Raw genomic sequence first — 72089 nt, forward strand, 5'->3', positions numbered from 1 at the left:
CAAGTGAGACTGAAATGCTTCAAACATGTGAAGAAAAGTAATATAAATGCCTCAATTACGAGAAGATGTGAGAGGTTGGTGATGGTCAGATAGTTTAAGGAGAGGTAGAGAGAGATCGAAGAAGTATTGGGGAGATGTAGTTAGACGAAAAACGAAGGTCGTGACCTTAGATAAGGGGTATGAGTTCGTAAATCAGGATAGATGAATAGTTGGCAGTTGAATGTTGTCTTGTTTTACGGTGGGATAGGCGCAGTAATAGTTTGGAGCACTGTATTTGCCTCTTCTTTCGTAATATTAGTATTATTCTCATAGTTTCTTATTTTTTGTTATCATCTATTATTCTTTGTACTTTGATTATCATATTATTTAGTTAGTGTTACTTTTTCTTTCTTTCATCATGCTATGTAGTATTTTTTTTTTAATTATTATTCGTCATGCCTTTTCACTTTCATATTTTTTGTGTCCAAAACTACATTGAATTACTTTCCTTTTTTTATTTGAGTCACAATCTATCAAAAATAAATTTTTTATTTTCACAAAGATAGGAATTTGCGCACACACTATCCTACCTAGATTCTATTTATAAAATTATATTTAAGTTATTATTGTTGTTATTATTGTTATAGATCTATGTACTAAGATTAACTTGGCTTATACCTCAAATCAAACGATGGATTTCTTAAAAGTTGAAAATAATTACAACACTCAAAATTATGTTTGAGTACGTACCAAAAGTAATATTCCTCGGTCTTAATTTATGTAACACTATTTAGCTGAACGTAGAATTTCAGAAAAAATAAATTTGCAATTTAAAATAAGATTTAAATATTCACATAATTATAAATTATTTCATAAAGGATAAAAAAAATTATTTAAATATTTTTAAATATAAAAAGGTGATAATTCTTTTAGACAAATTCATAATTAAAACGTATCACATAAATTAAGCTAAAGAAATATTCTTAATATTACTTCTTTATAAAGGTACTTTATTTGTTCAAAAATGTAGATATTTGGAATATGAATGTCAAACAATTATATATTTTTTTAAAAAAAATTCAGTATAAATTTGGATCTCATATTTTTATTTATTTTGATATAAAATTGGTATAATTAGACAATGCATAAGTAGGGGTGTTCAAAATCGAACCATAATCGATAAGCCAATCGCAAAATTGGCTTATTGATATTGGATTAACGAATAAATGATTGGGGAGCGGATTAAAATTTTATAATTAAAGACTTATTAGTGTGGGAGCGGATTATTAAATTTTCTTATCGGATAAACCGTTAAGAATTACCATATACTTACACTTTTATTTTAGGTATATTAGCCTCATTTAATATTTTACCATAATATATAAGAGTAATTAACTAATTATATATTTTTCCTTTGTTAGTCCTAACTTCTAAAGGCTAAACTTATTTACTTTTCTATAATTATATATTTTGTCTTAAAAGAGGCAAAGATGTAAACTGTAAAGAAGCCCCGTTTATTCTGAATTTTTATTTTTCATCAATCTAAAATCTAACCCCGTAAATACCCCAGGTCTCTTCATCTCTTAGACTCTTTTTGCTCATTGCTCAGTTGCTTCTCAAATATCAAGTTTATTTGCTTAATCCTTCGCTCTCGTTGATACTGAGTAATGCTTTCACTAGACATTGAAGATGGGACAATCAGTTGAAAATTTGCATCAATTTATCCATTTTATCTTGTTACTACTCAAAATGTTCTGAACTAATCAACTTTTGTATAGTAAAAACTTGTTTTAATTAAATTGCTTGTAGTTAATTAAAACTTTTTACTTAGTTGCTTAGTAGTCCTTATCCCTATTCCCTTTGATAAATATTGCTCTTATGTTTTTGTAACTAGCAACACTTGACATGAAATATATATTGATACATATGTTAAATATTTTTAGCATCGATCTTGACTTTGTGAGGCAAGTTTTAAGTGTTTAGTACTATTATGTTTTCTATTACTATTCACTGCATTTAAATAGTGGAAAAAGTCTTTGTTTGTAAGGTGCGTTCATCGAAAAAAAGACACAATAGTGATTAGAGGTTAGCCGATACACCACCCCATAACCGTTCGATAATTGGTAATTCGTTACCGAACCAACCGATATCTTATAGGTTGGCTATCGGATTAGTAAATTTAAAAATCTATATTCGATAGGTCAAACCATTAAGTGAAATTATCCGTTCAATCCGTCCGATAAGCAACCCTATGCATAAGTATCATGATTTCTATAGTTAAAAAAATTGATATAATCAAACACTATATAAGTATCCCCAAATTTTATGGAAGAGAGTTGTCTATATGTAACTCACAAGCACAAATGTTGTCCCGGAACCAAACCAAAAATCAGAATTTAATGCAAGCACAAATATTATTCGAAACCAAACCAAAGTCATAATTCAATAAGGTCCATTTGTTGTTCGGAGTATGATTTTTTTTTTATATTTTAAAAATAGAATAATGCATAAGTACCTCCTTAAATTAAGTTCGAAATTTCAGCGACACAATTAAACTTAACAAGCGTCCTATTATCTCCTAAACTTTTTTTAAAGTGGAATAAATGTCATCTTAAATGTTGACGTGGCATAGATAACCAGATGAATATCCTTTATATGCAATACACACGCTTCACCTTCTTTTTAAGCAATAAATCCCTTTTTCATTAGAATTCCTTTTTCTCTTTCTTAGTTCTGAATCTCTTTTTCCTCTTGCTGATTCTAGAATACTTCTCATTCAATGACATTTATTTTTTTTGCCAAGAACAGGAAAAATCCCTTTGTTTAAATAGAACAACCCCAAAATTAACATCTCCAAGAATAAAAAATCAACGACTCAGAGCAGACAGCAGGAACGCAATGTGATCGTCACAGATTGAAATTGAAAAGAGAAAAGCTCCAGATTCGATGAAAGAATGAGTCAAAGAAAAGTAAAAATGGTGAGAATATGTGTTGAAATGCTAAGATTTTTACTCCGATTGACGCGTGACAACCGAAAAAAAATATCGTAGAAGACGATTAGAGAAGACACCTGGGAAGACGCCGGAGAGAGATCTGATTTTTTTTTTGAAGTATTCTTTAGATGAAATGGTACATTCACGAAATTAATAACACCTTCACAGTTGCATATTCCATTGAGCAAAAAGAAACATTTCACAATCAGGCATAAGTGAAATGTTTGGGGAGGAAACACCACAACTAAAGTTTGATATGACAAATAATATGAAAATAAATTGGACACGAAAATTTTACGTGAAAACCCTTCTAACTGATAGAAGGAAAAAACCATGGAGTAGAAGGATCTCACTATTTAATATGGAGTACACAACTCTCAAATACAAGGAGAAAACAACAATTAACACTTCTCTCTTGTAAAAGGAACAACTACTAAAGAGGATACTCAAGACTACAATATTAATCTTAGTGTATAACTCTCTTTGTGTTTTTACTCTCTCTTTTTGGGATGATATAAATGAGGACAAGATGCCCTCTATTTATAGGGAACAAAACGCATAAAAGAAACGCGTAAATATGTGTCAAGAAAGTTGGCAGCCTTTCTACGCGTTGCCACTTTCTTCTACACGTTTCTTTTCCTTTGTCAATAAAAGTAGGCGTTTCTTTTCCTTTTACTCTTTTTGACAAACACGTACAGCAGCCTACCATTGATGACTTTTCTTCCTCTATTTGTTTCTAGCATTTTCTAGCATTTCTCCCACTTGAAAATTTAATTGAGAATTAATTAAGTCTTCACACCATCCTTTCTACCCAATTATTGCAATGTTACGTTTCTGCTAGGGCCAATAGAAGATCGACACCATATGAACTTGTTACTGTTGAACGGCTTCATAAATATATCTGCCAGGTTGTCATTACTGTGGATTTTCTGAATATCCACACTGCCTTCTTTCACCTTTTCACGAACAAAGTGATACTGAACTCATATGTGCTTTGTCCTAGAGTGAAATGCCGGATTCTTTGCAAGATACAAAGCGCTCTGACTATCACAAAATAGAGCAACCTTTTCTTGTTTGTGCCCGAGCTCCTCCAGTAACATCTGCATCCATATTGCCTCTTTGCTAGCTTGTGTAGCTGCTACATATTCTGCTTCCGTCGTAGATGTAGCCATGATAGATTATAGTTTTGAAACCCAGCTTACAGCTCCTCCAGCAATAGTAAACATATAACCTGTGGTGGACTTGCTTTTATCAAGATCACCTGCATAATCTGAATCAACATAACCTTTAACAGTAAAGTCTGATCCTCCATAACACATTGCAATATCTGAGGTACCCTTGATATATCTCAGAATCCTCTTAACAGTATTCCAAAGCTCTCTATCAGGATTAGCCATGTATCGACTAACCACTCCCACTACTTGTGCAATGTCAGATCTTGTACATATCATGGCGAACATTAAACTTTCCACTGCTGATGCATACGGTACTCGAGACATTTCCATCCTCTCTGCTTTATTGCTAGGACTCATTCTTGAGGATAACTTGAAATTAATAGGAAGTGGGGTAGAAATTGACTTACAGTCTTGCATCTTGAAGTGTCTCAAGATTTTTTTCAAGTAGTTCTTTTGAAAAAGTCAAATCTTCCTATTATTTCTGCCTCGGTGAATTTGCATCCCTAGAATCTTGTTTGCTGGTCCCAAGTCCTTTATTTCAAACTCCCTAGCCAACTGTGCCTTTAAATTTGTGAGACGATCTTTGTTGGGGTCTGCTATCAATATATCGTCAACATACAATAGTAAAATAACAAAATCTTCATCACTAAATCTCTTGTAATAAACACAAGGATCCGAACTATGTCTGTTGTATCCAAGGCTTATAATGAAGGAATCAAATCTCTTATACCAACATCTCGGCGCCTGTTTGAGACCGTATAGAGATTTGTTCAACCTGCAAACTAAGTTCTCTTTTCCTTGTTCTTCAAAACCTTATGGTTGGAGCATGTAAATTTCTTCTTCAAGCTCTCCATGAAGAAATGCAGTTTTGACATCTAACTGCTCCAAGTACAAGTCAAATGTAGCACACATCGCCAGGACCACTCGAATTGTTGTGAATCGAACCACTGGAGAAAATATCTCATTGAAGTCTATACCTTCTTTCTGAGCGAATCCTTTTACCACTAATCTTGCACGATACTTCTCCACTTGATCATTACCATTGCGTTTGATCTTGTAGACCCATTTGTTTCCAATGGCCTTCCTTCCTTGTGGTAATTGAACAAGATCCCATGTTTTATTTTTTTTGAAGAGCTTCAATTTCTTCTTACATTGCTTTCACCCACAGAGATGATTCTTGGCCTTTCATAGCCTCGTAAAAAGTTGAAGGCTCTCCATTTTTTGTTAGTAGACAGTATGCAATATTACTCTCCATAGAATAATCTGAGTGCCAAGCTAGTTCTCTTCTCTCCCTAGTTGACCGTCGAACTTGTAGAGTTTCGATCTCAGCTTGCTCTTGTTCTTCGTGCTCTGGTGCTGCTTCAGAAGAAATTGGAACTTCTTCTATTTCTTCAACTTCAATTGTAGTAGTCTCTGATTTTTCTTTTGAAGTGCTACCTTCTTTTGCTTGTATCTTATTTTCAACAAATACAACATCCCTGCTGATTACCACCTTGTGGGCTGTGGGATCCCACAAGTGGTACCCCTTGACTCTATCAGCATACCCTAAGAAAATGCATTCCCTGGATTTTGGATCCAACTTCGATTTTTCTTGGGTGTTGTACATAACATAAGCAGGACTTTCGAATATATGTAAGCGAGAATAATCAACTGGTTAACCTGTCCACATCTCCATTGGCATTTTCGGATCAATAACGGTTGATGATGATCGATTGATCACATAACAGGCGGTTTTGACTGCTTTTGCCCAGAATGGTTTTTCCAGCCCTGCAGTTGCCAACATAGCTCTTGTCCATTCCAACAAGGTTCTATTCATCCGCTCTGCTACTCCATTTTGTTGTGGAGTATATGCCACCGTGAACTGCCGTTTAATACCTTCTTGTTTACAGAAGTTATTAAATTCATTACCAGTGTATTCTCCTCCATTATCTGTCCTCAAATACTTGATCTTTTTCTCAGATTCAAGTTCCACCCTCGCTTTGAATTCTTTGAAAACTAGAAAAACATCTGCCTTTCTCTTGATTGGATACATCCAACTTCTCCTGGAGTAACTGTCGATGAATGACACAAAATATTTCGCTCCTCCTAGAGACTCCATCGGTGCTTTCCAGACATCAGAGTGAACCAGATCTAGTATTTCCTTGCTTTTAGCAAAGAATTTTCTAAACTTCAGTCTATTTTACTTACTGGTAACACAATGCTCACAAAAGGGTAGTGAAACCTTTTTGAGCCCTAGAAGAAGCTTTTGCTCAGCAAGAATCTTCAAACCTCGTTCCGATATATGGCCAAGTTTGCAATGCCATATCATCGTTAATTCTTCAAATGAACTTGCTGACGCGGTTGATGCTTCTCCTTCTTGGTGTGTTTCACCTTTAAGCACATATAGGTTTGCTCCAAGTTTTTCCGCTTTCATCACTACAAGCGCTCCTTTGGATATTCTCATAACTCCACCATGAGTCTTATATAAACATCCATTATCATCTAGTTGTCCTAAAGACAATAGATTCTTCTTCAAGTCTTTTACATGTCGTACCTCCTGGATGGTACGTACCGTGCCATCATACATCTTTATTTTGATGGATCCAATACCAATAACATACAAAGCATGATCGTTTCCCATGAACACAGACCCTTCTGAGATAGGATTATATTGATGGAACCATTCTCTCTTGGAAGTCATGTGCCATGTTGTTCCTGTGTCCATGATCCAAACATCAGCAAAATGTTTTCTGCCTTCATTATTTGATATTGCTTCACTACATAAAATATCGCCATCATCTGAGGTACATGCAACATTCCCTTGAGCATTTGATGGATCAGGGTGTTCACTCTTTTTTTTGAACCGATAATCCTTTTTGAAGTGTCCTTTCTTGCCACAGTTGTAGCACTTGATATTCTTCTTACTTCTTGATTGAGATCTGCCATGATTGTGACTCCCACTGGGGCCACATTCCGCTAGTCTTCCTCTCACCATCATCAAAGCTTCAGCTTGCTGCGAACTTGTTTGTCTGTCTTCTTTATTTTTGCGTCGATTTTCTTCTTCCAAGACAGCGGCTGCAATTTCATCGAAAACTAGACTGTCTGTATTGTTCGTCAGGTTGATGATGAGTTGATCATACGAGTCAGGTAAACTTTAAAATAGAAGCTCCGCACGTTCAGTCCCCTCTATTTTGCAACCCATTGTTGTAAGTTGCGAAAATAGAGTATTCGAAGTATTGATGTATTCAGTAACGGACATGGACTCTGCCATTCGAAGAGTATACAATCTTCTTTTTAAGAAGATTTTATTATGTAAAGACTTGGCCTCATATAACCCCGTAAGAGTATCCCATATTTCCTTCGCTGTCCGTTTTTCCGCCATACTAGACAATACTTGATCAGCTAGTGCCAAGTGTAGATCAGCAACTGCGTTGCTGTCTATGTCATTCCACTTAGTGTTATCAGCAAAGTCTGCGGGTCTGCCTTCGATTGCAGCTAAGCAATTGTCTTTTCTCAATATCGCTTTTATTTTCATTTTCCACAATGAGAAATTAGTTCCATTGAATTTTTTAACATCAAATTTTATTGTACTCGACATTGTTATTTGCTTCACAACCTTCTGGATCGTTTTTGAATAATTTTGCGAACAATCGTGACAAATCATACCGTCATCAAAAATTTACTATTCACGTGAATAGTACTATTCACCGAATTTACTATTCATGAAAGTTTACTATTCACAAATAGTACCTTCACATAAAACAGATAGAATAACCGAGGGTTCTGATACCACTATTGGGGGGAGGAAGCACCACAACTAAAGTTTGATATGACAAATAATATGAAAATAAATTAGATACGAGAATTTTATGTGAAAATCTTTCTAACTGATAAAAGGGAAAAACCACGGGGTAGAAGGATCTCACTATTTAATATGGAGTACACAACTCTCAAATACAAGGAGAAAACAACAATTAACACTTCTCTCTTGTAAAAGGAACAACTACTAAAGAGGACACTCAAGACTACAATATTTATCTTGGTGTATAACTCTCTTTGTGTTTTTACTCTTTCTTTCTGGGATGATATAAATGAGGGCAAAAGGCCCTCTATTTATAGGGAACAAAACGCGTAAAAGAAACGCGTAAATATGTGTCAAGAAAGTTGGCAGCCTTTCTACGCGTTGCCACTTTCTTCTACACGTTTCTTTTCCTTTGTCAATAAAAGTAGGCGTTTCTTTTCCTTTTACTCCTTTTGACAAACGCGTACAGCAGCCTACCATTGTTGACTTTTCTTCCTCTATTTGTTTCTAGCATTTTCTAGCATAAAATTAGCTCTTTTATTGTTGTAATCAACAAAGAAAGATAAGGTGATATCCTTGTTTTTACTAGTAGCAAATCTACCCGCAAGAAGAGAAAGATAATTTAAAGTAACAGAAAATGATTTTTTTAGATGATTGATGATTTTGCTAACTTTCTGTGTTGCTGATGATTTGCTAATGATGACCCACTTTGAGGAGTTGAAGATCCCATGGAGTTAAAGTGGATGGTTTAAAAAAGGGCCAAACCCATCGGTGACCCCTTAAAGTTTGCACCAACTTTCACTTAGACACTTCAACCGTGCGATGTTCACTTTAGACACCTCATGTAGGGGCCTGCTGTGTCATTTTGACACTTTTTGCTGACATGGCAAAGTGAGTGTGATACACTCAAAAATAATGCGTGAAAGGCTTTATTTAGCAATATTTATTTTATTTTCTCTTCTTCTTCTCCATTTCTCAAGGCACCATCTTCCACCATTTTTTCAAGCTTAAACTCCCTCAATGGAGGTCGAATTTTTTATTCAAATTCGTTTTCAAGTCATTTTTTTTCTTCTTCATTGTATTGCTTTTTTAAATCTATCATCACCTCCCTCCACCTTTTTCGCCAGAAAAATGGATACCAACACCCATATTTCATATTTCTTCTCTCTTTATTTCTTCCTCTCACTCTTTTCTTCCTACAAAACAACACTAAAAGAAAGAAAAGGAATAGCTATGAAAAGTAAAAGAAAAAAAGAATTTTTTAAAAAAGCACAAAAGAGATTTTTGAGTGTAATAAAAAAAGATGATTTCCGATGAAAAAGGAGGGTAAGGTACCATCACTGCTCTCCACCTTTTTCGCCGAAAAAGATGAATACCAATACTCATATTTTATATTTTTTCTTTCTTTCTCTCCCTCCCTCCTCCCCCTATCTTTTTCTCTCTAAACAACATCAAAATAGAAAGAAAAAAATAATCTCTAAAACAACTTTAAAAAGCAGATTAAAAAAAAATAAAGAAAATTATTGGGTGTAGTGGAGAAGACAACTACTATTGGGGCGGGGAGGGGCGAGGGGGGTTGCAATTGATTTTTTTAGAATAATGTTTTTATTTTATTTACTAAGTGAATTTTAAAATAATTTTCAACTTAAAATAACACATGTAATCATTTAATTGGTTGTTTGTCACGTCATCAACGAGTGTATTACACTCTCATTCAGATTTTTGCTTATTGTCAAAAAAGTGTCAAAATGACATAACAGAACCCTATATGAGGTGTCTAAAATGAATATCGTCCAGTTAAAGTGTCTAAGTGAAAGTTGGTGCCAACTTTAAGGGGCCACCGATGGGTTTGGCCTTAAAAAAGAGATAGATAGTCAAAAACACGTTTAAACTTTTTTTTTTTGAGTTTTATACTTAAATTATTGGGAGTGTGTGTTTTATACATAAATTTATGTATGAAACTCACACTCTCAATAGTTTAAGTATGAAACTCAAAAAAGAAGAATAGTTTATGTGTGTTTTGACACTTATCTCTTTATAAAGTAAAGAAAAAGTCTAATTAATTAAGCAATGTCCAATTAAAAAATGACACTTGTACTTGTTAATTACTTTTAAAATTATTTTGGTAACCTTCAATTATCTTCAAGAGAGTGTGCAAACTCTCTATGCCACATCAACATTTAGGGATCGTTTGGTTGGGATACAAATTATGATGAAATTAGTTATGGTGTGACAAGTTATGCTGAGAGTAGTTTTTATTGCTTTCTTTGGTTTGTCATATTCAAAATCATATTCATTGCATAAATCTAAGAATAAGTAATTTTTGAAAACATACTTTTATTCAATTTTAAAATACTTTAAGGGGTTAATATAACCTTAGCCAAGTTTAGGTGTGTTACTGGAATTTTGGGGTATAGTTTGAGGGTACTTATGCATTATTCCTTTAAAAATTAGTTAGAGGTAGGGGTGTCAAATGGGTGAGTTGGGTTGAAATTGGAGATTTTAAAATGAATTGAAATAAAAATCGGAATGGGTCAGAACTCGCCCAAATTTTTGGGCTCAAATGAGCTAAAAATCGGGTTGGATCATAACCTGACCAATTTGACCCTCTTAATCTCAATAATTTTAACATACTGTTATTTACTTTTTATAATCACAATTTAAATTTCAATTCAAGAATATATATATATATATATATATATATATATAAAGTTATAAATGGATAGATTCATCCTAGAAGATATAAAATAGATAGTAATTCATACCTTCAATATAAGAACATACATTACACCAATGTAAATAAAGAATCTTTAAACAGATGAAAATTAGAGATTGAATTGGGTTCAATTGAAGATTTTTTTAAAATGAGTTAAGATTTGAATGAGTTGAAATTGACCCAATCAAAATATCTTGAGCCTAACTAATAAAATTTTGAGCAAATTAAATGAGTTACCTATATTTGAGCTCATTTTGACATCTTAGATAAAGGTTATGTTTTGAGAGATATTGTATATTTATACCCAAATATGGAATATTTCTCAATAAAAATATTTTAGTGAACCCACACAGCCAAGGCAAGTTGTGTCAAGAGTTGACCTACCTTTATACCCCATAATTGTTAAAAGATTACCCCATAAATAAATAAATAAATAAGATAAGATAAAAGAAAGACTTTTTTTTTTTTGGTTTTAATTGGCTTGTTTGGCCAAGATTCTAGGAAGCAAACATGTTCATTTTTTCTACTAAGTGTTTATTTCAAAATTTAACGTGTTTGGTCAAATTTTCAAAGGAAAAAAATAATTACATTTGAGTTGTAGCAGCTTCGCCGAAAGCAATTTTAAAACTTTGGGCAAATATAAATTGTTGTTCTAATGTTTGAATTGATTAGCCAAACATAAAAGTATGTTTTTAAAAATCAGTTATGATATTTAACATATATTTTTCAATAATACGTATACTATGAATTAACTTTTAAAATTGAGTTATTTGAATCAAAATTTATTTTTTACAAGTAAATAATGTTTCATAGATATTTCTTTAAACGTGTAGAGGGACTAATATTGTAAGAAACATTTATGGAAATGTTTCAACCCCAATCATTTATATTTTTGGCATTTAATCCTATTTTCTGGGTGTATGAGCCAGATATTTGTATTAAAAAAATATGTTTTTTTCCTTCCTTAAAATAAGCGCAAGTGGAACTTGAAATACTAATAATAATAATTAAAAGAATTAGTAAAAAGCATGATAATGACTAGCACTAATTAGTGCAATCATATTATGGGGTGTTAGTGTAATTCATTAACCATATATACAAAATTGTCTGTCAAAGAAAACAGGGTTAACAGTTTGTCCCTTTAGCAGTGTCTCCCCTTGTTTAATTGAATTATTGCTACCTCTATTATTGATATTAAACTGAAAGCATGTTTAGGGCCCTTAATCACTTTCTTTATTAGTCATTGATTGACTGCTTCAAGAGTTCCAAATAGTCCATGTTTTCTTTTTTAGTTATAGTAATTTTCTTTTTTGAGAGTTAAACAATATGAACTTGTCTAACATTTTAAGATATATTTTTCATCATATTATAATATGAAAAAAGTTGCAAGATATAGTACTTTTTATAGAGTTTTTGGATATCTAAAGTTTTATTTTAAAATATCAAATTAATGTAATCTATTTTAGCTTTGAAAAATAGTCAAATTGACTTTTAAAAAATACAACATGACAACTAAAAAACATGGAGAGTATAATATTTAGGACAATTCCATCTAAATAGCATTTTTTGTTCAATCACTAACCCATTTGGATTTTTTTATTCAGCATGTGGAGACCATTTTCAGTACTTAAACGACAAAGAAATTTTTGTCCCTTGTTTATGAACTAGGACTAGGAAGTAGGGAAGGAAAGGAGGGAAATGAAAAAAAAAGGATTTGCTTATGGGATGTTATGTAATAGAAAAATGTCCATAAAAGTGAAAGGTAAATTCAATAGAACAATTATAAGATTGATAATACTGTATGGTAATGAATGTTAGGCTGCTAAATCCAACGTATTTATAAGATAAGTATTGTAAAAGTGCAGATGTTAAATGTATGAATATATCAAATTAGATAAAATTAGAAATGACTACATTAGCTAGAAGGTGCACGTATCATATATTAAGGATAAAAAGCAAGAAAAGTCGCTTGAGACAGCTGGACATATTTTGTGTTGACCTACAAATACATCGACCTGTAATTGTGAAACTATGATAAATAGATATTAAAAATGAAGAAGTAGACCTAAAATTACATGAAAGAAAATAGTCTGAAACCATCAATAAATCTAGCTTATTATTTCATATGCTTTAAATCTAGTCCCACTAGTTAATAGGTCTTTTATATAACTTATTAAGTATTGTGACAGTATAGGTTTCTTGTCCCAATTCAACATATCTTTTTTTCTTTTTGCTTCTGCTTGGTAGTAAGAAAATTATTTCATATGCTTCTTAAATCTTGTCCCACTAGTTAATAAGTCGTTTATACAACTTACTGAGTATTGTGACAATATAGGTTTCTTGTCCCGATTCAATATATATATTTTTTTTCTTCTGTTTGATAGTAGGTTTGTGTGAGAGCTTGGTTCTGTTTTGATTTCAACCTCCTCAATTTTTTTTTGGTATTACTATTTCATGACAAGCTTACCGAGTATCACCACATCTTTTATTTAGTCCATTCGGGCAATACTTACTTTTTAGATGAAATGACAGGTACTTCTATGTTCGATATCACCACTTGATGCTCACATCGTCTTTTGTAATTTTAGTGATCATCGTTCATCTTCCGATGGAAGCTTTTTATCATTATTTTTGTGTTTCGCGTACGCGCTAAAGACTCATGTAGTATTTTTATTGGCGAAATGCATTGAAAGTTCCTTAAACTTGTCAGTATATTTTATTTAGACACTCGAACTATGACATATTTCAATTAAGCATTCGAACACATGATAAGTGACCCACTATCTTTTTTAAATTTAAACGCCTATGTGGATAAGTTAATTAATCATATAAAATAGGTATAAGACATAAGTACTCTCTAAACTATGACCGAAATTCTAGCGATACACCTTAACTTAATTCGAATCCTAAAACCCCCCCTCACGGTCCAAAAATGGACTTGATAACACTCGTCTTATCCCACCAAGACAAGTGAGCCTAAAATTCAAATATAATGATAAAATGTGGAAGAAAAATAAGAATGACAGTTTAACAACAAATAATAACGCAGATAACAAAATCAACTTAATTAAACCCCCCAAACCTGATTGTCGCGTGCACAAGCCTCTAAGTATTAAAATAGATCTGAACGAAAAACACAAGTCTCATGAAATGGTGTTGTCTCTAAAGTAGAACAAGATCATAAATAGGAGAAAGAGGGTCGCTGAAGTGACAAACAACTACCCCACAATTTTCACAGGAATCCTTGGACAAGAAGAGAAGAGAGATTATCACGAAGATTCGACTCGTAACCTACACAAATGTAGAAGTAAGGGGTAAGTACCAAACAACATGGTATTCAACAAGTAAACTCCAAAAACACAAAGTCAAGAAATATAGAATACGGGTACTCCTACCACTCCAACTGAACCTCCACAGCTACAACTTCCACAAAACCAGCCCAGTCTAACAATTCATAATTTACATAGCACACAGCTCAATAGCAACACTCCCAATCATAAGTTCCACAGAAAGGCACGTACAAGTTCACAATGATAAAGATATGCAATAAAATGAAATGCAATGCCAATTATTGTGATGCATTTCTGACCTAACGATACACACCAGTTGTCTCTCAGTTCGGGACTAATGGGAGACTTATCAGTCTATGCATTCATAGCAGCGTGCGACCCGACCCTCGATAATAGAATCCTTCGCAGCGTGCGACACGTCCTTTGAATCATAATATCCGTCGTAGCGTGCGACACGTCCCTCAAAATGAACATCCTTTTTGATTTCTTATTCTTCCTCAGTTCACACAACACTTGTCACAACTATGTCTCTGAACCAATGCAAATAGGGGTGGATGTTTGATTCTTTTGAACTCCAATTTTAATTTGTCAATAGCGTATATTGAATACGTATCAAATTAACTCGATTTGGTTTGTTTTTTTAAAATTCGGTTCAATTTAGTTAGATTTTTTAAATTTGGTTTGGCCCATTTTTGACATGTATATCCAACCCTACAAGGAAGACCTAACCAATTCCATAGCATAAACAGAACAAGAAATACAACAAACTTCTTTCACCTAAACAATTCTACATCTTTTTCTTTATCTTAATTTAGTAACCCATAAATTAGCCTATTGGCTTGATCAGAAAATGAAAGTTCAATCCATTTAAAATTTTTGTATCCACAATGTAAAAAATAATAATAAAAAATTCTTTTTGGAATATATGACCTAGAGAGAGTTAAATAGGAAAAGAGGTAGATGAAGAAAATAAATGAATAAATAAAGTACATGAAGAAAAAAATAGGGTTAAAGAGAAGATAGATGAAACAAATAGGGGAGAAGAGAAAATAGAGGAAATAAATAGGAGAGAAGATTGTTAATAATAAAAATGTCAACTATTGACATTAAAAAAGATTTTTACGTGCTTTAAAAGACGAGTAATCTCACCAATCTTTTCCGTTAATATTTTGTCTTTAAATGATATATGAAAAATAGAGTTGGAGTGTTAAAAAAGAGCAAAACTAAATTAGAGTGTCAAAATAAAATTTAGAAGCAAGTTAAAAGAGATTGTGTATGTGTTTGAAGTGGCATGCATGCATGTGGATGTTTGTCATGAGTCATGACTCACAAGACATATTCATGTCATGATGGGTTGAATTACATGACACATGGGCCCTAACTAAGTGCCTAAGAAAAAATATCTAAATGCCACGTCTGCAAATCTGAAGGAAGAGGGAGAGCTCAGCTAAAGATCTCTCTCTTCTTTATGTATCTTTCTCTCTCTTCACATTCATTTCCTTTCTCTCTCTACTTTTTCCTCCAACCAAAAGCTCTGAAACAATCTTCCTCAAATTTCACCTTCCAATTTCAGGTAATATTTTTTTTTTTAATTTTAATTTTCTGCTATTAATCTGAATTTTTTTTCTTTTTTTTTTAAAGCTCCGTTTCTCTATTGGATTTAAATTTAATATCTCCGCTCTTGTTGATTTGTTGTAACTTCTTGCTTTTGCCTCAGTTCATAATGAAATTGGTTGAAAGCTCTGTAGTGTTAAACCGTAGTGTTAAGATTAGCTTTTTGTTGATCAAGAGAAAATACTTGTTGTTAATAAGCTTATTTCAGTTATTTATAATATTTATTGGAACTTAAAGATACCTCAGTAATTTGGAAATTTATAGAATTGTTGAGTTTTATAGTTTTTTTTTTTGTTTTCCACCAGGTGTTTGGTACCCAACTAAGTCCGGATTCGTCCATTGTTGGTTCCATTTCTTGGAGGAGAAACTCCCAATAGGATTTTTTCTATTCCTAATAAGGGCTCGAATAAGATAGCTCTGATTAAGGGTGGAGGGATCCCAACTATACCACCATAATTTATGTTGCTAGTTTTACAGTTGAATAGATTCCGTCCATTGTATTCCTTATGACTGTTTATGTACATCTTTTTTTACTTGCTAATGTTTTCCTGGATTGATTTTCATACTGGCCGATTTTACTTTTAATTTTAGAAATATAACTCGTTATGGACTAGTGCTTACTAGGAAATGCTTAGTATATTAAAGATATAGCCACTAGAGTATATTAGAGCGGAGTCAAGGATTTTTAGTTTATGAATTTTGAATCACAATCCAATTTGCTTACTGGATCTGGACGTTTTTTTTTTGATCAGGTTATAAATAAAGGGGGCAAAGCCGATATACCAAAAGTATATCACCCCCAACAAAATATAGTTCTCTATGAATGAAACCCAATCATCTATAGGAACACCAAAAATAAACTAAAACTAAAAGGCTGCATTGCAACTTTACATATTATTTATACATATGAAATACACGGTTTAAGCTAAAGCCTGTAGCTACAATGCTGGCTCTGCCCCTGTATTAGGAGTCCCTAGTGTTAGATAATCCGTAAGTACAGAGTATTGATATAATACAGACTCAAACAAAATATATATGCTATTGAGGATTCATCCAATCATCCCACCTAGGTTGAAACTGAGGCGTAGTTGTTGTATAATTCTTTGTTGAGCTTGAAAATCAATTTTTTCCTTATAAATTCTCTGACAGGTCATATGATTTTTGTTTGTGCCAATTTAATGGGCTGTTAAGTGAATTACCATAGTCCCCTATTTTGCCAGTTTCACTTTCATTTCTCTCTGATGTTTTACTTTTCATCGAGTTAGGGTTTTTTTATTTCGTTGTGTCAGCAAGGATGTCGTCATTGAAAGAAAAATTTAATATATGAAACAGCATGTTTTCCCTCTAGATTTCTTATGGAAATCCTCCAATAGTTCTTTCACACACAACTTTTGGTTCTTGGTTTGATCAAACTAATAAACCTTCTTTTTTATCTCTTGGAAAATGCTTATTTCATTATGCATCTGTCTAATAGTTTTGAGTATCATTGTTTTTTTCTGTTTTGCAGGACAAATAGCCCTAGGTCGTAGTTAATATCTGCTTATTATTTAATTAGGGAATTTACATTCCCATAACCTGCATATTATTTCAGAGATACCTTGAAGATCTGAGGTGGTTTTGCTTGTTAGAGGTTGTGGACAATTCTTTGCTAGGATCCTAGATGTTGAAATTACAATCTGTGGATCCTAGATTGGTGGTGGTTGTAGTGGTACTTGATGGCCTAACTTGTGAGCATCCTCTCATATCGATAAAATTCTTGGATTGACAGCAGTGATATGGCCGCTACATGCGAGAGGTGGATTGATGGCCTTCAATACTCCTCAATATTTTGGCCTCCCCCTCAAGATACACAACAACGGAAGGTGCTATCATTTTCTTAACATTACAAATAATTTATTTATTTTTCATTGCTTAGGTTGGGTTTATATACATTTTTTCTTATTTTTGGAGACCAGTTCTTTGATTGTTTCTATTTTTTATTTATGTGGACAAACGTAGGTGAAGTATGGGTTTGCCATGCATTACTGATGTCATTATTCTCACCTGTAATGCATGGAGAGACGCACCCTCTTGAATATAATTAAAAAACGTAAATACATAAAATCCCTCCTGAACTTGGCGGCAAACCTTACTTGAGCGCTTTAACTTTACAGGCGTTTATTTACTATTCTTATTCTTAGTGAAATTTATATGTCCTTAAAAGTAAAGAGCCAATCTCGTTGTTGATGGTGTTATACACGCGCCGTCACGTCAGCACCACGTCAGATTTTAATTCTACCTATTTTTCTTTCTTTTTTATTTAAAAGTTCTTTTGTTAATCATAATTTCTAAATAATTACTAAAATTCCTTAAATAACTGTCTCATATCACCAAAGTCAATCATCCCAAGTTCGCCGGAAGTATCAAATTTCAGTCCATCAGTTCAAAAGGGCAACAAAAAGGGTATTGAAGTTGATATTTTCGGATACAACTAAAATTGTGAATTTTGAATTAATTTTTTCATTTAGGTTTTCTTGAAATGTGGCGCCTGTATTGGAGGAAAACAGTATAATAGTGAACAAAAAGATATTGATAACACCATAGATCTGAATATCATAGCCAAAGACTCAAGATTCCCCCCCCCCCCCCCCCCGCGCGTCTAGAATGTAATATTTGTTTCTCTCTCTTAATCTTGGAGAATGTCCGAGAACAATGTGTTGTGTTGGATTGAGTGAACTTGTTGGTGTCGTTGTTAGTGAAGGTCTTCTTCTTTTCCAATGTCCTTTTGAACTGATGGTCTGAAAATACTCTTAGTGTCGAAGGCGAGTCTACGGAGATGATGTCGATGAGCTTAACTACAAATTAACACCAAAATTCAAGTTAACACCAAAATTTTTGTCAAAGACGTAAAAAACAAAGAAAAGATTAAACAGAGAAAAGAAAGGAAGAAGAAAATGATGTGCAGGGGATATTCCGATGGAAACTGGTAAGGAAGGAAAAATAATAAAGAGAAAAGAAAGAAAGAAAGAAAGAGAAAGGAAAGAAAAAGAAGAAAGAAAGACTGACAAGAAAGAGAAAAATTGAATTGAATGGAAAATATTAAGAAAATTAGTTAAATAAATAATTAACGCATGCCATCCAACTGAAAACTGACATGTGTACAATTTAAAGCAGTTTTTGAGTTTCTTTTTTCTCTTCACGCGCTTAGAGAAAGTTGAATACAATTTTTATTTGCCATGTTGTCCTTTAGGGAGTAATTAAATTAAACTCAAATTTGGATATGGGGTAAAAAAACGTACGTAAAGTTGCATTGCTAAACTAAGTTTTGCTGCCAAGTTCAGGGGGGATTTTATGTATTTACTCTAATTAAAAAATAATGAAAAGAGAATAATAAAGGGAGCTTTGAAAATGTTATCGTCTATGTTTAGTTTGAGTCGCTTAACCACTATATTTATTTGCTCAGTTCTAAGAAAAGAAAATATAATGATTAGGTAGAAGAGTAAAACATCAATGCCTGAGTTGGGGGATAATAAAAGTTGCTATTGCTTTTGCACTACATAGAAAGAAAGACTACTCTATGTCTCTATCCCGAACATGATATATTGAAAATAACATATCTTAGAGTGCTTTAAGTGACAAGGGACCTACCCATGCCATATAGTAGTGAAACAATCTCAAGAATTACACAGTTTGATAAGCTAGTAATTCTCTTTTGGATGCTTACTGACTTTGTATTTAAAAAGTCTAAATAGATTCCTCTTCGGTAGCCCTCCATTCTGTTTTGGTTGGTTTCTGCTAGTTGACCTTGCTTTTAGTTTCCGGTTTTTGAGAGGTAAATTGATAACCAAATCGAAATAGTTGTAATTTGATTTGAATGTTTCAAGTACGTCCTTGTTTTCTAGTTCTAATTATGTCTAGTACTCCAATTGGGTTTGCCTGAAATATTTTGCCTATTGCCTTTTGCCTATTTATAGTGTTATTTAAGGTGCGATTCAGATGCGCTCAAGTCATAAAGCTACCTGCAGCACAAGATGGGCACTTTGCCTTGCTTAGATGTCATTCTTGTTGGGGTCAAATAATAAGGCGTCATGGGGAAGTGATGTAAGATGAAATACAAGATAGAGAGATTCAAGAGATAATTAAGAAATCGAATGGAGATAGAGAAAAAGGAAAGAACAATCCCACAATTGAAATAAATTATAGACCCAACAAATATAGATTTGTGATTCTCTAATTTGAACAAACAATTACAAGATTAAATTCAAGAGAGGGGAGGATTGAACTCATACATGAATATTCTTACCAAAAGATATTCAAGAGAGATTCAATGTAGAAAATTAGGGATAAACCCACAAAACTCACCAAAAGGATTCACCTTAAAAAATTGTCTACCCCAATAATCCCTATTCTATTTTATTTATACTACTAGGGTTAACTAAGATAAGAAAAGACATAAATTCCCTTAATTACATGCACACCATACTTGATCAAAAGGACCCTAAAACATAATGTTAATCTTTTCTTATCTTAGTTGTTGGTTTCCATACTCTTGAAACACTCTAAGCTATTGATGTCAAGTGGAAATCCTCTCATGCAATGAGCACTTCCCCGACTTGCATCACATGGGGTTTGGGGGTAAGTAGATTGGTTTAACTGAAAGTGCATTTCTTTTGTCTGATTTTCAGTCATCATTAATGGGTCAGCAGAAGCCTTCTTCCCGACTTTGGGGGGTTTAGGACATGGGGTTCCCCTATCTCCCTTTCTCTTTCTCTTGGTAATGGAGGGTTTAAGTTCAATGCTTCCCAAATCTCTGTCTCTAGGATGGATTAGAGGATTCCGGTCAGGCACTTCAAGGAACTTTGGGGGTTGTAATTTCCCTTCTTTTCGAAGATGACACTCTTTTGTTTTGTGGAGTTGAAGAATCACAAATAAGATACTTAAGGGCTATCTTAGTATAGTTTAAAGTAGTGTTGGGACTCGAGGTATGTTTTCAATGAGGTTCAAGATATTGACATGTTAGGGGAGGTTCTGGGATGTTAAATTGAGGAATTCCGTATTATCTGGGTATGCCTTTTAGCAGTGAGATACAATCAAAACAAGTTTGGCAATAAATAGAGTAGAGGTGCCACATGAGGCTCGCTACTCTGGAAAAGACAATATCTGGTAGATTGATTTTCTTTAATAGTGTCCTTGACTCGCTACTCACTGATCTCATATCTCTATTTCCTATACCTATAAGTGTGAGAAAGAAGCTAGATACAATCTGGAGAAACTTCTAATGGGATGGGAACAAAGATAGGAGGTGTATTCATTTTGTGAAGTGGGATAAGGTAGTTATGGAGAAAAGAGGGTGGGTTTGGCATTAGAAATCTATTGATACACAATAATAGTTTTTTTATGAAGTGGCTATGGAGGTACGGAAAGGAGGACAATTGTTTAGGATGGCAATTTTCAGCAAGTATGGGAATCGAAGTCCTTGGTTCATAGTTTCTGTTCTCTCCCCTCATGGACAAGGAGTTTGGAAACATATCCCCAGCTTATGGCTCACCTTTGAAGCCAATACAAAAATCAAGTTAGGAAATGGCATGAAAAAAAGATTTTGGCAGGATAGTTGGTTTGGGGCGGGTGGTGGTGGTGGGGGGGAGTCTTTTCTATGGCTGGAAGCCTAAAGCCCTTTACAATGTTAACTGTTTTATGTGGTTGTTGGCCCATGACACATGTCTCACACCAGGCCAACGGGAGCCTCTTAGTAATCCTAGAAGATATAGGAGATTGGTAGGAAAGTTGAATTATCTTACTGTGACTTGACCTAACATTACCTTCCCGGTTAGTGTTGTAAGTCAGTTCTTGGATTTTCAGTCATTGGAATGCAGTTATTCACATCCTTCGATACATAAAAGTTGTTTCAGGAAAAAGACTACTTTACGAAGACTGAGGACATGAGAAAATTGTTGAATATTCAGATGCAGGCAAGGCGGGGTCACTCTGTGACAGACGATCCATTTCTGGATATTGTGTTCTAGTTGGGGAAGATTTGATGTCTTGAAAAAGTAGGAAACAAAATATGATTGCTAGATCTAGCATAAAAGCAGATATCGGGCTATGTCAGTGGCGATAAGTGAATTTATGTAGATCAAGCAACTACTAAGGGAGTGGAAATTTGTAGAGATTAAAAAATGTAACTTACGTGCGATGAAGCCACACTTCACATTGCACCGAATCCAGTATTTCACTAGAGGACCCAACACATAGAGATTGATTGTCATTCCGTCAGAGAAGGTACTCTTAGGCGACACTGTCACAAGGTTCTTCTGCGGTCAAATGATCAGCTTGCGGACATAACATCCCAAGCTGTCAGTGTAGTGCTCGTTCTGGAGCCAGTGTGCGCTGGGTCATACCAAATTACTTTATAAAGCTGGATGGAGGGTAAAGAAGTCACAGAAGTCAATCTGGTAGACAGTTCCTTTCTGCATCCTTGCACTTTTTTGGATGGAAATGAACTATACATCATTTTCTTGAGAAGGTGAGAAGGTAACATATTTTATATATTTATCAAAACAGCACCTAGGCTGTGCTTCCATATTTACAAGTGAAAAAGAAGAAAAACTGCTCCAGATATCTAACAAAAAACTAGGGTGTCTATCATAGAAGCAATATCTTCCATGTATCTCTAGCTAGACCAAAAACAGAAAAGTCTAAGGAATTCAACTTAGCTCTCTGAACTGAACTGCAAATGTCTTCAAAACATCTGGAATTTCCCTCTTTCTAGATTGTCCACCAAATGCAAGCTGGGACAATCCTTCATCTATTTCCAATCCTGCACCTGCATCTTCCCAAAATGAATTATACATCTCTTGAAGGAAGATTTGATGTTGTACACAGTATAAAGCATAAAGTCTACGGCTGTTTCTTGTTTTTTTCTTTTTTTTATCACAATGTGTATAAATTTGGAACTTTGTAGGATTTCATTGACCCGTACATATTTAAAAGTAAGAGTAATCCATTGTAACTTTAGTAGAAAACCATGTCTTTTTGTAAGTTTTTTTATTTTTTTGGTATACTTGTATATTGGCATATTTTGGCCCTTCTTTTAATGAAATTTATACCTTATCCATAAAAAATCTTTTATATATGTCGATGCTTACTGCTGATTTTTTATAAATAATGAATTTATTACTACTAGAAAAGCTCTGCAGCTGCTTGAATATTCCCCTTCTACAGCCTGAAACGTTTGGCAAGTGGAGCATTTGGACTTACAGATCTTCTTTACCTTTTCTGTTCTATGAAGGCCTCTAATCTTATGTTTATGGCCTTGGGATTCTATTGCACTCTTAGTATGTGACCATTCTAATATCTCTCTCTGTCTATTTTCTTGTTCATTGTTTTGAGGGTGTCTTTGCTGCGTAATATCTGCCAGGATTAACATGAAAGAAAAACAAAACATTCAGTAAATATGCACCCAATAAAGGTGAGACCAAAAGAGAAAGGCACACACTTACTGAGAGATGGCAGATGGAGAAAGGGTCATCCCCTGATAGGTCCTTCCCCCTGAAGGGTGTAAAGCCAGGGAATTTAAACCACTGTTAAATTTAATGATAAATCACTCAGAGAATTGTATCTCTCCTTCTCCTTGCATTATGATCTTGCATTTTTTTTTTGTTTAGATTTGAATAGGTCATAGTTGTGTTATTGCATTAGCTTCTTGTACATTTAAATGTCTAAGGAAGGATATTTGTTTTTCCTTTTGTTTTCTATCTTCTGATATTTATATCTTCAGTCATAACAACCTTCTTCATTCTCTTTGTAGGCTCAAATTACTGCCTATGTTGAGTACTTTGGTCAGTTCACATCAGAACAATTTCCTGAAGATATAGCTGAGGTATGTAGTTACATCAGAAACTATCCTCCCAGCAACTCTCTCTTTCTTAATAATTTTCTCTACCTAGTTAAATCTTTTCAATATTCTGGAAAACTAATATAATGTGTATTTTGTCGGCAGCTGATACGGAACCGATATCCATCCAAGGAAAACCGACTTTTTGATGATGTTTTAGGTATCATAAGTCTTAATCTAGATGATAACCACGATTTAAGTTAAGCTTTAAGATTATTCCTCCCATCTATTTGTGAGGTTGATTAGTTTTATCTGTCTTATGATTGATTGCTTTTGATTTCCAGCGACTTTTGTTCTTCACCACCCAGAGCATGGGCATACTGTAATTCTTCCAATTATTTCATGCATCATCGATGGCACACTGGACTATGATAAAAGTTGTCCTCCTTTCGCTTCTTTTATATCATTGGTTTGCCCAAGCAGTGAGGTATTCAGAATCCTGAACTATCGATTTGAATAATTGAGCCATGTGAATACAATGATCTTTCTAGCAAACATTCTTGTTCTTGCAAAAGAGGAGGCTTTCATAATAATTCTTTGCTCTTAAATGCAGAAGGAATATTCAGAACAGTGGGCTCTTGCATGTGGAGAGATTCTACGAATTTTGACACATTACAACCGTCCGATCTACAAAGTTGTGCAACAGGGTGGCGAAGCAGAGAGAAGCAGCCTAGGAATCCATGCTTCAACAAGTAAATCTGCTGATATCGAACCTAGTATGCCTTCAGTGCATCATGAGAGGAAAACGCTGAGGCCGTTGTCTCCATGGATTACTGATATACTGCTCGCCGCACCTCTAGGTATTAGAAGTGATTACTTCCGTTGGTAAGTGTGCAGTGTGTCTACATACGCATTAACTTTTTCATTATATTTCAATTTCATCAAGATGAAGGACTAATTGTTAACAATAGTTAAAACCATATATAACTTTCCTATTCTAATTATTTCTAGTGTTGTATGCTCCCTGCCACTTTTTCTAGAAGCTTTTTGCGAAGACATTGAGCCCGTACTTGTTTACCCAAGTCATGGATGAGCTAACTAACATTATATAGGATGATGTCTCATGGTCTATGCTTTTGCATATGATATTGCACAAATTGATGAAACTAGCAATGTTGTCAATCAAAAGTATGACTATAGGGAAGCACTCTAGAGTAAGAGTTCTAGGATAAGTAGAATTATAGAAGAAGACTGAATATACACACTGCAATTTTAGCTAGCAGAAAGCATCTAAGGTTATGGCCTAGTAGTCAATATAGTGCAATGAGAATCATGAGGTCTTGGGTTCAAATCCCAATGGAGCAAGAAACTCTAGGTGATTTTTTCTCATTTGTGCAAGTCTTGATGGATAAAGTTACTCGGTACCTATGCCGGTGAGGAGTAGCAGGTTCCCCGTGGAATTAGTCGAAATTGGCATAAGCAGAGCCGAACATTACAATTAAACAATAACAACAATATACCTAGTGAAATCCCACAAGTGGGGTTTGGGGAGAGTAGAATGTACGCAAACCTTACCACTACCTCATGGAGATAGAGAGGTTGTTTCCGTAAGACCCTCGGCTCAAAAGTATCAGCCCCGGAACATTACAATTATAAAAAATATTTTAGCAGCATAAGAAGAGAGAAGTTGAGGTGAGATTTGATGGGATTGCGGTGCCTAAATGCAAACAATTCAGATGTGTAGGCACAATCTCTAGGAGAATGGTATATAGGCCAAGATACGTGAAGGAGTTGATGTTCAACTGGAAGATTGGAGGCAGGAGAAGAAGACACAAGGCTTGGAATGTTATTCCTTTTGCTTTGATGTGGGTCCTTTGGAAGGAGAGAAATAGGAGAGTTTTAAATGGGTGGAGATGAGTTTTGCTCATTTGAGTAGTCTCTGATCTCTTATTTTGTTTTGGTGCATCCATGTAGTTCCTGTTTATATAGAGGATTGGTGTCTTTGAGAGAGAACCATATTTTGTAGGTTTCTCCTTTTTTAGGTATACCTCTTGTATACGGCCAAGATGGTTTTGTTATTATTAATGAAATACTTTACCTGATAAAAAAAATTTCTAGGAGAATGGTATGATAAATGAAGATGCTACTTATAGAATCACAATAGCATGATTGAAATGGAGTGCTACTGCTGGAGAGTTATGTGATAAAATGACACTCACCAAAGGGAAAGGCAAGGTTTCTAGACCAGTTATGTTTATGTGAAATGATGTTGAATGCGAATAAATATTGGTCCTCCAAAGTCCAGAATAGCCCCAAGATGAGTGCCGCAAAAATTCAGATGTTAGGAGAGATGTGCATTCATATAAGATTAAACAAGACTAAAAATGATGACATTCAACGCGTAATCTAACCACGACACTACTTTCATACAAAAAAAATGACTACATTCAACAGAAAGTGATGTTTTATGGGAATGATTATTGGTCCTCCAAAGTCCAGCATATCCCCAAGATAAGTGCCGCAAAAATGCGGATGTTAGGATAGATGTGCTCTCATATAAGATTAGACAAGATTAAAACTGACCACATTCAATGTGTCAGCTAACCCAGACACTACTTGCCATACAAAAAGTTGTCTATTCAACAAAAAGTACAAAATAGTACACATAGATGTTTAAAATGAGGGAAGGTTGTTTGAGATGGTTTTTCATGTTCTACTGTCGAACTCCAGATGTACCTTTTCCTAGATGTGAAATTATGAGTCTTCTCCTCTCAACATCTTTTCATGAAACTGAGTATATTTTGTAGTTGTGTTTCATGAAAAAAGAATAAAGGGCCAAAATTACCTTTAAACTATTGAAAATATAGCACTTTTACCCTCCATTATCTTTTGGCATAAAAATGTCTTCACCTTCTAAAACATGGACCAGATTTGCCCTCAAATATATCGGTTGTCCAACTGAGCAATTGACATGGATAAAAAACCATTAACTCGTCTCACTTACCCATTAACCTTTTTTATTACCATGACCCATCTAAAATAAAGGGGTGAAACAAAACTCATCCCTCATCCACCTGAGAAAAATACCAGAAACCCATTCAAAACCTCCCACCCTTGCCCAGAAAAAGAAGGAAAAATTACGTGACACAACAAACTAAGGCCCTATATTTACCCGAAATAGTGGTAGTTTAAAACAAAGTACATATTATAGCGATAATTTGGGGTTTTATAGCAAATATGCACATACACACTTATTATCCGCGCTGATACAGTTAGGCAGAGATATCATATACGCGCGGATACAATATATTTTAATATTGGTACATGCGCGGCTATAGTATATTCTGCTATAGAGATATGTTTACGCGTAGATACACTTATTATGCGTGCGGATAAAATGTTTTTCACTATTATTATGTGCCCGAAAACAATGTATTCTGCTACGTTTTGAAACCGAAATGATATTACGTTTCATAATTAAGCATAATCTCTCTATCATTCGTAAATCTGGCGCAAATAATGCTATTTATGGAATTTCTAAACAAAGAACCATTGGAAACATTACAAGTTCATCAACAAAAACTCATTTCCCTCTTCTTCTACTTTTTTTTTTTTACTCCAATTTGAAGTCCAGAATCATCAAAATTTCATGGCTGAGATTAAGCTCCCTAGTTTAGTAAAATTCGGTTAGCCGTCTGAGAAAGTGATGAGGGAACAGATATTAAGTTCACCTAGTGTAGTTATGGCTATTGAGGTTTCTTGGTTGTGAACGGTAGAGAGAAAGGAGTGGTGTTGATGGAGCAAGTTTGTCGACTTTGGCAGGTTCTGCCACCGGTGGGTTTTTCGATTGTGTTTGTTGATTAAGGCCCACATGAAAAATAGCCTATTTTTGACAAAAATCAATATCACAGTAAAACCTTCTCCATTGCAACATAAAGGAGCTTAACACCATTAAAATTGCCCAAGACCCACCAGAAAAGAGCCTGATTTTTAAAAGAATTTGAAGAAAATCAACAAGCCAGTTGCAAAAGATTTCTCCTTTGCAATGTAAACAAGTCAAACACCATTGACTGACCAAAACCCATTTGAACAATAACCAGCAAGCAGCCATTACTGACTCCTCAATTGAAATTGATCTTTGCACTTCCTATTTTGCTATTAATTGGTTGAATGAATGGAAATTTTGAATTGATACTTAATTTGGAGAATTCTACATATATATGAAAAAGTGCTTGTGAAGAGATGGAAAGCCATTTCTAGCTTGGATTCTCGTACAGGGAAGAGAAGTAGGAAGAAACAATTAGAAGAAAGAATGAATAAGAAGAGAGTCAGAGAGAAAGGAGAAAGAAAATTAAATTTTGAGAATTTTTTCCCAAATAGCATCCATTTCAGCAAAAAACTTATTTTTTAAGTTGTTTGTTGTCCAAGCTGGAAGTCTGTTAGTGAGGAGGGCAATTCTGAGCCAATAAAATAACATCAAGGATATTTTTGATTCCAAAAAATCCCGGAAGGTAAAGGTGCTCTAATTGCAATATATTAACGGTAATTTTGGTCCTTCTACGAAAAAATATAATGTAGTTACCTGATTTCATGTGGCAGCAGTCTCCTTCAAGAGTCAGAGCTGGCCATTTAATCGATCTTGTTGCTGAAGCCGTAACTAAAATAATTTTGCTACAGAAAATCAACGTGCTATATTTATTATATACACTGCAGCTGTCTACATTAGTACAACAGTAACTCAGGTTATGTAACGCATTCACAATTGCTATAGTTAGGTCACTGTGATATCCTCCTAAATCTTGAACCACTGGTCCCGAATCTCTCTGCACTGTCCTGTCCACAACTGGTGTTCTTGTTCAGCAGAATTTTCTGTCTTCAGTTCTTGAAAATATTTCCAATTTTCCTATCAACAATCGTAGTTTCAGACCAGTATTTATTTGAAAAACATCCGTAATAACTCTTCCACAGAGAAGGTAGAGCTTCTCTTTCTTCCCTTTAGTCAAAGAGACTTCCCCAAGGTTGGTCTATTAATTTGTCTATACTAGTGCATGAGGATTAGCTCCAAAGTCCCACATGACATGCTTTCTGAAGCTTTCTTGTTTTTGAATTACTTTCACTAAAAAGGGCAGCCCGGTGCACTTAAGCTCCCGCTATGCGCAGGGTCCGGGGAAGGGCCCGACCACAAGGGGTCTATTGTACGCAGCCTTACCTTGCATTTCTGCCAGAGGAACTTCCATTTATTGCTGGGCCTGTAATACTGAAATACAAGTCTATTTTATGCTTATGTCCATACTGAAAAAGCTTTTCATGGATAGTGCATATGTATAGCACCACAAACACGAGGCTCGCTTCTTCCATCTATTTCTTTTATCCTTGTCCCGATGCTAACTTTGTTTAATCTGTTTTTGGTGCTTCTCAAGTTAAAGAACTTTGTCATTTACTGACCTGATTTTTTTCTCATTAAATTATGTTCTTTGACTAATTCATAGACAGTTAGAGATCGTTGGGTAATAGGAAGTTGGAACTACATTATCATGCTATTGATGTAACAAAGTGATTCATGTATGTAGGTGTGGTGGTGTTATGGGAAAGTATGCTGCTGGAGAACTAAAGCCACCATCAACTGGTATGTGAACTTTCATTGGTTGAATTTGTGTCTTTTATGATTCAAGAACTGCACATTCAGTTTTCAGTTCTAAATTGCTGGCATGAAATTCTTGCTGTTAAGTTTGTTTGAATGAATGTGTGTGTTTTAGGCTAAAAGTCTTCTCAGACCTTGCTAATAAAACCTGAGGATAGCTTGTTGACATCCTTTTAGTTACCACATCTATTGTCATAGCCTAGTATATACTATTATAAAGCATGAAACCCCAATGTGAAATATTGGTCACCTTTTTGTCCTTTTTAAATAGATTTCACACTAGACAAAATTGTCATTTAATTAAGTTTCTAACATTTAGGACCTTTAAATTGACTAAAGCTTTAGTAATTAAATTTTTCTTTGTTTGGTAGGAATTTAAAATCGAGTAAGATTACTTATATAAATCTTTACTTATTTGAATTGTGTTGAGTAACTATAGCTTTTTTCTTGCGAGTGCGTTTGAATTATGTATAATGGGTAGGGTTTTCAAGAGTAGCTCACTGCAATTCCCTGAATTGTTTACAAAATTGGGTTCAAAGATGGCAGGTCATCTCCCGACCCTTTTGAGGCTCATGTATTAGGATTTTCTGAAAACTTTATTGTTGGTTTGGAGAAGGGTCAAAACTACCCCTAACCTATTAACTTTCTCTTAAAATTACCCTCCTCCCATCTATTGACTCCTAAAAAGCCCACCATTCTTTTCTAGCTTTAAACTACTCTTAAGGCCTAATGGTTGACTTGTTGGCTTGTTAGGACTTCATAAAAATACACGTGGCACTTCTCATTGGTTACATGGAACAAAAGAATAAATGTGGTCCAACCCGTCCCACTATAACTTTATGTTATTTTCATTTTTATTTTTGAATTGTTAGGAACTAGAGTATCAGTTTTATAACTCCAAGGCCTCATCTGTTTTCATTTATAAAAATGCTAATTTAATAAAATAAGTTATTATTTGATAAAATTAAATAAACATTTATGTCTCTTATGATGGTGGAGATGGTTTGTCGTGGTGGTGGTGGTGGTTAGTGTTGTAGTGACTGTGATGATGGTGGCGATTGATAGCGGTGGTTGTGATGGTGAAGTTGGTTAATGTTAGTAGTTGGCGGTGTTGATGGTGGTGGCTGAAAAATGTGTGGTGGTTGACGATGTGTTGTGGTAGTTGGCGGCGGTGCTAGTTGTGATGTTGAAGGTGGTTGGTGATAGGGATTGACCGTAGTGGTGGTAGTGGTTGATAGTGGGGTGGAGGTGGCGGCAGCAACGATGACGGTGGTGGTTGACGATGTGTTGGCAATAGTTGGCGTGGATACTAGTTGTGATGGTGGAGTTGGTTGGTATTAGGGATTGGTTGCAGTTGTGGTAGTGGTTGATAGTGGTGGTGGAGGTGGCGGCGGTATAGTAGCAATGGATACACTTATACAGATGGAAGTTGTACGTGTGATGACAGTAGTGTTCGACAGTTGTGGTTGGTGGTTGGCGATGGTAATGGTAGTTGTCATGACAAAGGTGGCTATTGGCAATGGTTGGTGATTATGGATAGAGTGGTAGTGAATATTATTCTAGGAACACCAAATTGCCTCTTACGAGAACAAACATTCCAGAAGCAAAGCATCTATTAGAATGTGACCCTACCCAATTTGCATCCTTCAACTTCATAGAGTATTCCTTTTCCTGAAGCATATTTCTTAATGAAGGACAACCCATTGCATCCCAACGATTGTTGCATTACGAATCTTCAGGATAGCTTTTGAAGGGATAGAAAATGACTTTGTATATTTGAGAAATAGCCTCTTGTCCATTATTTCTTTTCGTTGTACTTATGAGATTCCAATTCTTATAAACGATTGGATTTCTTTCCTAGATAATCATATTATTTTGTATTCCCTACTTTTTGATATGTCACTTGTATATGGGAGTTTTCTTCCCATTACCAATAAAATTATTTTACATTATAAAAGAATCACATTGTGAATCCTAAAATTGACTCATAATATTCATTTGGAAGGTAATATCAGATTGGGTCACTTGTGAGAGCATCTACCTGCCAACAAACCTCTTATATTTTTCTGGATCAGTAAAAGGCTTTTCCTAACCTGGTAGAAAGTTAACATTTGGATCCGTAAGTGTATATATAGGTTTAAAATCATTCATGGTTCCTCCTCAAGAATGTGGGGAGAATTTCTATATTATGAAATGTCAGTTTCTGATGGTTCCTCCTTTCAAGTTAGCAATACCATCTTGATCACTGTCTATGCTATTGTATAATGTTAAATCAACATTAGATCACTAAATAGTAATAAACACATAGACTAGAGTATAACGTGAACTAAATACAAAAGGGAAAAGGGCTTGATATACCCCTCAACTTTGTCATTTAGAGCTGATATAACCCTCGTTACAAAAGTGGCTCACATATACCCCTACCGTTACAAAAATGGCTCATATATGTCCCTACCGTTACAAAAGTGGCTCACATATACCCTTTTATCTAATAAAAGTGAAAAAATTAAATTAAAATTATTTTTTTGATTTTTAATTTTAAAAAAATTCATGTTAAGGGGTATACATGATTCTTTTCACACATGATTTTTTTTAACTTCTTTGATCATCATTATTTGAGTTTCTTATTCTTATTTTATTTTTTCTTTTATTCTTTAGTGTAAGAATATGAGGAAAAAAGTGTGAATGAAACAGAGAAAACAGTACGGAAAAAAATAAAAAACTAATTATTTTTCGGAGATGTTGTAATTTATTTTTTGTATCTATAAAAATAATTGGGGCATATGTGATAAATTTTACGGAAAAGGACCAAAATTACCCTCGAACTATTCTAAATAGCTCAAATATACTCTTCAACTATTTTTGGGATCAAATATACCCTCGTTGTTACCAAAAGAGACCACAAATACCCTTCTACTTAACGGTTGACCGTTAAAGCTGATGTTGAGTGACACATGGAAAAAATATCCACATGGATGCCACGTCAACTTCTCTCCCTCTTCCTCTTTAGTTCAGGGGTATTTTCGACCCTTTTTTATAATTTTAATTTTTTTTCTAATTTTCCTTCACCACCAGATACCCCCTCCCTCCACAACCCCACCCACTTCTTTTTTAATTATTAATTATTATTTTTTAAAATTTTCTACAACACCACATATCTCTTTTGAACGTGAAAGTAATCAAGAAACACACTTGAAAGCTCTAGGGGCTATTTTATATCATCCAGGGGTAGGGTGATGAATTGTCACGCCCCGAGAGGGTACCCTAAGCGTGGCCGGCACTCGGAGACCATTGCTGGTCCCAAGCAAACCACTTGGTCTGATCACTCATTCAATCACTTTGCGGAAGACTCAACTTAAGGATAAAAAGACTCGAGTGGGCAACTCAACATCATCATAAATAGATAAATAATAGATTGAAAGCACTCAAAATATAATGAAATCCAACGTCATAGACTCAATAATGATTTTTTTTTAAAAAACCAGACTCTGAAAGAACCATTCTAACTTAAATCAGACTCTGTCTCTGTCTATGAAACCTCTAACTCAATACTAGAAAGGTGCCAAGACAGGTACAAGGCTACCTCAAATGTCTATCAAAAGAACGACGAATGAAAGAATTAAAAATGAAGTCCTCCGAATGCAAGGAGGTCTCACCAAAAACTAAACGGAATCTGGTCTTCAATGATGCGCTTGTTAAGGATCTCTTATAACGTGTATCTGCATCATAAAATGATGCAGGCCAAATGGCGTCAGTACGTGGAATGTACTAGTATGTAAAATTGCTAAAAAGGAACTTACTCAAAGATACTCAACCCAATAAAGTATGCAAGTTTTAAAAGTAAAAACATTGCCTCAACAATCATATCTAAAGGTATGCAACCTAGTGAGATAGCATATGTGTACTCATTTGGGAGTTTCTCTAACCGATAACCATTACCTGTGAGCGAGTGATGATACAACGCTTTGCACTGCCATTGCTGCAACCGTCTAATACCTTGTTAGGGAAAGGGACGATCAACCTCAATGGATCTACAATCAATCAAAATCCTGTTTTTGGAACTAGAGAGACATGGCCTCTATCTTATGCTGGCTACGTAGTTTATGGGGTTTGAGTTGTTATTTACTCTTATCCAAATCGGTGCTCAATACTACCCCCAAAGACTCAATCAGGTCAACTTATTCAATCATCTCATCTAGTCTCATTGTACTCTCATCAAACTCAATCTCATCTCTATCATTAATTCTCTCATTTAAAACATGGTTTTAAGATCATTCACATCTCGTCAAAACTCTTTCTCAAATCATTTAACTGAATACTCAAACTCATTTAAACTCAATACTCATGCTCTTTTGTAACTCAATAAAATATGCATAGACTCGGTTTAAAATCGTGCTTCGTTTAATGCATGGAAACCATTATCATCAACTCAAAATAAATGCATGTTAATATAATGATCATCAACTCAACTAGGGTTCATGTGAATGAAACCATGAACAACAATCTCAAGAATTCAAGGTGTGGAAACAAATAATAATCTCAATGCATAATTATATAGGACTCAATGAACGAAGAAATTACTCATTCGGAATCAAGAAACTAGGGCTAAAACTCAATTCAACTCCTTGATGATAGAATTTAGATGAATGGCGTGTGGATGAACTCAATCCAATGTTATGATTAGCCTTACATACCTGAAACAAAGATTAGCTCGCAGAAAATCAAAGACTTTGGCTGAAAACCTCGAACCCTAGCTCTTCTTCTTCTCTCCAATCTTTTCTCTCAAAAGTTTCAAGTGCTAATGAAAGGGAAAAATCCTATTGGGTATGATAAGGGGTTGATTTTCGTCCCTAAACGAAATGGGTTAAGTTGGGAAAAGATGGAAAAAGATCAAACTAACCCTCATTAAAATTCGGGACGGGCTCCTGGACGGAAGGCCACCACGGCCTGTGAAGCTCACCACGGGTCGTGGTGATGATCGTGATACTGAGAACTTGGACTGGGTTGGAGAGGTGGCTTCCACGGAGGCCACCACGGCTCATGGTGCTCACCACGGGTCGTGGTCCTCACCCGACTTAGGGGTCTTGGGGGGTCAAGTTCACGGATGGCTTCACGGTTCGTGATACGCACCACGGGCCGTAGAGCCCTCCGTAGACCCTTCCCCTTACTTCCCCTGTTCCTTGACACCTACACGGATCCTTTCCACGAGCCGTGAAGCTGAGTACGGCCCGTGAAGGCTCGTGGTCAGCATCTGGTGCAATATCTGAGATTTTCATTTTGAACTTTGTTTTCCGACTTTCCAACTCCCGGGGCCTTACATGAATAAAACAAGTACTCTCAAATATACGAGATAGAAGAGAAAATAGAGGTGGAACCTGATTCTGGATTTGTTCTGATACCATTTGAGAATTCTGAGAGAACTGAAAAAATGCATGACAGAAGTGCCTTATGAATGAATTCTTCAATACTCACACACAACTCCTTATAACACTTGAGTGTGACTGTTCGCATTGTAGCTATTTAAAACAGTTCACTTGAATAATGGGGCGTGTACAAAAAAATTATATCCTTCCAATTTACCACAAGCCATGCTGGCTTCCTTTCTCCTTGTGACAAGATTTTAGGTACCTCATAGAGAGAAGAGGGCTACCGATTTCTTGGTGGAAAATCTAAGCTCTTCACATATATGAAAGTTTGCAGTGGAGGAAGTGCGAGTTGTTTTATTTATTTGATAATACTTCCGTGTTCTTTTTTTTCATTTTCTTCTTTTGTTTTGTGGCCTTCCTATTACGCCAATAAATTTACTTTTGTGTGGAAATATGAGATAGTATTTTGAGAGAATATTCATACTCTAGAATTGTGATATACTTTATTGACTCAGTATTTTATCTTAGCTTCTTCTCGTGGCTCTGGAAAGCATCCTCAGTTAATCCCTTCAACTCCAAGGTGGGCAGTTGCCAATGGTGCTGGTGTTATTTTAAGTGTTTGTGATGAAGAAGTTGCTCGTTATGAGACTGCTACCTTGACTGCAGCTGCCGTCCCTGCTCTTCTGCTTCCACCTCCTACAACACCTATGGATGAGCATCTTGTTGCAGGGCTACCAGCACTTGAGCCGTATGCACGATTGTTCCATCGGTAAGAGCATTGGTTAGGTTATTTTTTGGAGCTTTTAAGAAAGGAAAGTGATTTTTAACATCTGCTTCTGGATTAGATACTATGCAATTGCTACTCCAAGTGCCACCCAGAGGCTTCTTCTTGGTCTTCTAGAAGCTCCACCATCCTGGGCTCCAGATGCACTTGATGCTGCTGTTCAGCTAGTGGAACTTCTTCGAGCAGCTGAAGATTATGCTTCTGGCTTGCGGGTAAGTTATAAAAGTTTCAACTGAAGTAGTTTGAACAAGTTCTTGTAGAGGCCAACTACATATATTTGAATGTCTCATCTTTATCATTTTCCCAGCTTTTCTTTTGGGGTTTCCATATACAACATGCTGATACTTTTGAACTGTCACAATCTGTTGGGCACACAATTGAATTGTTTACAGTATGCTTTGCATAAAAGCTTGTCCACAACTAGTATGCTATAACTCTGATTTAGAATATATTTGGACAGAGAGTCCCATGGCTGTAGCATCAGTATATATACAATGCTAGTTTTCAACAAATTGTCTCAGGTCTCATCTACCTAGGCATTAGTTGATCCATTCTTGGCCAACTTCCTTTATCTTTTGTATCTTTTTCTTTTGGGGGGGGAGGGGGGGGGGGTACGGGCTGGGGGAGTGGAGAAGGTAGTTTGGTGGGTTTTGGCCTTCATGTGGAGGAAAACATAGCTATATTACGATCTGAAGCAGGATATATGAAAGATAGAAAAGGAAGAGTTTATGTTTACATGGTTGCGTCACTTGGTTAATGCCAAGATCCGTGAAGGAGTTGATGTTCAGCTAGAAGAGTGGAACTAGGAGAAGCAGGCACTAGACGTGGAATGTTACTCCTCTAGCTCTAGTATGGGCCTTTTGTAAAGAGAGAAACAGGAGAGCTTTTGAAGGGGTGGAGATGAGCTTTGCTGAATTGAGGAGTAGTCTCTGATCCCTTATTTTCTTTTGGTGCACCCATGTAGTTCCTGTTTGTATAGAGGATTGGGTGTCTTTTGGAGAAAACCATATTTTGTAGGTCTCTCCTTTTTGGTATATCTCTTGTATATGGACAAGTTGGCCTTATCAATGAAAATCTTACCCCCCCCCCCCCCAAAAAAAAAAAAAAAAAAAAGAAAAAAAGATAGAAAGAGTCAAGTTGAGTATGAACAAGAGGGTACTTAACTTTTTATTTGTCTCTTATTCTTTTCCTTTAAGCTAGTTTCTAGGAAAGGGATTAGTCCTTTACCGTGTGGTCTTACATCATAAGTTCTAGCTGATTTATCTTATATGCATGTCACCCATTTTAGTGAAGGTTTATACACTTAAAGAAAATCTAGAGTTTTCTTAGCTTCACTTACTCCGATAACAATTATGGAGACAATTTTAGCTTTGAATTGATTCTGCAAAGGATTCATGATTTTTCTAGGTTTGCAAGAAGTGCATAAATACCATCTTAGTTGATCTTTTATTCTATTTCCCAATAGCGTAAACACTCTTGGCTCACCTAACTCGTGTCTGTTTTTGCCTGTACATGATATGAGCTGGTCTTGAGGAAGAATCTAGAATTGATGAGATAAAGGCAAGAGTCGAAAAGGAATTGCAGGTTTGGATACTCAGTGAGGGAGAAAGTTATTACAGCATTCTTCTTTATTCTCTCCATAAAAATGCACGACCTAGTGGTGTAGGGACTGAAAAATAAAATAAGTGGGGTGAACTAGTTTCCTATCTATCCTTTATGATACTCCATCTTTTCCTTCATAACCTTTCAGAATATTGTTTTATCTCCTTGCATCACTAAAGTGCTTTTCCTCTGTTCCTAACCTCCTCATATAAGTTTTGATGAAATAAGAATATTATTAACAAAAGAGCATTAAGTGGCCTGTATACAAAAAGTACACCAGACGTATACAAAAAGTACACCAGAAAGTAGAAAATCTTACAAAAATACATGATTTCTTACAAAAGCCACTCAATTATCTGTACAAAAAGTAACTTCATGGGTGCACCAAAAGGAAATAAGGGAAAGAGGCTATTTCTCAAGTGTACGACATCTTTCTCTATTCCATCAAAAGCTCTTCTATTCCTCTCTCTTCATATGGTCCACCTCAGTGCTAAAGGTGCAACTTTACATGCCCTGCACCTCCTCCTCCATCTTCTTCTAGCCCAGCTAAACATTGTTTCTTTCACAGTTCTCAGCATTACCCACAAACCAAACCATGCCGTCAGCTCTGTAATCTTATTAAATGTAATGCATTTTAGTTTTTTTTTTATATGCATACATAGTTTGAATTAAAAATAATGAATTTATTTCACAGCAAAACTTGTTCTAACGAAGCCAACAATGTAAGAGTAGGTGATCTATGTCTTCCCCTGATTCTTTGTACATTTTGTAACACTGCCCCTCAAGTTGGAGCATAGATTTTAATCATGCCCAATTTGTTACAAAGATATTCCACCCGAGTTCCATTCAAAGCCTTCGTGAATATATCACCCAATTACTCTCCCATCTTCACATAGCCAGTAGATATGACGTTCTCTTGAATCTTCTAACGTATGTTTTGTCCGTTCATGAAACATTGGATTTGAGGTAATGTGTAGAGCAGCCTGATTATCACACCAAAGTTTTGCTGGAAAAGAAGGATTCAAACCAACCTCAGCTAAAAGGTGTGGTATCCATAGAATTTCGCATGTGGACTGAGCTATGACTCTATACTCGGACTCTACACTAGATCGAGATATAACAATTTGTTTCTAACTCCTCCAAGATACTAGATTTCCACCAACAAAGACGCAATAGCCAGTAGTTGATCTTTTATCAATTATTGATCCAGCCCAATCTGCATCTGCAAAACATTCAACACGAGTATGTCTGTGGTCGCTGTACTATGTCAATGCCAGGAGCTCCTTTCAAATAACATAAAATTTGTTCCAAGGCAGCCCAATGTTTACTGTTGGTACATACATGAATTGACTGACAATATTGACTGCATAGGCAATACCAGGACAAGTCACGCTAAGGTAGTTCAATTTCCCAACTAACCTTCTGTATTTTTCCGGATCATCAAAAGAATTAACATCATCCTTAGTAAGATGTACATTAGGAACCATTGGTGTGCTACACGGTTTTTCTCCCAACTTTCCAGTTTCTACAAGTAGGTCAAGTACATACTTTCTTTGAGATAAGAAAATCCCATTCTTGCTTCTAGTTACTTTTACACCCAAGAAGTATTTCAGCTGTCTCAAGTCTTTGGTATGGAACTTGGCATGTAAAAACTGCTTAGAGAGAGAAAATTCCAGTACAATCATCTCCTGTAATAACAATATCGTCAAATAGACAACTAGAAGAATAATACCAGTCACTAATTGTCTGTAAAAGACTGAGTAGTCAGAATTGCTTTTCCTCAACCCAAATTCTTGAATTAAATCTCTAAATTTTCCAAACCAGGCACGAGGACTCTGCTTTAGACCATATAGAGATATTTTCATATGACAAACTTTTTCATACTCCCCCCAGCAGCAAACCCTGGCAGTTGCTCCATATACACCTCTTCATGGAGATTGCCATGAAAGAAAACATTCTTGATATCCGACTGATGTAAAGGCCAATGTTGAGAAGCAGCCAAGGAAATAAACAAACGAACATAGGTGAGCTTAGCTACAGGGGAGAAAGTGTCCGCATAATCTACCCCATAAGTCTGAGCATAGCCTTTAGCCACAAGTCTAGCCTTAAGTCTTGCAACAGAACCATCAGGATTGACTTTGACTGTGAAGACCAATTTGCATCCTACTGCTTTCTTTCCCTTGGGTAAATCCACCAAATCCCAAGTGTGATTTTCATTTAGAGCATGTATCTCTTCAAGCGTTGCATCATGCCATCCAGGATTAGTCAAGGCTTCTTTCACTATTTTGGGAATAGAGATAAGAGTCTAGAGAGCTTATCAAACAACTAGATGCAGGAGATAAGTGGTCATAAGAAATAAAGTTAGCAATGGAATATGTGGATTTACACTGACGTGTACCTTTTCGAAGAGCAATAGGAAGGTCAAGATTTCCTGAAGAACCAAGTGGAAAGGGAACTACTGATGAAAGAGTTGATGTTGGACAAGTATCATCATTACCTTGCCTCCTCGAGTAAACTTGAACAATTGGGGGTCTTGCTGGAATAGATGAAGCAGGTTCTGAAGGCATAATAGTTGTCTGATTCTCAATAAATAAACTAGAAGATGGAAGAACAACATCATCTAATTGTTATGTTACAGCACAAGTAACTTGATAGACTAACCACTCATCTTCCTCCACCTGACTTGTAGAAATGGGAGGTGCATAGAAGTATGGTGTAGCCTCTGAAAATACCATATCAGTTGAAACTAGGTATTTGCCAAGTTCAACAGAGTAACACCGATACCCTTTCTAAAGTCGAGAATAGCCCAAGAAAACACATTTTAATGCCTTTGGATCCAATTTGGTAACAAAAAGTTGAACATCTCGAACATAACATGTGCTTTCAAACACCTTAGGTTCCACCGAAAATAGTGATTTGTTTGGAAAAAGAACACTATAAGGCATATTACCTGCCAACACAGTCGATGACATGCGATTGATCAGAAAATAAGCTGCAGAGACATAAGCCAAACTTGTTTAGGGACTTTCAATTGGCACAAAAGTGCCCGAGCTGTCTCAAGTAGATGCCTATTCTTTCTTTCAGCAACTCTATTTTGAGAAGGTGTAGAAATGGGAGGTGCATAGAAGTATGGTGTAGCCTCTGAAAATACCATATCAGTTGAAACTAGGTATTTGCCAAGTTCAACAGAGTAACACCGATACCCTTTCTAAAGTCGAGAATAGCCCAAGAAAACACATTTTAATGCCTTTGGATCCAATTTGGTAACAAAAAGTTGAACATCTCGAACATAACATGTGCTTTCAAACACCTTAGGTTCCACCGAAAATAGTGATTTGTTTGGAAAAAGAACACTATAAGGCATATTACCTGCCAACACAGTCGACGACATGCGATTGATCAGAAAATAAGCTGCAGAGACATAAGCCAAACTTGTTTAGGGACTTTCAATTGGCACAAAAGTGCCCGAGCTGTCTCAAGTAGATGCCTATTCTTTCTTTCAGCAACTCTATTTTGAGAAGGTGTATTAACACATGAAGACTGATGAAGAATACCATGGTTTCTCATGTAAGACCGAAATAACTCTGACATATATTCTTTAGCATTATCACTTCTTGGAATCTGTACTAAGGCATTAAATTGAGTTTTGACTTCAGTGCAGAAGGCAGTAAAGTGAGTGAACACTTCAGATCGACTCTTCATAAAGTAAATCTAAGTCATTCGAAAAAAATTATCCACAAAAGTGACAAAATATTTATGCCCAGTTTTAGAAATAATAGGACATGGTCCCCAAACATCTGAATGTACTAACTCAAAAGCAGGCTCAACTCGCTTATTAATCCTTGGACCTACTGAGATACGATGGTGTTTTGCAAATTTACATGACTCACATTCCAATGAGGAAATATTCTAAAACTGAGGACAAAGCTTTTTCAATAGAGGTAGAGAAGGTTGTCCATCGACATGCTTCAAAAGGAGACACGATACTTGAGCAGGCAACAAATCAAGAATCCCATTCATCAACGATATAGAGATCATCAGACACATGTCCTTTACCAATAACCTGATTTGTCATAAGATCACGAAACAAACAATGATCAAGAAAGAAAGACATATAACAATGGTCTCTATTAACTTTACTAATAGAAATCAGATTAAAAGCCAATTTTGGTAGACTTAATGCAGATGATGGGTAATAGAGTAGGTAAGTTTAATGGTTCCAAATCCAACACTGTTACAAGTTGATCTATCAGCTACTGTAACTGGAGAGGGTACTTTGTTTGGTTGAAAACTAGAAAAGATATGAGGATTGCCTGTCATATGATTAGTGGCACCTAAATCAATCATCCATTAATTTGAAGAGATGATAAGACATGCTTTATCTGACTTGGAAAAACATTGACTGAAGTGGATTCTTTCAATAATTTCTTATATTGAGAGATTTAGCAAACTCCTTACCCAAAATCAAAACCATTTTGTCGGAAAATGGACTAGAAGCAGCAACAACCTCACCTTCAGCCTGATCATTCATTTTTTTTCCAACTAAAATGCTCGTTGTATCAGAACAAATTTATGCTGAAACCAATAGAACATCCCAAGTAGGCTATATTTGAAAGTCATGCTATACCCAAAAAGAAAGACAAACAGTAGCTAACGGGCAGGTAGAATCAACAGGTTGACAACCAAACTCGAAATTGCACTCTAAAACAATTTCCCAAATAAGCAGGTAGCAAATAGCCTTTAAATCTATACCATGTTCACAAATTATTGAGAAATCATTCAACTCACTGTTGCACTTCACAGATAACATCTAACCATAAACCAGAATGAAAGAGTAAATAGCAATAAATAGAAAAGTGTCAAACCTAACCAAAGAGAGTGCACATATTCTATTTCAAGGATTCTCCTCTCCAAAATATGGTCTGATGATAGAGGACCACCACAAATCGTCCAAAAATGTCAAGCCGACGTCGTAACAAAAAACACGAGAGCAAGATAGATCCACTCACTTCAAGAACTGCAATGTCTCCGGCAGCTCCGCCGACGCGTGAGTCTCACACTCTTCTCCCTAGGTTGGTGGCAGCAACTAAACTTCAGGTACAAAGCAGGATAACCTGCTCTGATACCATGTGAAATACTGAGCCAATAGATCAATTTCCTTGTAGTATTATTACAAAAATAAGAGCTATTTGTAGGTGTACAAGTAAATCTATTTAAGGAAACAAAATTAGAAAAGATCCCTAAATATCTCTATGATAATGCTATGAATATTATGAGTAGATAGGACTATGTACATTTTGTAACAATAAGTGAGTATGAACAATGCTTGAGTCTTGCTAGGCATTGTCCTAAGAAACTATTTCAACTATGTGAAATGTTTCCCTGGGATTAAACAAGCCTTCTCAATAAGAGGAATAGGAACAACAAAATATAATTAGTACAAAATCAGCAAGACGGGGAAAATGAAAATTTGCCTACTGAGTAAGTTGCTTCATTCTGTACCTCATTCTGAGAACTCTTCTGATCCCTTTTATAGTAGCATCAAAGATGAGATTGAAGTAGAAAAGGAAAATATGTGTGAAGCCCATATGACTACATGGTCACTTCACGTGAAGGCATGAAGTGCCTAAGGTGATCACGTAAAGGCCTTGTTACAAGAAGAGAATTTATTCTTGGCCACAAAGCTATGAGATGTAATACAACCAACTATCAAACCAAGGGATTGCATGTTCTTTATATAAGAGGCATTAACATGTCCTTATCTAGCATGCATGCCATAAAGAAATAGACTCAATCATGCAAGCAGATGCAAATGCATTTTTACTGAAATCATCATAAATATTAAGCACAAATAAGTCATGGTTACAAAATCCATTGCCTACAAAAATATTATTTTTGATCAATATGACTTCATTATCTTCAAAAGAAACCTCCACTCCAACTTTTCCTAATAATCCCACAAAAATCAAATTGATTGGATAATTTTTTCTGAGAAATCTAACATAAATTGATTTGGATATTAGGAACATGCAATACATCACTCAATGCCAAAGTTTTACATGCAATATTACCCGTGTTTCCCCAACAGGGAGTAGGTTCAAAATAGTCCTAAAGTATGCTCTGAACAGTTTTGGTCCTCTAAGTTTGCCCAAAGTAAACACTTTTAGTCTCCGTAAATATTTAACGAACTCTGTCTATTAGATTTGATGGGGACTGTGAAAAAATAGATATAATCAAAAGCACTAAGAAAGTCTCTTTATATCCTAGAAACTAAAACACAAAACACTATACTAGACACCAAAAGATGGACCAAAAATAGCAGAAATTACATCGAAAAACTGCACCAAACTCTAGAAAGAGATCAAAAATAGCAAAAACTGCAAAAAATGTACCTCCATATGTGAGTTCCCGCTAAATTCTTTTTTCCTACAGTTCCTGTCAAATCTAACTGACAAAGTTTGTTAAAAAATTGATTGAGGCAAACTTAAAGGACCAGAACTGTCCAGACCATACTTTATGGAAGATTTTAAATCTACTCCCCAACATAAGGGACCATTTTTGTCATTTTCTCTAATTAAATAGTGCCATGAATTATTTGAGATTTGAATGTTGAACCTGGAGGATTAGAAATATTGTATTGTTTTATTTACTGGTCGAATATCAAGTCTGTTTTCAAGGTGCATAGCCTTATATCCATCATATGACAGACTTTTCTTCTACCATAATTTCTTATGGTCCTTGCCATGTAGGATGGTCTTAGCCTCCTAGGTATACTAAACAGACTCCACTTTTGTGATAAAATTATGTCACATCCCTTAATCCTACATTCCATAATGTGGGCTGTACCATGAAGTGTAGACATTACATGATATTGTTTACATGCTTTCATTTCCCCGAGTCGTTGCATAGTATTCCTACACTCTTTAGATGCTTCATATAAACCACAAAAAAAAGGGCAGCCCGGTGCACTAAAGCTCCCGCTATGCGCAGGGTCCGGGGAAGGGCCCGACCACAAGGGTCTATTGTACGCAGCCTTACCTTGCATTTCTGCCAGAGGCTGTTTCCAGGCTTGAACCCGTGACCTCCTGGTCACATGGCAGCAACTTTACCATCAAATCCTAGTATACCTGCTTTAATACTCTACTAATTGAATTTGTCTTGTCTTAATTGTAGTATTTTTCAATTTACATGTAGCATTTCTTACCTTCTATGTATTGCTGAAGCTTCCTAGGAATTGGATGCATTTGCATTTCTTGCGTGCAATTGGAATTGCCATGTCCATGAGAGCAGGCATTGCTGCGGATGCTGCAGCTGCTTTACTTTTCCGAGTACTTTCACAACCTGCTCTGCTCTTTCCTCCATTAAGGCAAGTTGAAGGAATTGAAGTTCCACACGAACCACTGGGTGACTCTATTACATGCAATAAAAAGCAGGTATATCCATGGTTTGAAAATTGAATGCTATGTTTGCGTTATATCTGGACTTTCTGCAGAATTCTTCCAAATTTATCAAGTAGCTGTTTTTGATAGTGACTATCAATCATGAAATGTTTTTCAGAGACAAGTGCCTTTAGCAGAAGCCACAGTTGAAGCCACTGCGCAAGGGATTGCATCAATGCTTTGTGCACATGGCCCTGAGGTTGAATGGAGAATATGTACCATATGGGAAGCTGCTTATGGTTTGATTCCTTTGAGTTCATCAGCTGTTGATCTACCTGAAATTATAGTTGCCACCCCGCTGCAACCACCTGTTTTATCATGGAACCTGTTTATACCACTACTAAAGGTTCTTGAGTATCTACCACGTGGGAGTCCATCCGAAACTTGTCTCATGAAAATATTTGTGGCCACAGTGGAAGCAATTCTACAGAGAACGTTCCCATCTGAGTCCTCCAGAGAGGAAATCAGAAGAAACAGATACATCTTTGGATCTGCCTCCAAAAACCTTGCTGTGGCAGAATTGCGAACAATGGTTCATTCATTGTTCTTGGAGTCGTGCGCTTCTGTAGAGCTTGCTTCTCGGCTTCTTTTTGTTGTGTTAACTGTATGCGTCACTCATGAAGCAAAAACAAATGGGAGCAGAAGGCCTGTAGGTGAAGATTCTCACCAACCTAGTGAAATGGGTTCAGACTCGCTGGAAGCCTCTGGAAAGCAGAAAGAAAAAGGAACCAAGAAAGTGAAAAAACAAGGGCCTGTTTCAGCGTTTGATTCTTATGTTCTTGCTGCTGTCTGTGCTCTTTCATGTGAACTTCAACTCTTTCCTTTGCTTTCAAGAGGGAGTAATTATTCGGATCCAAAATCCATCCTGGATACTGCAAAGCATGCAAATGATTCGTCTATGGAGTTAAAAAGTGGGATTCATTCTGCTGTCTGTCACACTCGGAGGATATTGACAATTCTGGAGGCTCTTTTCTCTCTGAAACCATCATCTATTGGAACTTCATGGAGCTACAGCTCAAATGAGATAGTTGCTGCAGCTATGGTAGCTGCTCATATTTCTGATCTGTTTAGACGCTCCAAGGCTTGCATGCATGCTCTTTCGGTCTTAATACGGTGTAAGTGGGATAATGAAATTTTCTCCAGAGCATCTTCACTGTATAACCTCATCGATATTCATAGCAAAGCTCTTGCATCAATTGTCGACAAGGCCGAACCATTGGAAGCACACCTAATACCTGTTCCTGCTCTTAAGAAAAGAAGCTCGTGCTTGAATGGGAGAAAACATAATAAATATAGCAATTGCATCTGCTTAACTGCAAAACAGTCATCGTTGCTCGAGTGCAAACACTCAACTGATTGTAAAACTTTAACTATGAGTGAAAAGGCTTTACCCTCAAGCGAGATTGCACATTGCACCAGTGGTAAAGGGATCGCAAGTTTCCCTTTAGATGCTTCAGATTTGGCCAACTTTCTGACAATGGACAGGCATATAGGATTCAATTGCAATGCTCAAGATCTTATAAAGTCGGTACTCGCGGAGAAACAGGAATTATGTTTTTCTGTTGTCTCATTGCTGTGGCACAAGTTAATTGCATCACCTGAAACGCAACCAAGTGCAGAAAGTACTTCCGCTCAGCAGGGTTGGAGACAGGTATCCACCACATTACTTCATAATATTAATTGTAGAGTGTTTACTTTGAAATAAAATAATGTACATCTGAAAGCATATATATGGTTACTGCAATGCTAGAGCTTGTTATATGGCGTTTTTTGAACTTGACCATCCCATGGACATTCTCGCTTGAAGTTTCAAATTGTTGGTTGGTCCATAGTTTTGGCATCAAAGAATTGAAGACCGTGTGACATTTAAAATATAGGCAACCACCAGTTCTGAAATTTAAGGAGATCACTAACCTTTAAAGTTCGGAAAATATGTTTGACTTTCCTTCTTCATGCGTTTCAACTTTCAATGCTGCATTCTTTTCCTCCCCCTGATCCCTTTCTGCATAGAGCTTTCTTGATATGAAGAGATTCTATTTGCTAATACTCAATTCTTTTGGCTGAAAAATTGAACAATTTTGACAGGCAATTGCAACTTTACCTCCCTTATAACTTGTTAATGCTTTGAGGAGTTCTTTCTTTTAATGGAAAAAAGGTAATTTTATTAAATCAAGTACCAACAAGGTACTTTAGGGAGTACAAAAAGGTATTACAAAGACTCCATTACATCAGATCTTCGTAGAGTCCAAAACCATCAAAAAAATGGTTCAAATCTTCCATTCTATGTTCCTTACACCAGATACATAACCTCTGTATGCTCTTGTACTTTACGAAAGAAAGTTATTGTTTCTTCTCTTCAAAGCATCCCTTATTTCTTTCTAGCCAAATAGTCTACTGGTTGCACAATGGGATGGTCTTCCAGTCCTTTGTCTCTGCTGGCATGAGATTAAGCTCTAATATCCTTTGGCATCACCCATTGCACCCCAAAACACACAAAAAATGAAGTCAGGTCAAATCACAGTGTAGTATTAGGTGGTAGTTGTTTTCACAGCATTTTCACAAAAGAAACACCTGCTGCACATCGAAATTCGTCCGTTCTATATGGTGTCATGTGTTATGCAAGCATATTTGCAGCTACTTGGCAGTAGTACCTTAAAAAGCATAAGATACTTAATTAGCTTTTACTAACATGAAGCTTTTGCAGGATTACCATAAAAAACATAAGATACTTATCAGCTTTTACCCCGGTCTTCAGATTGGTGAGGGAACGAGTTGTAGTCTCGTTATATGGTTTTGGGAAATCCTCTCCTCGTAAATTGGCTTTTGGGGTTGAGTTAGGCCCTAGGTTTATTTCTTCACATGGTTTCAGAGCCAAACCATCGATCCCTATTGTTGTGTTTCTTAAATGTTGGGCCTCCGTGTTATGTTATCCATGATCTAGTTGTTTCAGTCATGTGCTAGGAGGGGTGTTAAGTCCTATTGAGGAAATAGGTTGTGATTTCCTTATATGGTCTTTGGGCAATCCTCCCCGTATGAACTAGCTTTTGGGGTTGAGTAGTCTCAAAATCCATTTCTTCACAACCAAAAAGCAGCTTTTGCACCACTTCCTTTTAAAATATTAGACGCTTATTAGCTTTTACATGTTTTACAGGTCGTTGACGCGCTATGCAACGTTGTATCAGCATTGCCTGCAAAAGCTGCAGCAGCCATTGTTCTTCAGGTCCAGGTTTCGCTTTTTGGAATTTGATGATAACCTGAATATGAACATTTTTTTTCTTGAAAGATAACATTTTATTCTTCACTATTTCTCTAGAAAAAAAAGAGAGAGATTATGATTTATTTTTTTCAAACAGATGATTCTAAGCTCAATTTCAGCAATTCTGTCCATAATAATTTGTGGCCGCATGTTTATAAAAAATTACATTTTAGATGTTTTGTGGTATGGGGTACTTGTCTGCCTCGTGAAGCTTTTTTGACTTCCATCTTTAATCATCTTGTAACTTTGCGCCTAGTCATTTGGATCTTCATCACCATATCTGTGTAATCACTTTCCTTGCTTTGTTTACTTGTCAGGCGGACAAGGAATTGCAACCATGGATTGCCAAAGATGATGATCATGGTCAGAAGATGTGGAGGATAAACCAACGAATTGTGAAATTGATTGCAGAAGTAATGAGGAACCATGATACACCAGAATCTTTGGTAATTCTTGCTAGCGCACCAGACCTCCTTTTACGGGCCACAGATGGGATGCTTGTAGATGGAGAAGCATGCACCTTGCCACAGCTGGAGGTAATAACAACTTCAGTTAAACCATTTCTCATAGAAGTAAATCTTTGATTTATTAAGCTAGGACTTTCTGTATGCTCTGGAGTTCCGAGTAATATGATGTGTCTGAATGGCAATTGATAGATCATATTCTATTTCTTTTTCAATTTTAATAAAATTGTTTGTTTGCAATTGAACATTGTCTGAGCAGCTCCTGGAAGTGACTGCTAGAGCTGTACAACCAGTGGTTGAGTGGGGAGAATCTGGATCAGCAATTGTTGATGGCCTGTCAAACTTGTTGAAGGTAATATCTCTTTACCTAAGTAAAAGGAAGTGAAACTTTTCTTTTATCACTTTAAGATGATATATACTTCTTGTTAATACATTGCAGTGCCGCTTACCGGCCACAGTTCGTTGTATTTCTCATCCAAGTGCTCTCGTACGTGCTCTCAGCACATCACTTCTCCGTGCCATTATGCATACTGGTTCAATAAAAACTAGAACTAAACGAGCAGATGTAAATGGTGTCCATGGTCCTGCTTATAAGTATTTAAACATTGGCACTATTAACTGGCAAAGGGATATTGAAAAGTGTTTGACGTGGGAAGCTAACAGCAGAATTGAAAATGGAATGTGTACACAGTTTCTTGATATGGCTGCTAATGAATTAGGGTGTGCTATATCCATTTGATCTAACATTATATAATGGGGGCAGTATATTAGTTTTCTTCCCATGATTTGCCACATGAAATTCACAAGATTAGAAAGTGACTATTTATTGGCATGAGGATGGAGAAAGGAGAATGAGCTTTTAGTTAGAGTCAGGAAATGAGATCAGTATCCTTTGGCACATCCATGATCATGGAAATATAGGTAGTCCTTGTTGTATTTTCTTTTCTTCTTTTGGTTCAGTTTATGTTTGATGTACACCTGAATATGAACATGATTGTGAAAATAGGATGTATTAATATTCAGTGTGACCAAGACCAACAAAAAGGTGGCTCTAAGTCACCTCCTTGTAATAAGCATGTCTGATTTATTTTCAGCAAGTTTGTTGATGGTCTTTTTTTCTTTCCAATTTTGACCAAATAGCCTCTAGCAGAAATGCAAGGTAAGGTTGTGTACAATAGACTCTTGTGGTCGGGCCCTTCCCCGGACCCTGCGTATAACGGGAGCTTTAGTGCACCGGATTGCCCTTTATATGGTGAATATGCCTATGGTACCAATAAGAAAATAGTTTATTTTAGAGTTTGCCTTAACTTGTTATTTTGTTTTACTCTTTAAAATGATCATCCTTGATAAGATGTAACCAACCATATAGTAAAATAGACCTCATCCTTACTGAAGAAGAGATAATTCACATGTAAAAATGGTAAGTCATACATAGACTAGTGTGGACTTGGATATGAAAATGAAAAAAATGAAGCAATGATGGAGGAGACATACACCAAAAATTAAGCGGATACGAGAGGCACAAACCAAACACTCTTTTCAATTCATATGTCTTCCAATATTCCTTTTTAACCTGCTTAAGAGAATATTAATTTTTATATATAGTAAAATTAATTCCTTCATTCCAACATTCTCATTTTATCCTTCCTTATTTGATATGGACCACAAGATTCAAAGGGCATTTTTGGTGCATATACATACTGCACACAAACAAAAAGATGAGACAGAGGTTGAGTAATATAAAGAACAAAGCTACTTTAGTAGAACGACTGAGATGAAAAAAAATAAAAAAACAAGAAACATTCCATTCCCTACCAGTTTTGGGACAAATAAAAGTCATGAACGATAGAGTACATGATAAATCATGATATTAACAATGCAAAAAATTTTAATATTTATAATAGTATTATTGAGCACGTGCACAACATGGACTATTATCCTATACTAGTGTCTTTACATTGTCAATACTTTTAAATCATCAAATTTTAAATTAATCTTTTATAGGTATACAATCAAATTTTAATTATAAACAAACAATATATTGTACAAGTTATGATCATACATTTTGGAAATTTTAAAAAGAAATGTTCTAAGACATTCCCTATATATTATATATATAATTATTGAATATGATATAGTGTTTCCGTGTATATATGAAAGTAGTACTATTTACAGTATATATGTTTTTCTTTAGAAGGAGTTAAATTAAAGACTAATAAATCAAGGGGGAGAAAAGTGGGGATAAAGAAAAAAATATTATCCAAAATAATGGGTCAATTTATTAGTAGGAAATAAATCCCATTCAGCTTGGAAATTTCATGGCGAGAAGCTTACTCATAAAATGCATTTGATAAACGTGATTTACTAAGTGCACTGAACAATTTTGTTTCATTTTGAGGATTGGTTCAAAATAATTTCTTAAATATGCACTAAATAATTTTGATCTTTTAGTCAAAAGTTAACATTTTTACTTTTCGACAAGTATTTAACAATTTATGTTTCTTAGATTTGATGAAGATAGCGAAAAAAAGAACTAATCATAAATATTAAAAAAATTCCATCAAATTCTAAAATATGCAACACAAAAGATTACACTAAAAGTTAAAACTAATATCAAAAGAGGATATTATTGCGTAGTGATCGATTGACTTATATATATGAGAAAATTAATATACAACAACAACAGCATACCACAAGTGGGGTATGGAGAAGATAGAGTGTAGCTTATCACTACCTCATGAGAGATAGAAAGGTTGTTTTCGAAAAATCATCGACTAAAATATAGCAATATTAAGTTGTCACTTTGCACAAATTCTGAATTTCATGATTTCACTCCTCGTTTACGTTTTGTCTAATCAGGAAATCAAGATAATACCAACTACCAAGCAATTGTATTATCACTGATGCTTCCCTTTAATCAACAACACGAGAACTCCCCTCGAATTACACTAACTACACCATTCCATTCTCAGATCTAAATAGAATAGAATGTGTGAGTGCATGATTAGGTGAGAGATACCCAGCGTAAAAAAAAAAAACTATATGCATTAACTTTTTATATTATTAATAGAATTACGGATCAAAACACATTTAAATTATCTCATTTTTTTTTAGTTTCATACTTAAATTATTGAGCTGGACTATTACTTAATAATTAGTAAAATACACCTCAACTAATTACCGGTGATGTGTGTACACTCTAACTTGTTTAATAGTGTGATGTGATTTTTGACGAAGATATGATGATATGTGAACTATTGAGAATGTACGCACAACATACTTTTAAATCATCAAATTTTAAATTATTTTTTATGGTTATACAGTCAAATTTTAATTATAAACCAATTACAACGATCATACATTTTGAAAAATTTAAAAAGAAATGTTCTAAGACATTTCTTTATATATTATATATAATTATCGTAAAAGGGTTAAAAGGCTCTAAACTTAAACTATATGAAATGAACAAAAATGTTCTTCATTTATAGTTTGATTCAAAAATGTTTTTACTGTCAATACGTTGGTCCAAAAATGTCTTTACTGTTCATAGTTTGGTCGAGAAATGCTCATATTGTTACTAAATAGATCAAAAATGCCCTTTTCGAATAAATATATTATTATTTTTTCTTTTTAAACACATCTTGTTCCTAAAAAATATTACTTTAAATAACTCTATTCTTGTTTTCTTTCTTTTAAAATCACTTTAACTAATAAAAATGTAAGAAATATTTTTTTCTTTTTAATCTCATTTTCTCAATTAAAATAAAATAACTCAATATACTTATTTAACATATAATATTTGACATATATATACAATCATAGTATATTCATTATTAATTTTCATTTAGATAACGATAAAAAATAATTATAATAATATAAAAATATTTTTATTTTTATTTTTAACCAAAATGAAGTAGGATAAACATTCTCTAATAAGAAAATATTATTAGGAAATAAATATGTTCAAAAAGAAAATAAATAATATAAATGTTTGAAAAAAATGTAATTTTGACCCATTAAATAACAATAAGGGCACTTTTGGATCAAAATATTGACAATAAGGATATTTTTATTCATTTCACATAGTTTAATGACATTTTTTTGAGATAATTATTGTTATATCCCAAAAAAGGAAAATTATTTACCATTGAATACCCTATTACTTTCATGCCCCAAAAAAGAACTTCGCGCATCTTCTTGATACCATCAGAGTACATATATACTCTGATAGTATCATGAAGGGAAAAAAACTGCTCAATTATTTTTTGATACTATTATAGTATATATATACTCTGACAGTATCATAAAAGTATCAAGATCTGAATAACACTACAGTAAAAAATGTTTAACTGTCCTTGATACCTTCAGTGTGTATATATATATATATATATATATATATAAAGTGCCTACTTGGATAGTTAGAGGTCATAGTTGTCAGCTAATGCCAAATTAAAGGTCATATTTATGTATTATGCCTTTTTTAATATTTATGATTAAGAGCCCAATTGAATTGGCTTGAAAAAGTAATTTTTAAGCTAAGAATGACTTTTAAGTCAAAAAGAAAAAAATAAGGGGGACGAACTCTTAACTTATGACTTCTTTTTATAAATTTTAACTTATTTTAAGTATTTTTTGATTTGTCGAACACTTCAAAAAGTTAAAAAATAACTTGAAAGCTAATTTGACCAACTTTAAAACCAATCCAAACAGACTCTAAATCATTTTTTCATTATCTTCGTCAAATCTAATAAACAGAATTAAAATGTTAACTTTTAACTAAAGAATCAAAATTAATTAATGCATATTTAAGAAATTATTTTGAACCAATTCTCAATATGAAACAAAATTTTTCAATGCACTTAATAAATCCTATCTACCGAATGCGTTGTATGAGTAAACTTCTCGGGGTGAAATTTCCAAGCCTGAATGGGATTTATTTCCTACTAATATATTGTCCCATTATTTTGGATGATATTTTTTTCCTTATCCCCACTTTTCTCCCCCTTGATTTATTAGTCTTTAATTTAAGGGATAATTATTATTATACCCTAAAAAAGAAAATTATTTATCATTGAATACTTCATTACTTTTATATCCTTTATTTTTAATCATTCCGCGCATTTGATACAATGAGAGTATATAATATACTCTGATGGTACCATGCATTTCGCTGAAGCACAGTCTTTTCCTTCTTGATACCATCAAAGTATATTATACTCTGATGGTATCAAGAAACTGTTTGATAAATTATTTGATACCATGAAAGTATAATATACTCTAATGGTATCAAAGAGGAACAAAGAAAGGAGCACTAGCATAAATACGAGTTTGATACCATGAGAGTATATATATACTCTGATGATATCAAGAAGGAAGAGACAGTGCTTCAGGGAAACTGCTTGATACCATCAGAGTTTATTATACTCTGATGGTATCAAGAAGAAATTGTTTGATACCATCAGAGTATAATATACTTTGATGGTATAAAAAAGGAGCAGTGATGCTGACGTCAGCATGACGTCATGCGCGAAATTAAAAAAAAGTGGGGTAGCAGGGTAAATATTTTGGGTCATTAGTCTATTAAGGGTAAATAATTTGGATTGAGTCCAATTTAAATAAATAGTTTCACAATTGGTATATTAGGTGTAATTTTCCCTTAATTTAACTCTTCTTAAGAAAAATATATATACTGTAAATAACGTTACTTTAATATACAAGGAAACACTACGTCATATGCAGTAATTATACGGAAAAGGGTAAAAAAAGAAGAAGGGAAAACTATATAAAATAGGTTAAGGGAGTAAACTATTTACTTAAACTGGATATATCCAAACTTATTTATCTTGATTGGACCAAAGGCCCAAAGTAATCTGCCCTGCTCCTTCTTCGGCCCATGTCTGTTTTTGCGTGATCTTCATGATACTGTCAGAGTATATATATATTCTGATGGTATCAAAAAATAATTGAGCGGTGTTTTTACTGTAGTGTTTTCTCTTCATGATACTATCAGAGTATACATACATTCATATATACTCTGATGGTATTAAGAAACAATTGGACAGTTTATTCAGTGATTAGTTGTTTTTACTCGTTGATAACAGCACAATACATATATATATATATATATATATATTATTGTATAGTTTGATCAATTGATCTAAGTAAATCTATGGTTCAACCCTTTGTGCAAATCATAATTTTTGTAATTTGCTAAGAAGGGTTGCTATAATCTAGGCCCACAACATCAATTTATGCTATTTTATTTATTTAATTTGTGTCACAATTCAAAAGGCACAAGTTGTGATGACCTATATGTTCTTAATCGATAGGTATGTCAATTCAATAAGTTTATCAATTCAACTTAATAAATAAAGTGGAAAGGTAAGTAACAAGCAACAATCCCAAGATAAGTTTTTTTAAAACGAAAAGTGAAAAACTTGAAATACCACTCAGGATTTTGTGTCATAAGTACAAGAGCTTCTAAAATAAAATGCAAATCTGAAATTAAAATGAACAATCTAGATGTAAAAAGTATCATGTCAGAATACTAAGACAACTAAACAAATAAAAAAATAGAGGGAGGTGTGAGCTGCAGAACAATCAAACAATTCACCACAACTTCAAGATAACCCAAGCTTGGACTCAAAAAGCTCCACGAGATGCGCTCATATTCAAAATCGAATCTTCACCACAAAAGAATGCAACAAATATAGTACGAGTACGAAATCACGTGTACACAGTATGTCTCATAGACCGAGAACGAAAAAGTAGTGACAAAGCATATAAGAATCATTCTCTATTTTTACTAGTCTACATTATACTTATCAGTCAAGTTTCACCAAATAGGAATAATTAATGTCACATAATATCCAAACACCATGAAGCACACAATCGAACAATAATGAAGGATACGATGAGATACAATGCAACACCATGAAATAATATCTTCAAATGCCAAGTGATCTGTCAATCGTATATACACAATACTTCTCGAAAATTCTTCGAGAGTTTGTGATCCATGGGAGACTTGCGAGTTTCATATATCAACACAGACGATCTCTACATGCCTGTGCAGATGATCTCAATGCACTATTATAAAGCCCCAAAAGAGAGCCCAAAAAGCTGAATGTTGAAACCCAAAGTTTACTAGTTTTCCTATTTTAAAGCTTCCTAGTTTAAAAACTTCCTAATTAAAAGTTTTCTAATTTAAAAGTTTCCTAGTTTAAAATTATTTTCATAAAAGTAGGAGTTGAATCGATAGGTTTTCCCTATATATAGAGATGGATTTTATTATTTTAATTAGACATGATTAATATTATGCGAGAGGTTTCTCTTCTCTTCTTTACACCTTTATGTGTGATGACTATGAATTTATCATACAATCTTATAAGAACGATTCTTTAAGAGGTAAGATTAATCCTTAACTTGATATATTTGGTTCTTATTCGTAAATTAAAGATTTTGGTTAGTCTTCTCCTAATTGTTGTCTCTAATTTCTTCGAAATAGGGTCTAAATCACTATTGATCTAAGTTCTTGAATTGACTCTATGAGTATAATAATTAATTTTAATCAGCTAATTTTGAATCTACTAAAATTAATTAGGGTTCTTAGCGCTTTTCTTGAAATTTGAGAATTTTATTCTCGAATTTCACATATTTTTTATTGTCTTTAATCTTTATAATTTTGCTTCTGCGTTATTTTCTTGTTTATTCAAGTAATCCAATTTTTAGAGAGGCAAGCGAGAGAGTCAGTATATCCCATATGCATGCTGGAATATAGTGTATCTGAAATAAATTATACCTAATTTAATCTATATATATCCGAAATACATATATCTAAACGTGTAAAATACATGTATATGACAAAGTAATATAGTACGGAAGATTATTTGAAAAATAAAAATAAAAATAAGCAAATAAGCCAATTAGTGGAATTTGTATTCTTTTGGTCTTTGTATTATCAGAAGTCCATCTTACGGACCGACAAGCCCAATTGACACGAAAATATATACATACATAGAAGCATCCACGTGGAAAATGAGAAATTAGGTGCTAGCACAAGATAACTTACCATGCACCCTCTCTCTTTCACAAGTGGAATCAAAACAAAACAAACATTTTGCAGCTCTTATAAGAAAGCTATACACATTAGCTTCCAATTACAGTTTTCACGCTTCAACCCTTCACGCCTCCTCGCCTATCGCCGACGTTTATACTCGCCGGAGATTCATCGACGGTTAAGTTATCGAACAGGAAAATTGTAGAGTCACGTCTGATTAAACGGTGCCTTTTTTTTTTTTTTGGTTGGGGTTTAGATGGCGAAGAAGAGGAAGTCTTTGGCATCGAGCATCGATGAGGTGGATCGAACCATGTACTCGACGTTTTGTAGCGCAGCGAATTCGCTTTCACAGCTTTATAGTCAGGCTTTGAATCACCAGAAGCTTTCATTCCAGGCCGGTGAACGACATGGATTGGTATTTATTTATTTATTTTTAATCAATTAATTAATTTTTGAATTTATGTTAATTGTTTGTTTTTGTAGCCCTTTACGTTTACATTTGATTAATTATGCAAAAGATAAACTAACAAATAGTTGTTTCATAAATGCTGATATTAAGGAATTGTTGTTTCTGTGTATTTTTGAGACTTGAGGTTTTAGTGTGAAGAATTATGAGTAATATATATTTTTTTTTGATGCGGTAAACCTCAATACCAAACCCCATCCCTAATCGCATGGTTGAAGGTGGAGGTCCTTATCACATGATTCACTATGCTATTCCCAGTTGTCAATTTTTTCTCTTTTGGATATCTAATCCGAGTTAGCTGTACTAACCCCAATTGGCCCACAGGTTTGGAATTCAGGGAAAGTATGAGTCCACCTATTTACCCGCCCACTTAAATACTAGGCTCCTTGTCAGCGGCCGGTTCCAACTCATGACATATGTGCAATGCTATCCCCTGTTACATCCTTAACTCATAACCAGAGCCAACCAGAGCCCCAAGGACGCCTCACCTTGTCGAGAAATGTACATTTCAATTAACTTTAACATTGGTATTTGAATATGCCATTAACAAGTGAATAATAGCCTAAGAGGGACTCAGTTTCTCTTCATTCTGGTGTTTTAAAGAAGTGAACTGGTTTGTATCTGGATGATTCAGCTCTAAATGTTTTGAACGCTTTCTAATCTTGGAGAGCTTATGTATGGTATGAATGATGGGGCTAAGTTCTTTGTTTAGTTGTTTTCGGTGTGTCTTTTTCTTCTCTATAGGTATTCTGTTGATGTCTGCAATTGTTGTATTGGAATGGTCAACTGGATAAGCGCAATTAGACAACTGTCATGTTAAAATCTTGCACTATTAGCCTCATTTCTTTTCTGAGAAAGCGCTAATAACCTCATGTCTTGATGATAGCTAATGCCCCTTGGTCACATTTAGATATTTATTAATTTTTGGACGATAATATCATCTGGTCAAGTCCAAAGTTTCCCTAAAAAGTATGGGGTCAGTTTAGGTTGGACAAATGCTTGTTCTTAGCTTGAGTTGTATGCGCCATGTCTATGCCAACTCATACTTCTTCATTCTCTGGCTTAAAAAAGATTCTTTGAGTCTTTATTGTGGGGCTTTATTCGGTACATTTGGTCTAATTTTGCAGTTCCATCTGGCAACAAAAAGTTATCTGTTTTCTGGAGTATCTATAGAACACTGAATAGAAACAACAATAACAACAACATACCTAGTGAAATCCCATAAGTGGGGTCTGTGGAGGGTAGGATGTATGCAACCACTACCTCATGGAGGTAGAAAGACTGTTTCTGAAAAACCCTCAGCTCAAAAGTCACAATTTGTATGAGAGAAAAAACAATATATATATCATAATGAAAAAATAAATAAAAATAAAAATAAAATGCAATGCAAAATTTACAAGACAAGAACAATAACTATAGCAAAGTACTGTGATAATCAAACGCAATAACAACACAACTATAAAGGCACGCCTAGATCTACGACCATCCTGAACTGACACACGACAAGACACCATTCTATAGAACACTGAATAGAAAGTGATCAGAAATTGGTTGCTTCCATTGGCTCAAAAGTTTTCAAATTGGTTGTTGTTCTCCTTGCAGAATTTTCTTCTTCCAACACCAAATTCTCAAGCTTTTGATGTTTGTCATGTTCAGTGATTACAGTTTGTATCCAAATATTAGAATGATTTAGCCTGACATTGTGAAAACTATGTGTAGTGATTTGATCTCTTTCGGAACACATATTGCAGGCTTGTATAGCCTCGCCTTTGCCAATTGCATGAAGTAAGAGTTATTGATTGGTTTAAGGCAAACAGTGAGAATAATAATCATTGTTGTCAGTCAATTTTAGATAGGTAGTTGAGAAGACCAAACCACAAGAGCTACTTGTACACGAGAGTTTTCCCCCTTTAATTAATGAAATTATTCCTTGATAAAAAAAGGACAAACTACAAGAGAAATGGACAAACTACAAAAGAAGGAAGGAAGGAGTGTCTGGTTAATATAAGTGAAGACACGTAGGGAGGAGTATGGAGGGGAAAAGCATGCACTTGATGCATTCAATTGGAATGTTTGGAAGAAAGGGATTAAAAAGAACCAAACAAAAGTAACTGGAAGAAGCAAAGGCAGAAATTATAGGTAGTAGGGAAAAGAAGAAAAGTGAACAATTTCTACATGCTTATGATAGCTTTTTGTTGACACTAAGTAATGGATGACTGGAGGTGAACAATTTCTACATGCTTAGGATAGCTTTTTGTTGAAGACACTAAGTAATGGGTGACTGTAGATGGAAGAGGATGTTGGAAATACCCTAAATGCTAAATTTGTACATCAGATTGCTTTTGCCCTAGCATAAAATAAGAGGTCATTGATTGGTTTTGATGTGAAGAATGAAAATAAAAACCAGACATCAAATGAATTTTACCTATCAAAAGAGAAACATCAATAGAACTTGGACAGAAAGTTCCAAATACGAACCAACAAGAGAAGTAAAAAAGGTAGAAGGTAATAACTCTGATGTATTTTTTCCTTTTCCTTATTAAAAAAAAAGGTAGAAAGTAATAGCAGGTTCGATAGCAAGGAGTAGAAGGTAATTGATAGACTGATAATAGAAGGAAAGAAGCAGTGGGTGATTGATAATTTGATATACATGAAGAGGTATGTTTGTGCAGAAACAAGCAGAGGCTTTAGAGAAGTTGGGGGAGGAGTATGAAGTGGTAAGCATGCACATGATGCACTCAAGTGGAATGACTCCCTTGAAACAAAGGGCTAGAGAAGAACCAAAATATAAGTCTTTACCCCCTACCCCCCAAAAAAAAGGAAAGAAAGAGAGGAGCCAAATAGAAGCATCTAAGAAACAAAGACAGAGGATAAAGATGGATAACAGGAAAAAGACAAATGATGAAAAGGCACTCAATTTTTAGGACTAGTTACCGAACGCACTGACTAGTGGGTGACAGGAGATTGGAAGTGTAAGTTGGGAAAAGCCCTAAATGCTAAGGTTATATGTCATTGTCCTTGTCGGTAGCATTACATAAGAGAGTATTTATCGACTTTAATAGCGCTTCTAGATAAACAGTTAATAATCCATGTGGTGATACACATGAAAGGTATGTGTTGTGCTGATAGAAGCTGAGGCTCAGAGATGTTGGAGGAGTATGGTAGGAAAAAGCATGCGTGGGATGCCTTTAGCTGGGATAATCCCTCAAATCAAACACGGTATTATTTTATGCAAAATTTTATGTTGAGATTATTTTCTTAAGACTTCCAACCAAAAGACCCCAAAATGCTAAAGGAATCATAAGCTCCCAAGAAAGGGTAGTGTGGAAAGAAATATGGTTCGGAGTAAAGAGTGTTAGAAGAAGAAAGAAGAAAGGGGGAAAGCTTTAAATGTTAAACAATGCTTGTAGCTCCCTGGATACGAATCTCTGTGCTACCCAGTGCATTTTTCTTCAACCCCATCATCTGGACTGAGCTTTAGTATATAAAAGAGATAGAGTCATAGAACTTGAGTTTAGCGAAATAAATATAATCGTAACAAATTCAATTTGAAATTCTGTTTGGGTCGAATAGCATCTTAGGATGCATCAAGAAAAATAGGATTCAAAGTATTAATACCTCAGTTTTATTTTGGTTTTAGATTGGACTTGGTGATAACTGATAATTATTTCCCAAATTTTACAATGTAGTTATGCCTTTAATCTAGCTACGAACGTGCAAGTACATATTGTTTCTAAGCTTCATTATGCCTCGTGCTTATTAAGGTGTTATGATGTTTTTGCTGTTAGACATTTTGCTTTGTTATGTTTTAAAGTGAATGATCTAGTTAGGCTGTGGGGATTTAGTTTCCAATGAATCGTGAGATTTACTTTTGACTTTATACAACATGTCTTTATAGGAGAAAATGTATCAATGGATCTTGAGGCAACAAGAGGGAGGATCCAGAGTAACAACTGCTGACATGATGAACTACCTGCAGGTTCTCTTGGCCAACTTTTAAGTTGATTTCTTTGATTTACCTTTCATGTTATATGCTATGGAGTTCTTTATCTGCTAAGAAAATAGCTCGTGAGATTTGTTCCTTGGTTAGTAGCAGTATGATCCATGAAAGCGAGAGGTTTGAGATGTTCTAGTCCATCTATCTCTATTTGTGCTCAGTTTCCTCCCATAGTGGAGACTCATTCCTTTTTCACTGGAAAGTCGGTAAACCCAGGATTTGATCTTTCTTGGGGGGTTCAAAACTAAAATGACTAATTATTAGAATAAGAAAGGGTGGCCCGATGCACAAAGCATCCCATGTTCACATAGGGTTCAGAAGGGGCCGTGCCCCAAGTGAATAAGAATAGTGGAAAAAATTCTTGATGAAGTAGAGAAGAGATAGAAACTGACCTGTGGCGTACAAACTACTCAGTTCATAGAATCTGCCAATCTGGTGACTCACTGTTTCACTGTGGCTCCGTGGTGTGGCCGCTAAGCTATCCTTCTTTCAGAGTTCGTATGCTTGAAATGCATCAGTTTTATGCTCCTACCTTATCTCAGTGATTTCTATTCCTCCACTAAAAGTAACAGAATTAATAAATTCACACCGAAAGCTCCCAACTAACACTTTCTTTTTTTGATGACAAGGGAAATCCGCAGCCGCTACCCTTAACACTTCTATGCACAATTCTGTGACCTTTACCTACCAGATAGTAGGGCATATATAATATGCTTAGCATCCAAATTGAGCTCTTCTGTTGCAATTCCTTTCTGATAAGGATTGTAGTTCTTCTGATTCTTACTCAACATTCCTTATCATGAAATTCCACAAAACGATGATCAACATTATGTTTTGTACTATTGTGCAATCTCAATTGAGAATGCCTCTTGTATTATGGTGCTTTCCTATTATCAAAGAAATTACACTTTTCTTGATAATCGAGAAATCCCCGAGGGAATGATGCACAATTAGATACTCGGAGGTAAATGGTCAGCCCTTTCCACTATTTATCACTTAAATACCAGGCATTTGTCTACGGCAAACCTGTGTCGTGCGGACAATGATTACACATCAGGTGTTGGGCTCTTCACCACTACATGAAAGCCTCCTCCCTCAATAGGAAAAAGATGAGTAGGAGGAAGGAGTGAGATGATTCGATAGAGGGAAGTGGAACCAAGGAGTGCAAGGAGACTCAAGATAATTTTATTTACTTTGCTTGTTTAGAAGTTGTCTGATCTCTGTATAGATTAGACACTAAGTTTTTCATCTAATTCCTGCTCTTCTGCCATTTTAGCACCAGCTTAGTGCAAAATTTGAGGCCTTACAAATTTCACATCTCCCAACCACAACCCCAAACCCCCAACTAAAAAGAAAAAAGAAAAAGAAGAAACTCATGCTTAATGTTTATTAAGAGCGCCCTCACCTCTTCCATTAAGGTTTAAGGCTGAAGTATCTATCCCGGTAGGAGAAATTCAGAAAAAACATGAGAATGAAAATATAGGACTTCAGATGGTTTCACCGACTCCAGACCTGCTGTTTGATTGGCTGAGCATGTTAGCACTTTATTTTTTTATCTGGACTTTCTCCATAAAGTTTGCATAAAGCTAATTCTTTATCAAAAAAAAAAGAAGGTTTGCATAAAGCTAAGTTCTCCAAATTGGTTAGTGACTTGGAGATGGCTCGATGAAGAATAGTCCACTTTCGCTGTGGCTACATGAAAAGCTTCTATTATTTTACATTAATGGATGATATCGTCCTTGCTGGATGACACGATCCTAGCTTTCCTGAAATTTCTCAAGGAACAAAAGATATGGTGTGTATGCTACTGATAAGTTTGTAGTAGATAAAGCCTACTGATTTCTGGACAATTCATGTAGCAAGTGAAATTGGCATGGAAATTTGGACCAGAAGAAGATTTGAGACAGCAACAATTCAAGCTACTTATGATTAAGAGGAACAAGCGGCTTTTCAGCTTTATTGTGATTTGTTCCGTGCTTCTCGTGCTCTTTGAGTGCTTACCTTCTAATTCTCTCCATTTGCCTACTTTTACTTGAAGAGTACATGTGCATGTCTTATTTAAATGTAGAACAAAATTTATCAGGTACTGAAAAGATGGTCTTTTTATAATACTATTAAAATCTCTTTGCAAGTAATTCGGGAGACCATAAGTTGCCAGTTTTTTTTTAAAAAAGGTAATTCGTGAGATCATGCATCTCTGGATCCTTGTTATAATGGAAAATCAGTACCCTAGTTGACGATAGTTTTCCTGTATTCTGTGCGTGAGAAGCTGATTTCATGCTGTGCTGATACTGAATTGAAAATTATGTGGAGGTTGCAAAACATTTTTTCCTTAGTTTTCCGGGTTTTATCATCCTTTTCTGGTTGCTATCTTCAGTAAATGATTGGTCATAATAATCTGAGACATCCTCCTACTTTTTCTACATTTGATCTTTATTTTGTTTGTCCGAATGTGCATTTACTGATCTTATCTGGAAGTGCATTTAACTTGTCAGTCGGAACTGGACTATAGTGGAGAGGACCATTCAATGTCGCCTAGACCACTGCAGAACCAACATTCTCAACCAATGCATTTTGCCAATTCAGGCTTCCCAGTCTCTTCAGGCTCAATAGGTGTAGCAGCTCCAGGACATGGTATACGATCAGATCATGATCCACAATCGAAGAATTATGTTTTCTCAAATGCTCTTTCAAGCCCTGTTCGGCAAAGCCTGCAGAATTATCAAGTTTCTCAAGGAGATTACTTTTTAAACAACGTTCAGGCTTCAAATGGAGCAAGAAACAACGAAACAAACCTCCACCACCAAAATAGGGAGTCCAATAGCTATAACTCAGCTGATGCGTCCATGGATATGCATTCTGATAGCCCTGGTCATGATTTTACTTACTGAAGTAGTCTGTAAATAGAATGTTTCAGGAGCTGCTTCTTGTCATGCCGTGGTATTCAAGCAGCAATTTCAGGTTGATTGATTGTTGTGTGTTGCAGCTGTTGTCAGGGAGAGAATGTAGTGTGGAATTGGCTGTTTGATTCAGAAATTGAAAGGTGCGTTCGTGTTGGCTTCGCAAATCTTCATTATGTAGACATGCACATGTGCTCTTACGTAAAATGCAACGTGATGGGCAAAATACTTGCTGAATACACTGTTGCTTCTGTTGTACTAATTAGTTAGTTCTTTTCGGTCTTCTATGATGTTTATGGAGTGTTTCTTTAGTAGGGTATAAATATATATATGATTGCGCTCATTTGTTGCGACTCGTGTATGTTCTTTTTTTTCCATATTGACATACTCTGCATCTTTGCGTTGGACCTTTTTTTTTTTTTTTTGAATGATTTTCCTAGTTGTCAGTGTGAATTGAAATGAAACTCCCTCAATACGACAGGAAAATTGACCGAGCTCCTGAACCAGGTTTTCAGCTCAGACCCTTACGCTCCTTTCCACGCTTGGAGGTTCATTTAGGGTGTGTTTGACATGGAATGTGATCCTATTTTCTCATGTTTGGTTGGCTGAAGTGCTTTTGAAAACATTTTGTTCAAGAAAGCAAAATGACTTCCCTTGTCAAAATAGGGAAATCAAGTTCCATGAGTAATATTTCAAGTTCATTGTCTTCTCCCTAAGCACTCAATGCCCCCAACCTTCACCCCTTTAGCATCTAACCCCCACTGATTCCCCACCTTATTCCATCTCCATAGTGTTATGTTGGATGACATATAAATGCTTTTGGAATAATACTTTTTTGTTTACTTATCAAATACTAAAAAATAAGTAAGAAATCTACTTGTTTTTTAAGAAAATATGAAAGCCTGGTTTCCAAATTTTCTCCCATTCCTCCCTAACATCCTTCAAAAAGCAAGACCCAATTGGGAAAATATTTACTCGTATGTGTTGTGCGTTGCATTTATTTGTTTGGTGTGAACACCAAGAAAGTGGATGTATTTCTTTTTTTATTTCCTTTTAAGAAAAAGAAAATTTTATTTCCCAGATCATTGAACATTTAATTTGAATTAGGCATTTTGTGTCCATGTGTTTGGCGTGAACACCAAGTGCGATGTGACTTTAGAGCTTTAGTAAAGAACCTTTCTTTGGCCAAACGACACATTAATGTTATAAAACAAATTAACTTAGAAAATTAATAAGAAGGATAAATAGTAAAAAAGAGAGAGAGATTAGAGAATTAAGTGTGTTTCATTTCATAGTTTTAATGTCTTTTTATAAGCAAATTTTATAAAAAAGACGGCGAGTGCTGCCTCATTTGGATATTCATGTACCAAAGAAGGATTCTAGTGAAAGAACAAATATTCTGAACACTCATAGATATTGTGCGTTGTTAAAACCCTACTTGAAAAAACTTAGTGGAAGAAAGTCTAATAGAAAAAAAAGAGTATACACATCTGATAATACAATTTGAGTGCTGCCTCATTAAAAATCTTACCAGAAAAATTCAGTGGAACAAAACCTTGGTTAAGAAAAAAAGAGTACAGCGCATATTTTACTCCCCTTGATAAAAACTTCATTTGATATTTTGGAGACGGCACATTCCAATCTTATATCCTAGCTTCTCAAAAGTTGATGTTGGTAATGCCTTTGTGAATAAATTTGCAAGATTGTCACTCGAACGAACTTGTTGTACATCAATATCATCATTCTTCTAGAGATCATGTGTGAAGAATAATTTTGGTGAAATATGTTTCTTTCTGTCTTCTTTTATGAAGCCATCTTTCAATTGAGTTATGCACGCAACATTGTCTTCGAATATAATTGTGGGTATTTGACATCATTTTGCAGGCCACATCTTTCTTTGATGAACTGTATCACTGATCTCAAGCATACACATTCTTTACTTGCTTCATGAATTGCTATTATTTCAGCATGATTTGAAGAAGTAGCAACAATAGACTGCTGTGTAGATCACCATAATATATCAGTTCCTCCGTATGTAAGTAGATAGCCTGTTTGAGATTGATCTTTATGTGGGTCTGATAAATAATCTACATCTGCATAATCAATAAGTTCTGCACAACCTTTGTTAGTATAAAACAAACTCATATAATGGTACCCTTTAGGTGTCTCAAAATATGTTTGATACCGTTCCAATGTCTTCGCGTTGGGGATGAACTATATCTTGCTACCAAATTAATAGAAAATATTATATCAAGCCCAGTTGCGTTAGCAAGATACATAAGTGCACCAATAGCACTGAGATATGGTACTTCAGACCAAGAAATTCTTCATTCTCTTCTAGAGGTCGAAATAGATCTTTATCCACTTCAAGTGATCGAACAACCATTGGAGTACTTAATAGATGTGCTTTGTCCATATAAAATCATTTTAAGATTTTTTCAGTATAGGCAGATTGATGGACAAAGACCCCGTCTGCTAAATGTTCAATTTGCAGACTCAGCCAAAGTTTTATCTTTCCAAGATCTTTCATCTCAAATTTTTTCTTTAGATATTCAATCGCTTTTTGGACCTCTTCAGGGGTTCCAATGAGATTTATGTCATCAACATAAACGATGAGTATAACAAACTCTAATTTCATTTTCTTAATAAAAATACATGGACAAATGACATCATTTATATAACCTTCATTTATCAAGTACTCACTAAGGTGATTACACCACATACGCCCTGATTGTTTCAGACCATATAATAATTTTTGCAATTCGATTGAGTACATCTCTCGAGATTTAGTACATGCTTCAGGCAATTTTAATCCTTCTGGGATTTTCATGTAAATTTCATTATCAAGTGAACCATAAAGGTAAGCTGTAACTACATCCATTAGATGAATTTCAAGATTTTTATGTACAGTTAAACTGATGAGATTTCAAAAAGTTATTCCATCCATAACAGGTGAATATGTTTTTTCATAGTTGACCCCGTGTCTTTGAGACAATCCTAATGCAACAAGGTGTGCCTTGTATCTTATAATTTCATTTCTCTCATTTCGTTTTTGTACAAAAAACTCATTTATAACTAACTGGTTTTACACCTTCAGGGATTTGGACTACAGGTCCAAAAACTTTACGTTTAACAAATGAGTCTAATTTTGATTGAATTACCTTTTGCCATTCTAGCCAATCACATCTATGTCGACATTCTTCGACGGATTTAGGCTCAAGACTTTTACTATCTTGCATGAAATTAAGTGCAACATTATATGCAAAAACATTATCAATCGTGATTTTCAATCGATCAAAATTTATCTCATCACCGGTAGAACTTATTGAAAGTTTTTCATTCACTTGAGTCTCGGATTCACTGATTTATTTAGGAATATCCGGATTACTCAAATCTTGACCTTCTTCAAGAGGTTCTTTTGTAGTCATGCTTCTCTTTCTAGGATTTTTATCCTTTGAACCCAATGGTCTACCACGCTTCAGACGTGTTTAGGATTCAAAAGCTATGATACTAGTAGATGGTCCTTTTGAGATATCAAATCCGGATAGGCACATTCACTACAGGGATATGTGACTTTATTATCCATTTCAAATCAGTAAATGTATCTGGCATTTGATTGGCTATTTTTTGTAAGTGGATGATCTTCTAGACCTCTTATTCATATGTGCGGGTACGTGAATCAAAATGAGATAGTGATGAAACTTTCCACGCAATTTCTCTTTCGAGTTCTTTTTTTTCTCTCCCTAATTACGAAAAAGTTATTTCATCAAACCGACAATCTGCAAATCGACCGATAAATAAGTCTCATGTCAATGGTTCAAGGTAGCGATTTATGGAGGGTGAGTCAAACCCAACATATATGCCCAACCTTCGTTGAGGTCCCATCTTTGTATGTTGTGGTGGTGCTACAAGTACGTATACCGCACAATCAAAAATTTGTAGATGGACTATATTTGGCTCATGACTAAATACTAATTGTGACAAAGAGTATTTATTATAATTTGTCGGTCTGAGACGTACAAGTGCTGCTGCATATAAGATAGCATGACCCCAAAAAGTAATCAACAATTTTATTTTCATTAGTAGAGGTATTGCTATTAATTGTAAGAGCTTAATAAATGATTCTGCAAGGCCATTTTGAGTATGAACATGAGCAACAGGATATTCAATTTTTATTTCAATTGATAAGCAATAATCATCAAAAGCTTGGGATGTAAATTCTCCAGCATTATCAAGGTGAATAGATTTAATTGAATAATCTGGGAATTACGTTCTTAATCTTATTATTTGTGCCAACAACTTTGCAAACGTCAGGTTGGGAGATGCTAAGAGGCACACATAAGACCATCTTGATGATGCATCTATTAAGATCATAAAATATCTAAACAATCCACTAGATGGGTGAATAGGTCCACATATATCCCCATGTATACGCTCTAAAAATCCAAGAGATTTGATGCCAACCTTCAGGGTTGATGGTCTGGCAATTAATTTGTCTTGATAACAAGTAACACATAAAATTCATCATTCGTAAGAATCTTCAGGTTCTTAACGGATGTCCACTTGAATTTTTAAGAATTCGTCTCAGTATTATTGATCCAGGACAACCTATTCGATCATGTCATAACACAAATATATTTAGATCAGTAAACTTCGGGTTTACGATCAAATGTGCTTCAATTGCACTAATTTTTGCATAATATAGGCCAAACAACAAAGTTGATAATTTTTTCATAATATATTTCTAGCCTGAGACACTCTTGGTTGTACCAAGGTATTTAATACTCATTACATTTAGTGTTTCAACATGATATTCATTTCTGCGGGTATTTTTAAAACTTAACAAATTTTTTGGGGATTTAGAAGAGAACAGTGCATCTTCTATAACAATCTTTGTCCCTTTAGGCAGAAATATAATAGCTCTTCCGGAGCCTTCAATAATTTTTGAATTACCAGAAATTGTAGTAACATTTGCTTTTCTTCTAAGAAAGTAGGAAAAATATTTCGCGTCTTTAAAAATGGCATGAGTCGTTCCATTATCAATTACACAAATATCCTCGTGATTGATTATTGATCAAAACAAAATTTGAGGCATATCTATATTTTTCTTCAAAAAGAAATAAAGTAAATATTATAATTAAAACATGACTCATTATACAAATTTTATTTATATACATGAATTAGAAAAATATAAATATATTATTTAGTACAAATAAATGAAAAGAAAATTATTTAAATATTATCAGGTTTATCAATATTCATATTTTCCTCTAGGAAATTAAAGAAACCAGCTACATCCAAATGCATAGGCTCAATATTATTTTTATAAATAAAGTTTGTCTTTAAATTATTTTCTGTTCTCTTCAAGAATGCCTGATAAAGCTGAACCAGACGTTTTGATGACCGATAGGTCCGTGACCAGTGCCTCATACCTCCACATCTATGACATATACTTTCTGAATTTTTCTTTGGTATAGCTTCTTGCTTTTCACTCTTCTTTTTATATTGCTGATCATTTATCGGTGCCAGCCGAGCATCATGATTATAATTTCTTCTTTGACCACGACCACGACTGTGACTGGGGCCATGATCTCTTTCTTATTCGTTATAGTTTACTTGATTCACTTTAGGGAGTGGCAAAGAACCAACGGGCCGACTATCATGATTTTTCATTAATAGTTCGTTGTGGCGTTCAGCAATAAGAAGGTGAGAAAGTAATTCAGAATATTTTTTAAAATTCTTTTTCAATATTGCTGCTACAGGAGCATATTCGCGGGTGAAAATGTGAAGTATGTTTTTTCAAGTTTGTCTTGCTCAGTGATTTCTTCTTCATATAAATTTAACTCTGCTATAATTATAAACAAGAGAATTATATTCAGTAGAGGGATGGAAAATTGGTCTCTTTGTATGGACTTGGGCAAACCTCCCCTCATGAGCTAGTTATTGGGGTTGAGTTAGGCTCATATGTCATATCTTTACATTGGTATCACAGCTTGGTTAGGTAATTAGACATAATCAAGGGTTAAGATATCACCGTCATTTTCAACAAAGTATGAAATAGAGAAATTTGATTGAAGGGGGGTCTAATTTTATTCTATGAAAGATTAGAATGAGATCGTCGTTGATGTTACAAGGGTTATGGAAGGTAATTGAGAAGGATTTTCCAAAAGAGTTGAAAGAATTAGAAAAAGTAGACTTGAAAAAGAGTTTGTACAATTTTTGAGTATCTAGTGTTCCATATTCGAGTGTAGTTGGTAGCATTATGTATGCCATGATTTGCACTCGTCCTGATATTTCACATGTTGTTAGAGTTGTGAGTAGATACATGGCAAAAGGATATTGGCAGGCGGTGAAGTGGATATTGAGATACTTGAAGGGTATTGCAGTTGTGGGTTTGACTTTTTTCAAAGACAAGCTAAGTGAATCAACAAAGTCAGTATCTTAGCCCGAAGAGCAAGGATTTCTTCCTCTGTGTCTACTGCCTCCTCTTCTAGGGTCATTCTCTTCATTTATTCAATGCTTTGGAAGAAGAGGGATAGAGTTGAGAATGACAATAAAATTGAACAACTGTGTAGGAGTAGGTTATGTGGATTCGGACTATGCAGGGGACTTAGATAAAAAAATATCTCTGCCATGTTTTGTTTTTACTCTTTCTGGTAATGTCATCAGTTGGAAGGCAACTTTACAATGTGGTGTTGCTCTATCCACGATAGAGCTGAGGCTGAGTATATGAAAATTACTGAGGTAGTGAAAGAGGCTACATGGCTACAAGGCTTGGAACGGACAAAACATATGATAGACAGACATCATTTTATCCAAGATATAGTATCTAAAGGGGTTGTTGAGGTGAAAAAAGTATCAACACATGATAATCCAGGAGATATGATGACCAGTAAAGTCCAGACCAATAAATTTAGGCATTGCCTAGACTTGATTGGTGTGAGTTGTACTTAGTGACCCCTTTGGAGGACTGAGAGTAAGGTAGAGAGACGTTATTTCAATTGATAAAAAGAATTCAAGCCAAGGGAAATATTTGTTAATTATATCTTGAATTTTTTCGAAGAAAATTTTAGGAAAGTCATAATTCGTATTGGTTAAGGAGACCCTTTTCCTAATAGATTTGGGAAAGAAATTTATTGTCCTTCTAGGATTAAGAGAACTTTTTCCTTATAGGTTTGAGATTACTTGGGATCTATATATAGGGGATATAGTTGGGGATTCTAAAAGGATGGCACAGGATACTCAATGTAGTCCTAAGCGGTTGAAAGCATTGTCAACTTGTTCTCTTTCTTTCATAGTGAAAAACTCTCTACTTTTGCTGGTAGGAGCAAGCATAGCCGAACCCGTCTCACCCTATATTGGGCTCCCAAAATTAAAATTGCTCACGCATAGATGCTAAGCATTGGGCGTGAGGTGGGGTGTTAAAGAATGACAAAAGTCTCACATTAGTGGTTAATGAGATGAGTGAACTCCTTATAAGGCTTGGACAATCCTTCTCCCTTTGAGCTAGCTTTTGAGGTGTGAGTTAGGCCTAAGACCTAATTTAACATGGTATCAGAGTCAGGCTCATTCCAACATGTTGTTCACTGATATTGGGCCTCCATTTATAAGTGTCCATGCTCTAGTTGAGGTCTAGGCATGCGGGGGAGTATTAAGAAGTCTCACATCGGTAGAGGGATGGAAAATTGGCCTCCTTATATGGACTTAGGTAAACCTCCCTCATGAGATAGCTTTTGGGGTTAAGTTAGGCTCATGTGTCATATCTTTACAAAGACAAAGGATGATTGAACAAAAATTTGTTCCTCACATATCAAATTGGTAAAACAATAAAGGAAAAGGAAACTAGAACGATTTTGACGAAAACATTTACTTTAAATGATTTTTCCTGATAAGTTAAGAGTCAAAAACACACCTCAATTATCTGATTTTTTTGCGTTTCATACCTGAACTATTGAGAGAAAGTTTCCTACATGAACTATCACCTAATGGATAGAGAAACACACCTTGACTATTTTCTTATGTTGTGTGTATGAAACCCTCTTTTTGTTTAAAAATTCTGCCACATGGCACTCCATGTGGAAAAACAATATCCACTGTGGCAAAACTAAATAAATTAATAGTAGGTTGAAGTTAGGTTAAAAGATAAAAACTATCACCGTATAAGTTAATTTATTCTCCATAGTGACATCCAACATCTTCTTCTCCACCTTCTTAGCCGTGGTCTCGTCTTAGTCGTGACATCAATATCTCCAACTTGAAAGAGGAGATTTAGGGTTTCAAAAAAACTAATATATATATATATAGATAGATAGATATATAAGGCTTTATGGCCAAACAGGCCTAGAAACATTTGGTCTAGGATACATTTACATATATGAAGTAAAATCTTCCATTTCCTTTCAGGCGGTTCAATTATTTTTTTCAAAAGTAGGGAGCAATGGTAATACATAATCTCCCATCAGCATTATGAGTAGCAACAACTATCAAAGGTTGGTGGACATGGACATGTCGGCACAATTATCTTGTACAAAGCTCTAAAGCTAGAAATGAAGAAGAAAAATCAAGAGTGGGGGGTCCAAGTATAGGTAGGTATGCTATATTTGCATAAACAAGTAGGGTCTATGAGAAAACCAAAAATTCAAGTCACCTAGTTGGTGCTACATCTACAAGGTGGAATCCCATGCAACTTGTTTACACTATGAATAAATTGATTGATGTATCCCAATTTGGTCTTCTTGATGTTGAATTTTCTAG

General features: G+C 35.1%; 2 protein-coding genes across 4 annotated transcripts; both read left to right on the forward strand.

The window, feature by feature from the left end:
• The first annotated feature begins 15370 nt into the window (after window positions 1-15370).
• On the forward strand, window positions 15371-49006 carry LOC129902152 (protein GIGANTEA-like). 3 transcript variants are annotated; one of them, XM_055977216.1, is made up of 15 exons: window positions 15371-15507; window positions 17056-17410; window positions 23335-23406; window positions 23527-23581; window positions 23706-23848; window positions 23975-24246; window positions 28932-28987; window positions 34897-35137; window positions 35214-35364; window positions 43978-44187; window positions 44312-45844; window positions 47345-47419; window positions 47767-47985; window positions 48173-48265; window positions 48353-49006. In XM_055977216.1, exons 2-15 carry the CDS (start codon window positions 17324-17326, stop codon window positions 48650-48652), a joined length of 3507 nt encoding a protein of 1168 aa, XP_055833191.1. In that variant the 5' UTR covers window positions 15371-15507; window positions 17056-17323; the 3' UTR covers window positions 48653-49006. The 3 variants fall into 3 exon arrangements, with proteins under 3 accessions (XP_055833191.1, XP_055833194.1, XP_055833193.1); XM_055977219.1 differs by having other exon boundaries at window positions 47345-47413; XM_055977218.1 differs by having other exon boundaries at window positions 15421-15507; window positions 17140-17410.
• Window positions 49007-56003: 6997 nt separating this feature from the next.
• Window positions 56004-63678, forward strand: LOC129902638 (uncharacterized). Its single transcript, XM_055977977.1, has 3 exons — window positions 56004-56387; window positions 60337-60417; window positions 62931-63678. The coding sequence occupies exons 1-3, from the start codon at window positions 56229-56231 to the stop codon at window positions 63324-63326; spliced, it is 636 nt and encodes a 211-aa protein (XP_055833952.1). The 5' UTR covers window positions 56004-56228; the 3' UTR covers window positions 63327-63678.
• Window positions 63679-72089: the final 8411 nt, after the last annotated feature.

This window comes from Solanum dulcamara, chromosome 9 (genome assembly GCF_947179165.1).
Source record: "Solanum dulcamara chromosome 9, daSolDulc1.2, whole genome shotgun sequence".
NCBI classification, from domain to species: Eukaryota; Viridiplantae; Streptophyta; class Magnoliopsida; order Solanales; family Solanaceae; genus Solanum; species Solanum dulcamara.

Coding starts and splice junctions, on each gene's coding strand:
- LOC129902152 (XM_055977216.1), top strand. CDS start 17,324: ATGGCCGCTACATGCGAGAGGTGGATTGATGGCCTTCAATACTCCTCA. Junction 23,407..23,526: donor TTCCTGAAGATATAGCTGAG/GTATGTAGTTAC, acceptor TTTTGTCGGCAG/CTGATACGGAACCGATATCC. Junction 47,986..48,172: donor GCACCTTGCCACAGCTGGAG/GTAATAACAACT, acceptor TTGTCTGAGCAG/CTCCTGGAAGTGACTGCTAG.
- LOC129902638 (XM_055977977.1), top strand. CDS start 56,229: ATGGCGAAGAAGAGGAAGTCTTTGGCATCGAGCATCGATGAGGTGGAT. Junction 56,388..60,336: donor CCGGTGAACGACATGGATTG/GTATTTATTTAT, acceptor ATGTCTTTATAG/GAGAAAATGTATCAATGGAT. Junction 60,418..62,930: donor ACATGATGAACTACCTGCAG/GTTCTCTTGGCC, acceptor TTAACTTGTCAG/TCGGAACTGGACTATAGTGG.